The following is a 72,089-nucleotide window of genomic DNA, read 5'->3' as shown; positions in this document are numbered from 1 at the left end:
GGGCCCAGCTGCTCCATGGCATGTGGGATCATCCCGGACCGGGGCACGAACCCGTGTCCCCTGCATCGGCAGGTGGACTCTCAACCACTGCGCCACCAGGGAAGCCCGTTGTAATGTTTTTATAGGAGAAAAAAGTAGATGGCGTTTGGGGGCTTAAACTATTTTCTCCCAATTGGTAAATATTTACATTTACAGAACTAGTACATTAGTTAGGATAAGCTAGGAGGCAGTTACAAGTAGTCCCAAAATTCCAGTGGCTTAACACAAAGAAGCCTACTGCTCAAGTAACACACATTTATTCCCTCACAGTTCTGTAAGTCAGGAGTCCAGTGGGCTCAGCAGGTTCCCTTCTCTGGGTCTCACAAGGCCAAAATCAAGTTGTCAACCAGCCTGAGCTCTCACCTGCAAGCTCTGGGGGAAAATCCACTTCTGGGCTTATTCAGATCCCCATTTCCTTACTAGCTGTCAGCCAGCATCACCTTTCAACCTCCCAGAGCCTCTCTCCAGTTCTTGCACAGGATCATGTGGCCCCTACCTCTCAGGGTCAGCAGTTGTGCAGAAATCCTTCCAGGCTTGGCATCCCTCTGACTCCTTGTTCTGCTGTAATCTCTTCTGCCTCTAGCCAGAGAAGGTCCTCTGCTCTTACAGGCTTCTGTGACTAAATTAGACCCATGGGGACAATCTAGGGTAATTTCCCCTATTTTAAGGTCCGTCACCTGGATCCGTCTTCCTGGATCACCAGGAAGATCCCACATGCCACGGAGCAAATAAGCCCGTGTGCCACAACTAATGAGCCTGAACTCTAGAGCCCGTGAGCCACAACTAATGAGCCCATGCACCACAACTACTAAAGCCCGCATGCCTAGAGCCCGTGCTCTGCACCAAAGAGAAGCCACCGTAATGAGAAGCCCGCGCACCGCAAATACGAGTAGCCCCCGCTCGCCGCAACTAGAGAAAGCCCGCGAGCACAGCAGCAAAGACCCAATGCAGCCAAAAATAAATAAATTTTTAAAAATTAAAAAAAAAACACATAAAATAAAATTGATTGTAGTAATGACTGCACAACTCTGAATATGCTAAAAAACCACTGAACTGGGTACTTTAAATAGACTAATTGTATAATGTGTGAATTATAAAATTATATCTAAATAATGTGTGAAGAGTAGGAGGGGACAAGAAAAGGAAGAGGAGGAGGTGGGGGAAAAGGAAAAGAAGAGGAGGGCTTCCCTGGTGGCGCAGTGGTTGAGAGTCCGCCTGCCGATGCAGGGGACACGGGTTCGTGCCCCAGTCCGGGAAGATCCCACATGCCGTGGAGCAGCTGGGCCCGTGAGCCATGACCGCTGAGCCTGCACGTCCGGAGCCTGCGCTCCGCAACGGGAGAGGCCACAACAGTGAGAGGTCCGTGTACCGCAAAAAATAATAATAATAAATAAGAGGAAGAAGGAAGCTACAATGTATTTTATTTCCTGATTTCAGATATCACACACTCTCATTTCTACCATCTTGTTGGTTAGAAGTGAGTCATCAAATCCAGCCCACACTCAACGGAGAGGAATTAAGCTCCACCTCTTGAAGCACAGAGTATCAAAGAATTTGTGGGCATATTTTTAAACACTGTATAGAGCCTCCCCAATTATTGATTCTATATGGGTGTCTATCTATTGACTAGGCTTTCTTTCAACTCTGTAGAAGTAAAAGTTAAGATGTAACGAGGCATACGTTCTTGTCTGCAGCAGTGCAAACGAATTTTGCCAATAGAGATAGAATTGATTTCCATCCTATAAAAAGGATGACCCCCAAATATTTCATTTTATTGGCCTATAGGATATTAGCCAGATTTGGATCCAGTAGTAAATTCATTTCAGCATTCCTCATCACCTATGCATGTTGGTTCTACAAATTCCCTTTAAACTGGTTACAACATCTTACTTGTTCTCCCATTAATGAATGAGTTGAATAAAACCTCTGACATATTTATTTTACATTTGCATAAAATCCATGTCTCTTAACCTTTTGAAAATTATACTTTAGTATTATGATTCATGTATCTATACTGTTCTTCCTGTCAAAATTAGGTGTGGTGGGGCAGAGACGGGAACACTCTCAACACAGTGTTACACAGCACAATGTAAAATGCGGACATTACCCTGGCCAAGAGGTTACAAAAGTCCAAGTTCCTCTATTCCTAATCTTAATATCACGTGTAGCACCTATCCAGAGCTGTGCAAACTATCAGAGCTCATCAGATGTTTGCGACGGTAGAAGTGATGAGAAAGAAAATACGAGGAACTTCCCTGCTGGTCCAGTGGGTAAGACTCTGCACTCCCAATGCAGGAGGTCCAGGTTCGATGCCTGGTTGGGGAACTAGATCCCACACGCATGCCGCAACTAAGAAGCCCTCATGCCGCAACTAAATATCCCGTATGCCGCAACTAAACATGCTGCAAGGAAGATCCCTTGTGCCGCAACTTAGACCTGGTGCAGCCTAAATTAATTAATTGATTAAAAAAAAAAGAAAATATGATACCCATCTCAGGGTCTCAAATTCTGAGAGGAAAAGTAACTTACCAACACTGTTGTTTTGTCTATAATTTACTTTCAAACGCTTCAGCATAAATGGGGTAAGGTACGAGTATTCATTTTCACTATACCCAAGAAGCAATGGATTGCCCTATTAGGCATATGAACTCAGGGTGGTAAGCTAACATGGCAGCAAAAGTATACGCTCCAATGTAGAGACTATCAGAGCTTCTGCAATCGTTTTCTCTGATCAATTACAGAATGTGACTTACTAGCAAAGTGGGGTTATAAATGGTTTTTCAGTCGTGAAACTAGTGGTTCAAGAACTAGTTCACAGGCTTTTCCATCCATGTGTGACCAGGACATAGAAATCCAGCAAGCCCTGGTATCCATACCCTTAGAAATGGTGCATGATTCCTGAATGAATAGTCCCAAATTTAGCCACCAATTAAGAAGATTTTTGGTCATCTGTGTTCAGTTAGCCAATGAGCTGGATCCTGTCCCTAGACGGTTGTCGCATTTACCACAAGATGCTGTTGGAAGACCTAAAAGAACAGGGGGCACAGAGCACAGAATGTATAAATGACTCTTTTGGGCTCACTTATTAATAAATATCTCTGTGTGACTGAAATTGGTCTAAAACTTGTTATCATTATAAACTGACAGAAAAGCTGAAAGGAGACATAGACCCATTATTATCAGTGATGTTTGGACGCTACTGTTATTTATCCAAAAGAACCTAATTGACTTAGGTGAATTCACATCTGGTAAGTGGCAAAAACTAATCAAAATCCTATTCATCTGACATCAAAGTCTATGCTTTTTCCTCGACATTACGCTGCCTCTCGGAATTATTGCTTTTAGCTGGTTTTATTATTGCTATTAACTTTTACTAGCTATTATTTGTGAACATTTCTGGATAACCAGATTTTCATTTTGTACAAGCTCAATATATGAACATCTGGTTTTTTCCAAAAAATAAATGGTATAGTGAGAATTTGAGATTTTTCATTTTGCAAAAGGTCTAACAAGTTGATTCCTTTCAAAAGGAAGCTTTTTGGGTTCATTTAAAATGTGATTTAACTTATGAAACATTAATGTAAAGAGAATATGAGCAAAGACAAAGAAGTGAGGGCAGGATGTTCAAGGAAGAATGAGTTATCCAATTTGGCCGGAGTGGAATGTATACGCTGGGAAGTGCTAGAGATAAGCCTTCAAAGGTAACTTTATCATGATTACTTATATATAAAATTCACATGTAACTGTGCATTATTAGGCTACATCTGCTCAGTCTCAGAAGTATCTAATCAAAAACACAGACACAGATCCAATTAAGAATGTATCGATGAGTAATGTAGAATTTAAAAAAATGCTTTATTGCTATAACTTAGATATTAGAAAGAGCACATATCTTAATTGTACAGATCAAAGATTTTAAAATATGTTTACCTCATTTTCTTCTCTTCTCTACCACTACCCCTATCTAGGATGTGGCCAAAGAGGCAGGTAGCCCAGGCGTTGTCAACGGCTGTCTTGTAATGCTAGCCTTAAGATGAAGACATAACAACAGAAGATGGAAAAAGAGGAATCTGGGTGCTTGGTGACATCACTGAGCCACCAGATCAGACCAACCCTGAAGCTTACCCTACTATTTGCATAGGTCAATAAACCTACTTTTATTATTTAAGCCAGTTTGAATTGGGTTTTGTGGTACTTAGAACTGAACACACCCTGATACAGAAAGGCAAGGGCATTCATCCCAGATAATAGGAGCAGTGAGAAAAGGGAGAGAGGAATAAAACAGCACGACCCTTAGAGGAACTGCAGGCAGGTCAGTATCTGAGCATAAAACAGGAGGAGGAAGGTGTAAACAACGAAATTTGCCCAACATCAAGCCATCAGCCATTACAGTCTCCCACAGCTGTGTGTCCTGAGGGAAATTCAGGATGGAGAACAGGACACTGGCCCTAGATAGTTAAGATGCATATCAAAGGAATAATTTCAAGGAGCCCAACTCTTACATCTTCCCATACATGGAAAAGCACTAAAATCATTAACTTGAGAGGTCTGGTTTTTGTGATTAGCAATAATCTTTTGATGTTTGACTACATGGTTGTTTGTGGGGGGGCGGGGTTCGGCAATGAAAACTCGTATATATCGTGGCTCTTCTCTTACCTCTTTGAAGCAAACAGTCCCTCAGAGCTATCTGGGAGGCTGCCCTCCTGGGTTATAGTCCTCAGTAAGACCACTGAATAAAACATAATTCTCAACTTTTAGGTTGTGCATTTTTTTTCAGTCGACAAAGGCACACAAGGAATGAGGCTGAGTATGTAGACAGGAGTCAGACTACGGAGCTGTGTGCCATGCCAAACCACACTGACTCTACCCAACAGGTAGTAGGGAAGATGGAATTTTTTGCACAAAACAATTTTTTGCACAAAACAATAACTTGCTTCAATTTTTTAATTTTAGATAGGTCACTAGAGGATTAGAAATGGATGAGACTAGGGACTTCCTGGATGAGACTAGGGTGTGTCCAGTGGGTAAGACTCCACGTTCCTTATGCCAGGGGCCCAGGTTCAATCCCTGGTCAGGGAACTAGAGCCCACATGCATGCTGCAACTAAGAAGTCCGCATGCCGCAACAAAGATCCTGCGTGCCACAACTAAGACCCGGTGCAGCCAAAATAAATTTTTTTTTAAATCTTCATTTAAAAAAAGAAATGGATGAGACTAAAGGCTGAGAAATGGATTAGGCCAGGAAAGAAATTGTGAAAACCTAAACAAAGCCAGTGAGAGTAGGTTAGGGGACAAATATAAGTGAGATTTCAGAAGTTGAGTCCACATAGCTAGGTCACCAGTTGGAAGTAAGGGGTGAGGGAGAGGAAGGAATCAGGGCTGATGCCCATCTTTCTAGCTTGAGCTACTGGCAGTCAGGGAAAGCATTCACTGAAATGGGGAACAGAGACTAATGAGTTCCATTTTTGGCATATTGAGTTTCAGGGGCTGTGGGATGTGCACATGTGGTTTGGCAGGTACAGCAACGTCTGTCCCACACGGTCCTTTTAAACTTTTAAAATCAATTGCCAACATTCCTGTGATTAAATTTTTTGCATAAAAATTCAAATGTATACTTTCTCTTGAAATATCAGAAGATCTGAATAATTTGGGCCAGGATTCTCATAGGATGATGTCGGGGAGGGAGAAATTTTCCTCTACTCTTCTAGGTTTTTCTGGCTGGTCTGAGAGTTAAAGTGACATGAGACAGATTAACAAGAGAAAAATCACACAAGAGTTTAACAACATGTATACATGTGAGAGACCCAGGAAAACTGAGTAACTCACCCAAATGGCTGAAACCTCACTTTAAATACTGTTTTCATCTAAAGACAAAAGAGGATGTTGGGGATAGTGGTTTGGGAACTTGAAGGGGAGAAAGGCAACTGACATGGAGATGAAAAAGCAAATGCTTGGTAAACAAATGTTTTCTGGAGTATGCAGGGACAGTGGGACACAGAGAGGAATTTTAACAAACAGACTTTGCTAGATTCCTCCCCGTCTACGCACGCACCTAGGTCATCCGTATAGTTATCTACAGTGATGGTTCCCTTCCTGGAACAGGTCCTCTATCCACATTTTTTAGGCAGTTAGGGGGAAGGTCAAAGTTTCTTCTCGAGTCCTTTGGAATTTGATTGTTTTCAGCCTGAAATAATCTGCATATCAAAGAGACATTTTGGGGTGGCAAATTTTGTTCCCCTACAGTAAATTTTTTTTCAATACAGCAGGTTCGGGCTTCCCTGGTGGCACAGTGGTTGAAAGTCTGCTTGCCGAGGTAGGGGACACGGGTTCGTGCCCTGGGCCGGGAAGATCCTACATGCCGCGGAGCGGCTGGGCCTGTGAGCCATGGCCGCTGAGCCTGCGCGTCCGGAGCCTGTGCTCCGCAGTGGGAGAGGCCACAACAGTGAGAGGCCCGCGTACCGCAAAAAAAAAAAAAAATACAGCAGGTTCTTCTTAGTTATCTATTTTATACCTATTGGTGTATACATGTCAATCCCAATCTCCCAGTTCATCCCACCACCACCCCCTCACTCACCCCCTTGGTGTCCATACGTTTGTTCTCTACATCCCCCTGCAGTAAATTTACAATGTCCTCGAGTGCTTCTATTCGCCATAATCACACCCCTCCCCGTTATCTTACACGCAGCAGGCTCTATCTGGCCTGATTTGGGATCTGAATTTGCAATCCCTCTTATCAATACAATTGATGTCAGAGAAGTAAGTATCCCATGAACGAAGTTCCCATCATTCCCAGGTGCCTCACTTTCTAGGTGCGTTTCTAGTAGCATCTGGAGCCCCTGCTACGACCAACCACTCTTTCCTTCTGTAGCTGGGCTTGAAGCTTCAACTATATCCCCAAAGGGGTGCCTGGTTTCCAGGTGCCACTGCCTATAAGCTCTGAGCATTTTCCCCTTCCTTTGTCTTTTTCGCCCTTGTCCCTTCCAATACCAGAGGGGTAGGCCTCCATCAGACCAGGAAAGGAAGGGTCAGAAATGCATCAGCCTAGTCAGGGCAAACTGGGCTAAATTGGAGGAAGCTAGTTACAGCCTTCCAGATACATCTGCTTATGTAGGGCTGCCACCAGTGTTTTTATAAAATTGTAATAGAGGCAATTATGTTGCAAGTCTACTTTCTTTTCTTAGCCCCTCTTATCTGCCCCCCCACACACACTCACATGTACATGTTCATGTGGCATCCTCCGATTGGCCAAAATTGTCCATCTACCCAAACCTCCTTCCCTGCTCTGAAATAATCTTCTCTCCCCAACAATATTACCAAGTCCTTTTCTTTTTCTTTTTCTGCACATTCAGCCTCTCTAAACAGCTGTCTGAGTAAATTTTATTCAGACAGTAGTTGAACTTGAAAAACTCAGGCATTTGAATTGAGAAGTGAGTACAATTGAACCCTGCTGAAGATTCTGGCATTACGAGGGAGAAGCTTCCTAAACTACATGACGAGCGGGAAATATGTGTGCACTGGGGCATCTAGAGTCAAATGCATTTCTGAGCAGTCACTGAAGAATTTATTAAGAGGTCACTCTCAGTGGGGCTCAGGAGCAAAACTGCTGAGTTCCCGACTGCTGGAGCTGTGCTGGGTATCTGCACACTGAAGCTTGGCACGCATGCACGTACTTTCTGTCTGAAAGCATGCTGTTCTCATTAGCAGTAATGTCAATGTCTGCTCATGAACACTAAGGAAATAGAAGCCCTTTACTTCCTTTCCCTGGAATTATTGCTTCCTCTCTTGGCTTTCAGAATTATAATTGAATCTTATACAGGAAAATGTGTCTTCCGCACACTGGCCACATTCGTGCTTATATTTAGAACAGCCCCTCTCCTTTTCTCTATTACCCACAATATCTTATAGATCTTGTGTATTTTTTCTTTTTTGGCCACACCGCGTGGCCTGCGGGATCTTAGTTCCCCAGCCAGGGATTGAACCCAGGCCCCAGCAGTGAAAGCGCGGGAGTCCCAATCACTGGACTGCCAGGGAATTCCTAGGTCTTGTGTATTTTTAAAAGGACATTGCTAACAGAACTGGTGGTGGTGATTATGTTTTGGAGATGGTAATCGTGCTGTGATTTAGCTTCATTAGCAACAATATTAAAAAATGTTAAAATAACGATAATAAAACCTAAATCCCACCACCCTCACATATTTCCATTTTTTTCCTATAGCTTCATTCAGTGTGTCCATATTAAAGTATTTTATATTTTTTATACTCTTATTATCTTTTTTTTTTGGATAGAAAATTCTTACTTTACTTCATCAACAAAGAAGGCGAGGGGACTTCCCTGGTGGCACAGTGGTTAAGAATCCGCCTGCCAATGCAGGGCACACGGGTTCAAGCCCTGGTCATGGAAGATCCCACATGCCGCGTAGCAACTAAGCCCGTGTGCCACAACTACTGAGCCTGCGCTCTAGAGCTCGTGAGGCACAACTACTGAGCCTGTGTGCCACAACTACTGAAGCCTGTGCACGTAGAGCCGGTGCTCCAAGAGAAGCCGCCGCAAGAGACGTCCGCGTACCGCAACGAAGAGTAGCTCCTGCTCACCGCAACTAGAGAAAGCCCACACACAGCAACGAAGACCCAACACAGCCAAAAATAAATAAAGAAATTTATTTAAAAAAAGAAAAAAAACAAACAAAGAAGGTGAGGATGAAACCAAACACGTGGATCTTTGTGAATTTTCAATGTGACAGTATTCATATCTATTTCACTAAGAAACAGGAAATCCATGTGTGTGATGTAACCACTGCAACACGTGTCCACAGGCAGCTTCTCATATTCTTTTTCTGCTTTGTCACCACGACACTGGTGGGCGTACCTTTACTTCTTCACCGGAATGGAAATCAGGTTACCAGAAAGCTCTCAGGAGAAGCTTAAATTCTGTCTTGTTTAACAGAGGTGACTTGGAGACTCTCCAGGCTTGATTTATTTATATGGAGAGATGGAAGGGTCTAGAAAGTAGCATTCTCAACTTTGAAGGGACAAGGAGTCTGTTCCACTCTGCTGACATGAACTCCCGCCTCCCCCTGAGTGGTGGGATCACCCAGAGAGCTGGGAGAATCAGCGTCAGGCAAAAAGCCTGCTGAGCACCAGAAGAGCCGACCTCCCCATTCCAGCTCCAAACCGGCCTTCTCCTCTGTTTATTTTATTATTTTTTTGTGTGGTACGCGGGCCTCTCACTGTTGTGGCCTCTCGCGTTGCGAGCACAGGCTCCAGACGCGCAGGCTCAGTGCCATGGCTCACGGGCCCAGCCGCTCCGCGGCATGTGGGATCTTCCCGGACCGGGGCACGAACCCGTGTGCCCTGCATCGGCAGGCGGACTCTCAACCACTGCGCCACCAGGGAAGCCCCTCCTCTGTTTATTTTTGCGCTGCAGCGGCTGGTGGCTGTGACCTGGAACTGACACAGCATCATGGCGGCCGCCCGCGCATGGACTGTTGGAGACATGCAGACGCGAAGGCAGTCAGCCCAGAGCTAGGTGTTTCAGCTCTTTCTTGTACTTGTCGTTTGTCTGTCTCCTTTGGTAATCACTGCTGCTGTGACCTGAATAGGTCTTCATGCCAAGTGCGAACTCGACCAGTGGCTGGATCTGCAGCTCTTTCGCTTCTCTCGTTTTCAAGGACAGTTTCCCTCTGGTGCTCTAATCCCTGTGTGTCTATACTCCTATTGTCTCTTAAAAAAGGAAAATATCTGGTAGTAGGTGGTGTGGTTGGGTAATTGTGGGCAAGCTGGCCATCCTTCCCACTGTGCCTTAATCAGACTTATTGAGTTATCAATACAACATTAATCTTTACTGACTGCTGAAACTCATGGATATTACCTTAAAGAGCAATTTAAAACACCATCTCCAATGGGTGTGTTTTTTTCCACACCATCAGGAAATTAACTTAATTCTCAGAGGACACTGACCAGGTGTCCCAGCGATTTAACTCAATTCTGACACTATCTACCTGGAGATAGCCTCAGATGCCACAGGTTAGTAGCCAGGTCCCACCAGACTCACCCGTTTCAGATGCCAGTCGTACGTCCAGCTTGTTATCTGTGCTTCTGATCAACTGGCTGTAAATCGGAAGTTCCCACAAGCTCCATCTTGATTGATTTGCTAGAATGGCCCACGGAACTCAGGAAACCAGTCTACTTACTAGATTAACAGTTTATAACAAAGGATATTAAAGGATACGAATAAACAGCCAGATGAAGAGATACATAGGGTGAGGTCCCCAGTGCAAGAGCTTCGGTCCCCGTGGAGTGTAAGGCCCGGAATGTAGCTGCATCCTTGTTCACCAACCTGGAAGCTCTCTGAACCCCTCCCTTCGGCGTTTTTACGGCGGCTTCTTTAGGCAGGTGTGATTGATTCAGTCATTGGCCATTGGCCAACCTCCAGCCCCTCTCCCGTCTCCCATCCCTGGAGGTCAGGGGGTGGGACTGAAATTTCCAACCCTCCAATCACATTCCCCTGGCAACAAGCCCCTAACCTTAGATCCTTTCCAAAAGTCACCTCATTAACATAAACTCAGGTGTGGTTGAAAGGGGTTTGTTATGAGTATCAAGGCACCTTAATTGCTCTTAACACTTAGGAAATGCCAAAGGATTTTAGGAGCTCTGTGCCCAAAATGAGAGGAAGACCAAATACAAATTTCTTATTATAAATCACAACATCACACCAACCTTCCAGGTTCTAAACAGGGAATGTAACCTTTAACTCTTTGCTTCTCAACTCTTGTGGAAAGCTCAGGTTTAAGAAATAGCATTCAGGGTTTCCCTGGTGGCGCAGTGGTTAGGAGTCCGCCTGCCGATGCAGGGGACGCGGGTTCGTGCCCCGGTCCGGGAAGATCCCACATGCTACAGAGCAGCTAGGCCCGTGAGCCATGGCCGCTGAGCCTGCGCGTCCAGAGCCTGTGCTCCGCAACAGGGGTAGACCACAGCAGTGAGAGGCCCGCGTTCCGCAAAAAAAAAAAAAAAAAAAAAAAAAAAAAGGCTTCAGGTAGAATTGCACGAAAGCCCTAATACAAGCATTATATTTTACTTGTCATCAAGCAAGTGCCTGAGTATGCTGCCTAACTTTGACTAAAATCTACTGTGTTAAGCTCTTAGTGTACTTCAAAGGATGTTAGAATTGGTCATATCAAATCTCAAAACAAGAAGTATTAATGGAAATATGTGAAAATGTGTGTTATCTCAAAAATCAAAGAAAGTTAAACAGTGAGATGACAATTTTTGCTTTTCAGATGAGCCAAAAAAAATTTTTTTTTTAAATAGAGAATGAATTAAGGCAACTACAAGTGGTTTGGTCTGGCTGGAGTGTCAAGTGTGACACCAGAAATAACCAGAGGTAGTCAGAGACCCAATCTCTTCATTCATGCGTGCGTTCAACAAATATTTATTAAGGTCGTACTATGTGTCAGGCATGGGGATAGAAGATGAGGACACAGTGGTCCGCAAAAATAGACACGGTCCCTGCTCTGGTAGAGATTACAGTCTGGTGGGATAGGTAGACATCAATCAAATAATTACACTAATTAATGTAGTGTACACATTAACCCTGACTAATTAACGCAGTCAGGGTTGGGTGTTATGCCACAGGGACCACTAGGTGTCCCCATATCCATTCACTCCATCTATAGGAACAGATCTCCAGGTTCACTGCCAGGCATATGGCAACCAAAATAAAGGCTACTTTTCCCAGCTTCCCTTACAGCTAGGTGTGGCCACGTGACCAACTTCTGATCAGTAAAAGGTGAGTAAAAGTAATAATTGGAACTCCTGAGTCATACACTTAAAAGGAGTGATTGTGCCCTCCCTTCCCTCCTTCTCCCTTCCACCGGCTGGAATGTGAGATGGTAGTGAATCATCTTAGAGCAGGCTGGTAAGCAACAATCTAGAGATGTCAACGCAACAGGCAGAAGGATCCTGGGCTCCCGACAGAACAGAGCCTCCAGACAAGTCCTCAGCTACTTAGGCACACAGTATATTTTGAGCGAAAAATAAACTTCTATCACATTAATGTCACCAGAATCTCTGTTTCAGCAGCAGATCCATGTCCTATCTAATACATATTCTAAAAAGAAGAGTGTTCTCTGAGGAGACACAGTAAAGGGTCATGACTTATGCTTATTTGAAGAGTTGAGGTGAGAGTTTAGATTGATGGATGGGTGGACTTAACCAGCTGGGGTGGGGTGGGTAGGAGTGGCCTGGGGGAGGCTTGTTTAAAAAACTGAAAGAAGACCACTGTAGCTGTAGAGCATAGAGGGAAAATGTATAAGAATGATGGTGGGAGCTGGCACTGGGTTTGAAGGGCTTGAAAGCTGTATCAGAGATGTCAATCTTTAGTCTGAGAACAGTGGGAAACCATTAAAACGTTCTAAGCAGGAGAATAAGATGATCAGATTTGTGTTTCAAACACATTGCTGTAGCTGGGATTAATGTTAAGCTTATGTTTGGATAATACTGCAGTAGTTGAGGGAATTCCCTGGTTGTCCAGTGGTTAGGACTCTGCACTTTAACTGCCATGGCCTGAGTTCAGTCCCTGGTCAGGGAACTAAGATCCCTCAAGTGGTGCGGGGCAGCCAAAAAAAGAAAAAAAAAATTGCAGTGGTTGAGAGAGAAATTATGGTGCCTTTTCCTAGTGTTGCAACACCTGTGAGCCCAGGGCAAGACTGTTCATGGCAGCGTTGTTGTTTGTAATAGACAACATGAACAAGCTACAACTGCTTGCAGTAACAGTGAAAGAGTCTCACAAACATCCTGCTGATCCAAAAAAGAAAAAAGACAGAGGTAAAAGAACACATGCAGGGCTTCCCTGGTGGCACAGTGGTTGAGAATCTGCCTGCTGATGCAGGGGACACGGGTTCGAGCCCTGGTCTGGGAGGATCCCATATGCCAGGGAGCAACTAGGCCCGTGAGCCACAACTACTGAGCCTGCGCGTCTGGAGCCTGTGCTCTGCAACAAGAGAGGCCACGATAGTGAGAGGCCCGCGTACCGCGATGAAGAGTGGCCCCCGCTTGCCACAACTAGAGAAAGCCCTCACACAGAAACGAAGACCCAACAAAACAAAAATAAATTAATTAATTAATAAATTCCTACACCCAACATCTAAAAAGAAAAACTATTAAAAAAAGAACACATGCAGTATAATTTCATTTATATGGTTCAAAAACAAGCAAAACTAGTCTACATCAACTCTAAGGTGCCACTAATTGTAAAACACACCATTATTTTATATGATTGTATTTATATTTTATACTTCCTCTTCTAGGAAAGAAAAAAAGTGCTGCCAATTAAACCTTGACAAGCCATCATCATAAGCATGTCTCCACTTCAGATACGCTCAAATATAAAAAAGAGAACTTCTTGGATTCACTAAAGTGAGATATATCGTCTAGTGATTCATCATACATAGGTGGTAAAACTAAAAAGAAAAGTAAAAACATTATCACAGAAATCAGGATAGTGGTTACTTCTTGGAGAGAGGGCTGGTTCTGTAAACAAGGAAGGGCACACAGGAGTGGAGAGGGTTCTGGAGAGCAACAGTGTTGAATTTCTTAACCTAGGGAGTAGTTTATGATCATTACTTAAACTGTGTACAGATTTTGTACATTTTTTTGCATGTCTGCTGTATCTCACAAGCAAGCAAGCAAGAAAAAGACCTAGAAGAGTGGTTTGAAAGATGGAGAAGTAGAACTATAGAGAGAGATGTGATAGGTGGGAAGGGGTGAGGACAAAGAATCTGAGGCTGCAGAGTGACGGGAAGGTAAGAGGGGACAAGCCTAGAAGAAGGAAGACCAGTTAAGCAGAGAGAGAGATCTAAGCCTGGCCTAGGTAGCAGCCTGAGAATAGAAGCAAGAGAGCAAATGGGAAACATGCCTGAGATTTAAAATAACCTGGACTTGGATCTGACTCGATACTTTGGTTGATTGAATTATCTTGGTTATAATCCTCATAGCCATCATTTGTGGAGAGATTACTGCATCTCAGGCACTGGAGCTTTACGTGCACACTGCTGGTAATCCTCACCATCACCTGAGCCGGTAAATATTATTATCAGCCGTATTTTAGAGTGGAAAATGGAGGCATAAATCACACAGTTCGTGGCTGAGCCAGGATGCAAAGCCAGGCCTGACCAGTACACCCAGCATTTATTTACCAGTTGCCTGTCACTGGACTCAGGTAGCAGAATAGCTTTTCTCTTGTGTCTCGTGCACAAAGATTGTGTTACTGGGCACTATGCTTTACCCAACTTTCGAAACGAGGCAAGCAACTTGATCCACTGAGATCTTCTTCCATCCTTCAGTCACTCCATGCTGAGTCTTTCTACTGTTTCTAGTGGAGAAGGGCTCCTGGGTCGGCCTCTGGGCTCACCCATAATTTATGGGGTCAGAAGCACAGTGTGAGGGGCAGGGTCCGCCATGCCTCTTTGGCTGTGTAAAGAGGTCAAATGGTAAATTACAACTAATAAATCTAGATTTAGTTTAAGCCATGATATATAAGCAATAGTGGGTGTTTTAGAATGCGTGGTCAAAATCAAAACTACAATGAGGTACCACATCACACCAGTCAGAATGGCCATCATTAAAAATTCTACAAATAACAAATGCTGGAGAGGCTATGGAGAAAAGGGAGCCCTCTTACACTGTTGATGGGAATGTATATTGGTGCAGCCACTATGAAAAACAGTATGGAGGTTCCTCAGAAAACTAAAAATAGAACTACCATATGATCCAGCAATCCCACTCCTGGGCATATACCCAGACAAAATACATGCACTTCTGTGTTCATAGCAGCACTGTTTACAATAGCCAAGACGTGGAAACAACCTAAATGTCCATCGACAGATGAATGGATAAAGATGTGGTACATATATACAATGGAATATTACTCAGCCATCAAAAAGAATGAAATAATGCCCTTTGCATCAACAAGGATGGACCTAGAGATTATCATACTACGCGAAGTAAGTCAGAAAGAGAAAGACAAAGACCATAGATCACTTTTATGCAGAATCTAAGATACAACACAAATCAACATATCTACAAAGTAAAAACAGATTCACGTATATAGAGAACAGACTTGTGGTTGCTAAGCGGTAGGGAGGCAGAGAGGAGGGGAGGATTGGAGTTTGGAATTAGCAGAGGCAAACTATTATATATAGGACAGATTAACAAGGTGTCCTACTGTATGTATAGCACAGGGAACTATATTCAATATCCTGTGACAAACCATAATGGAAAAGAATATGAAAAAGAATATATATATGTATAACTGAGTCACTTAGTTCTACAGAAGAAATTAATACAACATTGTAAATCAACTATACTTGGATAAAATTTTAAAAGTAAAATAAAAATAGAATGCATGGTTATAGACAGTGGATATTCCTTAAAATGGGAAAAATAACAGTGCTTATCTCAAAAAAAAAAATAGAAGTCAAATGATGTTGTTTGAACCCTCTGATTCTGTGCTGTTGTTCCTGGGGGCTTATTAAGGATGGGAACTGGTTCAGGAAACTGGTTCTTCCATCAAATTAGAACAAAATCTTTTCCTGTAGAAAATCCGCAAAGGATGAGTGGATCAGGAAACGTGCTCACCTCCCGCAAAAGGCCATGAAGATAAAAATAAACAACAAACACACAAACAGCCATGTAGGAAAGGAGATGGGGGATTGCTGAAAGAAAAGGGGAAGGATGACAAAGGCAAATTCATAATTTGCCCTTCACGATTTAGCAGAGCCTGCTCCAAGAATAGCCTGACTTTCTTAGTAAGGCTTTCCTGGTCTTTGTTATTGATCATACAGTGCCAAAAAATATTCAGGACAGCTTCCTGCTTATGGTTAGTAAGGAAGTGGTTTTTCTCACAGGCAGAACATCCTTTTTGTTTAAATTACACTACCTTACTAATTTGGAAAAGGTGTCCCTAATACATGGCAAAATTTTTGGTGGATGCACTGTCAAGGTGTGTCATCCACATTCAGTAACCAAAATTAAGTGACCTTTTCTAGGATTTTGTCAAACATTGGCTGGGAAGGTGATCTGATGTCTTTGTGAATGCTGATGTTCAATTTCCTGTCAGGGAGTTGTTCTGGACATCTTCCACTCACCCCTCCCTTCTCCGCCCTGCTCTGTGCCCTGGGGGCTGACCTGTAAGGATGAAGACAGCTTGCTTCCATGCCTTCTGGTTTCACTGGGTTCAGCCAGCGGGGACCCCAGCAGGAGATCTGAGGGAGGAAGCAGAGTGAAGTCCCTCCCTGCGGGGTTACTTCTGGCTAGTCTAGCTGCATAAAGGATGTAGGGGATGTCAGCTCCCATCAGACAGACTCTCTACCTCCCAGTTCCTGTACAGGGTCCCCTACCCTTGACCTAAAGCAATAATGGAGTTCCTCTCCTCCTAGCCCTGGGGTCCTGCACCAATCTTCATGGTTTCCCCACACCTGGGCCTCGGTAAACTCTTTCTTTACTAAAGGCTCCTTAAGTTATCCTAATTTAAAGGTGTCATATTTTCTGCTGGGACCCTGACTGACACAGTAATAATAACTTACAGCTAAAAGCTTTTAAAGTTTCTCATTAATTTATTTGTACTTGGTTAACACTTTCTGAAGTTGTTTTTTTTTTTTAAAAAAAACAATAGACCATGGACACGATGCAAGTGTCCATGTTTGATTCTGAGTCACCATGCTGCAAGTAGAAATGAACAATCTCTTTATTCTTGTCACTGGCATTTTTTTTGTACCCTTTGTGTTTTTGTTTTCACTTTCACCTGTTGTTCTTTGAGAGATTTTTATTGTCAGGTAGTGTCAGGGCATGAAGCCACTCTTTCCCATTTGGTCTTTGCTTGATCCACTTTTTATCCTCTAATTTCTGGACTGACAAGCCTGCGAAGGCCCTGCAGCCAGGGAAGTGTTTTCTATTTGTACCCTCCATGCACAGCACCTGGCACAGAATAGAGCTCAGGGCAGATATTTTGAATGAATGGAGAATCATATCTATTCTTGCTCACAGTTATTAGGGAACAAAGATCATCAGACAGGACTCTTCTGAGAGAGATGAAGAGGTGTGTCTGGGTAGAGGGCAAAGCATACAAGAGCTTGATCAGGGACAATCAGAAGCTGAGATGCTCACAGACTTACATTGCCTTATAATTTCCCTTTAAAAATTCAAAGATGACAACGTTTTTTCCCTCTGAGCAAATTATCCCTCTTACACAGTCATGAGTTAACCACATTAACTTACTTTTAACAAAAAGAAGAAGTAATGGCTTCGGTCTCATACATTTCAGCTGTCTTGTACCCAGTGGGTTGTCAACTTGAAGGATTTCTTTTACATTCTAATATTCCACTATTCTCTGTGAACAAAATTTTAATTTAAAATGGAAAGTGAGGGTTTGGGTTCATGTCTAATTTTTGACTCACATTATATAAACTCTCTATGCTCTAAGAACATAAAACACCCAAGATAAAATTAGAAAGTGATAGAATTCTTTAAGAGGGTAAATCATGTTTTAGGTTTTCCTGTTTCATCAAGCCATGGCCTTTAGAGATGATCCAGTCCAAACCTCTCACTTGGCAGGTGAGGATGATAAAGCCTGAGGTCAGATGCATGATAGATCCAGGTCTGGGATCAATGTTTCCCGGCTTCCATCAGCAAACCAACTAGAGCGAGGGCTCTGTGCACCTGGACTAGTCCAGTGACAGAGAACTCTGCCCACCTGGTCATGACCCAGTCATGATCTGAAGCCCACCCAGTGGCTGACAGGCACTGGCCAGACCCTGGAGCTGGCACAGCAGTACAAGCAGTAGTGATTGGTGACAGACAAAGGCCACTGACATAAAAAAGAGGCCCGAAAAACAAAAAATCCAATTGAAAAATAGGCAGAAGATCTGCATAGACATTCTTCTATAGAAGACATACAGATTGCCAACAGGTACATGAAAAGATGCTCAACACCATCAGTCAAAGGGAAAAGCAAATCAAAACCACACTGAGATATCACCTCAGATCTGTTAGAAGGGCTATTACCAAAATGACAAAAAATAACAAGTATGTTGGAGAGAATGTAGCAAAAAGGGAAACCTTGTGCCCTGTTGATGGGAATGTAAATTGGTGCAGCTTCTATAGAAAACAGTATGGAGGGTCCTCAAAAAATTAAAAATAGAACTACTGTATGATCCAGCAATTTCACTTCTGGGTATTTATCTGAAGAAAACAAAAATACTAATTTGAAAAGGTATATGATCCCCAATGTTCATGGCAGCACTATTTACAATAAATACTCAAGACATGGAAACAGTCTAAGTGTCTGTCGATGAATGAATGGATAAAGAAGATGTAAGATATATATATGTACACACACACACACACACACACATATGTATACAATGGAATATTATTTTTCTATAACAAAGAAAGAAATCTTGCCATTTGTGAAAACATGGATGGACTTGGAGGGCATTATGCTAAGTGAAATAAGTCAGGCAGAGAAAGCCAAATATGATAGATATGATCTCTCTTATATGTGGAATCTAAACAAAAACAAAAACCAATCTTCTAGATACATTGAGCAGATTGGTAGTTACCAGAGGCCGGGGGTGGAGGGTAAGAGAAATAGGTGAAGGGGATCAAAAGTTAAAAAAAAAAAAAAAATATATATATATATATATATATATATGGAAATGAAGATAGAAAAAAAAAGCAGCCTAGAGGCTCTGATTTCCACTCTAAAGCACTGGAAATTTCCATCATTGAGTAGTTTATAAAAGAAAACATGGGACTTCCCTGGTCGTCCAGTGCTTAAGAATCTGTCTTCCAGTGCAAGAGACGTGGGTTCGATCCCTGGTCAGGGAACTAAAATCCCACATGCCGCGGGGCAACTAAGCCCGCATGCCGCAACTACTGAGCCTGCACGCTCTGGAGCCTGTGCACCGCAACGAAGAGCCCGTGCACCACAACAAAAACATCCCACATGCCACAATGAAGATCCCACGTGCCGCAACTAAGATCCGACACAGCCAAATAAAAAAATAAATATAAAATTATTAAAAAAAGAAAAAACTGTCAATATAGTGTGATTACTATATTATATAAAAAAAGAAAACATGGAAGAGGGACATTAAGGGAGGTAAATAATATTTATGGTAAACCTACCGTGTTCCAAGTTCTCTCATCTTACCTAAGTACTATACTCTTGTTGGAACACACTGGGGCTCTTGTGTAAAGGAGCAGAATTTTGAGTGAGTCCACATCTCAACTTCTGTTAGTTTAACTAAATAAGTATAATGCCAATGCCCGTTAATTTCTTTTTTTAAATTAATTTAAAAATTTTAATTTACAGATCATTTAAAATAAATTTTTAATTTCAGAATTTAGTTTTAAATTTACAGAAAATTTGCAGGAATGGTTAAATTCTTGTATACCAAGATTTACCAATTTTTAATATTTTACTAATTTGCTTTATAATTCTCTCTGCATATATGTATGTGTATGTGTACATATATAAAATATGTTTGTGCATATATATTTTTTCTTCTAAACCACTCAAGAGTAGATTATATACACCATGCCCCTTTACCCTTTATAAACAAGGATATTCTCTTACATAAACATAGTATAAATATTAAAATCAAGAAATTTAATAAGGAATTTGAATTTAATATGTAGTCCACATTTCATCTCACTTGTCCTAATAATCTCCTTTATAAACAATTTTTGTCTGGGCCAGGATCCAATGAAGGATTACTTATTTCATTTAGTTGCCATGTCTCAGCCTTTCTTTGTCTTTCATGACATGGGCATTTTGGAAGAAAACAGTTATTTTATACAATAATCTTCAATTTGTGTTTCTTTAATGTGTCCTCATGATAAGTTCAGTGCATTTTGCCTGCAATGCTAGATGAATGGCATTGCGTCCTTTTCAAGGAGTCCCATCGGGAGACACATGATGTCCACTTACACGTTATTGGTGATGTTAACTGTGACTGCTTTGTGAAGGTGTTTTCTCGTTTCTCCACTGGGTAGTTATTACTTTTCCTGTTGTAATTAATAAGTAACGGTGGAGGACTTTGGGTAAACACTTCGTTTCTCTTCAGACTTTCCCTCCCTAGATGTAGCATCCATTGATGATGCTTTTTATTTTTTCATTGATGATTCTTGCCTGAATAAAACTTCACTGTGATGGTTAAAATGTGGTAATTTTGTAACTCCATTATTCCTTCTAACTTCATTACTAGTTGGTATTCTACTGTAAGAAAGAATACTCCCTTCTCTCCTGTTTATTTATTCTTTTATTTACTTACTTGTACACCTCTAAAGACTCTTCATATTTTAATAGATAATAATCTATTGCTGTTCTTATATATTTTGATGCACTAAATGACCTGGTTTTGGACAGTGAACATTTCAAGCTAGCTTTTGAGTTTTTTTGACATGCCACTCTTTTTTTTCTTATTAGCATTTCCTTACTGTCTGGAACTATATGATGATTTGGGCTCATCTTGGACCTTCCCTACCCCAAGCTTGAGTCACCCATTGCTTAAGGAGTACCAATTCCGATTAGTGAGTTAGTAGGGAATGGTATCATATGCACTAAATTTGTGCTGGAGTGTCCTTGCTCCTAAGCCCCTTCAATGAAAAGTTAGGAAAGATGTTAGAAATCATAAGTTTAACCAATACCAATTCCAGTACCGGTTTACAGGGTTCTTCTTTACCTCCCCACTGTCCATATTTATATCTCCTTCCTTATATAGTGGGGAGCCTAGCTCCCAACAAATTAATATATTTATTCCTTTGATCAATCCTATAATACATAAAGTAGGTTTAGAATCGCTATTCCCACACTACTGTGGAAAAAAAAACTACTAAGAAGAATTCAAGATTTGTTTGCACCTTTTTTTTTCTTTAGACAGGATATATAGACAAATTACTATATTCAGAAGTTACCTAGTTCTTTTTCTTCCTATTTCAATGTAGTCATGATGTTCATTTTAAAACATAGTTGGGCTCATATGCTTCTATTTACCTTCAATTTTAGGGTTTTTATTCTTCATCCCTGTTGATGTATTTTCATTTTAAAATACCTAGAACATTAACATAACTCTACAAGTCAAAATTATATGAAAAGGTGTAGTCAGAGAAATGTTACTCCTACCTCTATAGTTTCTGTGCCTCCTCTATACACACTCTTTGTAGGTAACCAATTTTACTAGATTTGGGTTTGTGAAAATAAGCAGATACATGCATTTAAAATTTTTTCTTCTTCTCTCTTATACAAAGGTAGCATACTCTACATACACTTTTACAACTTGCTTTTTTCACTTAATATACCCCGGAAATCATTTCCTATCAGTTCATAGAGCTCTCTCTCATGGAACTCCATCATGAGTATATACCAACATTTATTCAACCAGTCTTCCAACGTTTATTCAACCAGTTTGGCCATAGAAGTAGTTTCCAGTATTTGGCAATTACAAATAATGGTGCAGTGAATCTCCATGTGAACTTACCCTTGTATTGTTGGAGGTACATGTTCATGTGGAATTTCCAGAAGTAGATGGCTGGGTTTGTTAGATATTGCCAAATTCCCCTTTGTAAGCCTGGTACCATTTGCCTTCCAAGCATCAACAAACATTTCCTCCTAACCTCACCAACAGAATATATTGTGAAGCTTTTGAATGTTTGCCAATCTGAAGAAAGAAAAATGGTATTTCAATGCAGTTTTAATTTCAGTTTTCCTTATGAGAATGAATGTCATTTTATATGTTTAGAGGCTATTTTTATATAAATAATTCATGAACTGATTCATAAAAACTTGAAGCACCCTTTTAACCATCACTCACAATCTGGACCCATTTTCCCTTGCCCAAGGGAAACTACTGTGATCAATTTTGTGTATATCCTTCCAGTTTATCTACTGTCTTTATATATGAATATATGTCCCTGTAGAAAGTACACTGTACACTTTGGTAGGTTTTGATTTTTCCTTTTGCTTTTCTCAATGTATCATATTGTACATGTCTATCTGCTGCTTAACTATTCTTTTTTTTTTTTTGCGGTACACGGGCCTCTCACTGTTGTGGCCTCTCCCGTTGCGAAGCACAGGCTCCGGACGCGCAGGCTCAGCGGCCATGGCTCACGGGCCCAGCCGCTCCGCGGCATGTGGGATCTTCCCGGACCGGGGCACGAACCCGTGTTCCCTGCATCGGCAGGCAGACTCTCAACCACTGAGCCACCAGGGAAGCCCTGCTTAACTATTCTTTTACAAAGAAGTAAAGCACTTTAATACTCAGTGTTTCCAATGTTTTAAATTACAGTATACTAAATAAATATGTTTTACTATTTTTCCATTTCCCTATACATCTATAAACAACAGAATTTTTAATGTTCTGGCAAAAAATTTTATTGTGGTCTAAAACACATAAAATTTACCATCTTAACCACTTTTAAGAATACAGTTGAGCACATTCACATTGTTGTGAAACAGATCTCCAGAACTTTTTTCATCTTACACATCTGAAACTCTACACATTAAACAACAACTCTCCTTTTCCCTTTGCCATACTCCTGGTAACCATCACTCAACTTTCTGGTTTTTGATCGCTTTAGATACCTCATATAAATGGAATCAAACAGTATTTGTCTTTTTGTGACTGGTTTATTTCACATAGCATGTCCGCCAGATTCTTATGTGTTGTAGCATTTGGCAGGATTTCCTTCCTTTTTAAGGCTGAATCATATTCCCTTGTATGTATACACCACATTTTATTTATCCATTCATCCACTGATGGACATTTGAGTTGCTTCCACCTCTTGGCTATTATGAATAATGTTGCTATGAACATAGGGGTGCAAATATTTCTTTAAGACCCTGCTTTCAATTCTTTTGTATAGATACCCAGAAGTGGGATTGCTGGATTACATGCTAGTTCTATTTTTAATTTTTTTAGGAACCCCCTTACTTTTTTCCATAGTAGTTGTATCATTTTACAATCCCACCAATAGTGCAGTAGGGCTCCAAATTCTCCAATTTCTCCACATCCACAAATAACTTCACAAATAACACTTGCTATTTTCTGGGTTTTTTGATAGTAGCCATCCTCATGGGTGTGAGGTGTCATCTCATTGTGGGGTTTTTGTTTTGTTTTGTTTGTTTGTTCTGTTGTTGTTGTTTTTGGCTACACCACTCAGCTTGCAGGACCAAGGATAAAACCCGGGCCCTCGGCAGTGAAAGTGCAGAGTCCTAACCACTGGATGACCAGGGAATTCCCTCTCATTGTGGTTTTGACTTGTATTTCTCTGATGTAATGATATTGAGCATCTTTTCATATGCTTCTTGGCCATTTGTATATCACCTTTGGAGAAATATCTATTAAATAAAATCTTTTGCCCATTTTTTAATCAGATTATTGGATTTTTTGTTGTTGAGTTGTAGTTCTTTGTATATTCTGACTATTAACCCCTTATCAGATATATGGCTTGCAAATAGTTTCTCCCATCCATAGGATGCCTTTTCACTCTGTTGATTGTGTCTTTTTGTGCACAAAAGTTTTTAAGGTTGTTTTAGTCCCATTTTCTATTATTGCTTTTGTTGCTTATGCTTTTGGCATCTTATCCAAAAAATCATTGCCAAGTCCAAAGTCATGAAGCTTTGCCCCTATGTTTTCTTCTGGGAGTTTTATAGTTTTAGGTTTTACATTTAGTTCTTTAATCTATTTTGAATTAATTTTTGTCTACGATGTAAGGTAAGGGTCCAACTTCACTCTTGTACATGTGGATATTCTGTTCTTTCCCCATTGAGTGGTCTTGGCACGCTTGCTGAAGGTCATTTGACCATATAGACAAAGATTTATTTGAGGGATCTCTATTCTGTTCCATTGGTTTATTTATCTATCTTTATGCCAGTACTACACTGTATTTACTACTGTAGCTTTGTAATATGTTTTGAAATAAGAAAGTGTGAGTCCTCCAACTTTGTTCTTTTTCAAAACTGTTTTGGCTATTCAGGGCCCCTTGATATGCCATATGAATTTTAGGATGAATTTTGCAGCTTAACTTTTTTAAAAATATTTATTTATTTATTTATTTGCACCAGGTCTTAGTTGCCGCTCCCGGGCTCCTTAGCTGTTGCATGTAAACTCTTATTTGCAGCATGCATGTGGGATCTAGTTCCCTGACCAGGGATCAAACACAGGCCCCCTGCATTGGGAGCGTGCAGTCTTATCCACTGCACCACCAGGGAAGTCTCTTCAGCTTAACTTTTGAACTCAATAATATTCTTTGGAGATTTATCCATATTAGTACATGTACATCTACATCTATCTCATTCTTTTAAAATGCTGTATAATGTATATTAATGATATCATGATTTACTTTGAAAATTGTCCATAATGACTGTTTCCAATTGAACCCCGTGGCCCGGGTTCAATCCCTGGTTGCGGAACTGAGATCCCACAAGGCCACACAGAGTGGCCAAAAAAAAAAAATCTAAAATACCTATAATCCCACCAAAATGATAGGCAACATAACACAGATTTTGGAGATTTACAATACGGAGATTAAATCCTAGATCTTTCACTTATTAACTGTGTAAATCTAGGCAAGTTACTTAACTTCACTAAACTTAATTCTCTCACCTAAAAAATGAAGAGAAAAATAATATCTACCTCTTGGAGATTTGTGAGAATTAAATAATACTTTGTATAGAGTTTAGTACTATATTCTACATCTATACTATATCCTATACTATAGATTCTCTAAGGAAATGGGTAACTACATCATGGTATATCCAAACAATAGAAATTTACACAGTCATTAAAAATGAGGTAGGGCTTCCCTGGTGGCGCAGGGGTTGAGAGTCCACCTGCTGATGCAGGGGACACGGGTTCGTGCCGCGGTCCGGGAGGATCCCACATGCCGCGGAGCGGCTGGGCCCGTGAGCCGTGGCCGCTGAGCCTGTGCGTCCGGAGCCTGGGCTCCGCAACGGGAGAGGCCACAACAGCGAGAGGCCCGCGTACCGCAAAAAAAAAAAAAAAAAAAAAGTGTAAGAGGTGTGCTGCATGCTACCTGCTGATAATTCCCTGGGAAAGTAGCACCTGAGCCAATGAAGATCCACACCTGTTACTGATAAGGGGTAAAGGTCAGGTAATGTGGAGGCATGGGGCTGAGGTAGAGGGAACTGTGTGGGTGAAGGTCCTGGAGTAGGAGGGAGTATGGCACATTCTGGAACACAGAGAGCAAGGGGAGGGTGGTGGGAAAAGGGGCTGGAGAGGGAAAGGGTGGGCAGGGCCTGGCATACTCTCCGAAAGATTCCAGCTTTATCCCGAAAGGCATCAAAAGCCATAGGGAGGGCCTTGTTTGTTTTTGTTTTGTTTTGTTCCATTTGCACCGCAGTGACGTGACAGGACCTGTATTTTGAAAGTATTATTGAAACTACCTTTGTGGAGGGTAACTTACCTGAGGTGCTGACCAGGTGCAGGACAATCAGTCAGGAGGCAGCAGAGGAGTCCAGGGGAGAAATGCTGGCAACTTGTCCCAGAGTAGAGGCAGGAAATGGAGAGAAGTCGACCGATTGAAGAGACTGTACTATGGGCTATGTGTCTATGTGTGCTATGGGCTGAATTGTGAACGTTCAAAATTCACGTGCTGAAGCCCTAACCCCCAGTACCTCTAAATGCGACTGGATTTGGAGACAGGGTCTTTAAACAGGTAATTAAGGTAAAATGATGTCACTCAGGCAGGGCCTAAACCAATATGACTGGTGTCCTTATAAGAAGAGGAGATTAGGACACATGCACAGAGGGAAGATAATGTGAAGACACAGGGAGGAGAAGGCCATCTACAAGCCAAGGAGAGAGGCCTCAAAAGGAACCAAATCTGCTGACACTTTGATCTCAGATTTCTAGCCTCCAGAACTGTGAAAAATAAATTTGTTGTTTAGGCCACCCAGTCTGTGGTATTTGCTATGGCAGTCCTAGCAAACTAATACACTGTGCAAAAAAAAATTTAAGTGACAAGACTTCCCTGATGGAGCAGTAGTTAAGAATCCGCCTGCCAATGCAGGGGACACGGGTTTGAGCCCTGGTCCAGGAGGATCCCACATGCCGCGGAGCAACTAAGCTCGTGCGCCACAACCACTGAGCCTGTGCTCTAGAGCCCACGAGCCACAACTACTGAGCCTGCGTGCTACAACTACTGAAGCCCGCACGCCTAGAGCATGTACTCTACAACAAGAGAAGCCACTGCAGTGAGAAGCCCGTGCACTGCAACGAAGAGTAGCCCCCGCTCGCCGCAACTAGAGAAAGCCTGCGCGCAGCAAAGAAGACCCAACACAGCCAAAAATAAATAAAATTTTAAAAAAAGATTTTAAATGAAGAATAAAACCTTTGAAAAATAAAAACATATACTCGATTTATTCTAACTGAAATCAGGGTGGTGTATGACAGTAAAGTTCAAGCAAAAGAGCCTTTCTTCAGTGTTCCCAGCGATGGCTTCTGTAATACAATTGTATTGTCCCTAAAACGAGTAGTAAGAAATACAAGTAATACAAAATGTTAGATGCTTCTATTTTGTAAGACTTTTATAAGAATTTTATCTTACTAGGAGAAAGCCATTTAAACTGAATTGGTTTTTACTTTCTCAATTTTCTAGCCTAGCCTATGAAATCTTCAAACATTAGATATAATTTGTAACAAAATAGGTGAAGAATATGCATTATTAATGTTTATCTTAAAATAGTTACCAAAAGTGAAACATGTGCAAAATTTCATTGCATTTCTAATGCAAATATCTAAAATTACATCATTATTATCCATGGAGGCAGTTACTGAGTTATACACAATGGTCCTACAGTGCTTTCACCCAAAGATCATTTAACATATTAACAATGAGCATTACTTTTAGCAAGGTATGTTGGAAGGAAAAAATAAAATTTAAAAAGGGCTTTCTTTGGTGTAAGTTTTCCATTTTTCCATATTCCACAGAAAGAAGAAAGAGCAAAATATCTAAAACCAAAAAGAAGTGAAAAAAAGCCTTGAACATCTTAATATTGAATCGATATTTTTAGAAGTTGTGAATCGCTTGTTTCAAATTTTTAACACATCTGTTACTGCAAAAGGTTAAGGAAGTACAAAATGACTTGAACAATACCTTAGAAAATCGTATTCCCCTGAAGGAGAATGATATTGTTGTATTCACAGTCTCTGCAACCAAAATACAAAATACAAAAAGTTATTGGCTAACATCAGGTGATTTTTGTTTGCTTGCTTGTTTGCTTGTTTGTTTGTAGTCCGGAGTGCACCTCTTACGATTTTACTACTGGCAGAAGCAATCCCAAGCAAAATTGTAGAGAAATAATGAATCTTATATACTGGCTACGATTCTCCTGTGGCTTCCTCTGCCACACTAAGCCCCTCTCACTATCAGCCTATATCTCATCCCTTAGCGGATACAAACTTGTAAGGCCCACTGGTCTCAATAATGAATGAATGATGAACAAGCTAGTGCTAATATGCTTCATCCCAAGTTACGTATGTGCATATTTATTGTTGCTGCCTCTTAGCAGGGAATGATAAAGAAAAATCTTCCTAAAGGTGGAGGAGAGATTTGGGAGGCAGCCAGGATACCACATCTCCTTCCAAGCCCACCACCGAGAAGCCTAGCTATGTAGTCACTTGAAATGCACAGCCATGGGCCTGGCCCTGAGGAAGCTGTGGGAGAGAGTCAGAAATGCAGGGAAAAACCACACTCCACTGACCCAGTCAGAAACAACAAAGGAGTGAACTTACAGGGTAGGCATAGAAAGAGAAATGTTCTGAACCTCTAACAAAAGCAGTATTGACCAAAAATCTTTCTTAAAGTAATATAAATAGTCAAGTGCAAACTGTATTGATTATTTTTCTCCAAGTTGGCTAAAGACACTCTTTACCAGGAAATGAACAGATTATGTCTACATCCATGCCTTCATTTTCACAAATAAGCATTTATTTATTTGCTTCTGGGAGTATTCTTATTAGGGGTACTAACACATTAAGATGTTGGTTCTTGAACTTAGTAAAGTGATCATATCTTCATGATCTTACGATCTTTCATTCAAGGCTAATCCAATTCAAATTTAATAGTTCAACCAATATTTATCGAAAGCCTACTACTATGTACCAGGGACTGGGGATACAAGGGTTAGTACAATACCATCCTTTCCCTCAAAGAGTTAAAGTCTTTTGGGGACACAGACACGCAAAGAAACCATTCCAAATACAATGTGCAGGGAAAAGATGCGGGAAGGATAAAGGCAGGATAGCACGTTTGTTAAGAGTGATGGCTCTGGGACCTGCACTGCTTGGATTCGAATCCCAGCTCCTCTCCTCACGCAGTGTGTGACCTTGGGCAAGTCACTTAACTTCTCTGTGCCTCAGTGAAATGACAGTGGATAATAACATCTACCTCATAGGATTTTGTTGTTGTTGTTGTTGTTGTTAACTTTTTTTTAACAGTGGTGTGTTAGTTTCTGCTTTATAACAAAATGAATCAGTTATACATATACATATGTTCCCATATCCCCTCCCTCTTGTGTCTCCCTCCCACCCTCCCTATCCCACCCCTCCAGGCGGTCACAAAACACCGAGCTGATCTCCCTGTGCTATGCGGCTGCTTCCCACTAGCTATCTACCTTACGTTTGGTAGTGTACATACGTCCATGCCTCTCTTTCGCTTTGTCACAGCTTACCCTTCCCCCTCCCCATATCCTCAAGTCCATTCTCCAGTAGGTCTGTGTCTTTATTCCCGTCTTACCCCTAGGTTCTTCATGATCTTTTTTTTTCTTAGATTCCATATATATGCGTTAGCATACGGTATTTGTCTTTCTCTTTCTGACTTACTTCACTCTGTATGACAGACTCTAGGTCCATCTACGACAGACTCTAGGTCCATCTACCTCATAGGATTATTACGAGGGTGTCAACTGAAAACAATGCACAGCCTATAGTTGAGAATTATGCTTTATTCGGTGGACGTACCGAGGACTTAAGCCTGGGAGACAGTCTCTCAGATAGCTCTGAGGCACTGCTCCAAAGAGGTAAGCGAGGAGCCAGAATATATAGAAGTTTTTCCAAAGAAAACTGAGGTAGTCGGAACATCAAAAGATTACTGTTAATTAAAGAAAAACCAGACCTCTCCAGTTCATGAATTTAGCTCTTTTCCATGTATGGGAAGATGCAAGCGTCTGGGCTCACTGAATCATTCCTTTGATGTGCACCTTAACTACCTAGGGCCGGTCTCCTGTGTTCTCCAACCTGAAAGCCCTCAGAGTCTACCATGGCGGAGAAAGGGAGGGGAGGGAGGCGGCAGCTGCAGTGGCTGAAGCCTTGATGGCCACAACATTCTTTGTTTACCGATATGGCAGGTGACATTCTCTGTCCACAAGGGCTATATAAGTTAATACATGTAAGTGCTCAGAACAAGGCCTGGAACATAGCACTCATGAAATGTTATTAACATTCAAATGTCATTTATTATAACATTAACTGTTACTCCTTTCTAGACCCCCCCTCCCATGGCATCTTGTGAATAATAATGATAATGTTATGAATATTATAGTTGATGTTAATAGTATTGTTATTGTGACAGTAGGACCGTCATAAAAGATGGGAAGGAAGGCGGGGGTACATTCCATGTGGCTGGAAAAAGAGGAGCAAAGGCAGGAAGGTGAAAATCAGTATAGCTTACACGAATGCCTGCAAGGGGCTCAATGTTATTAAAGCAAAGAAGCAGCAGGGGGCTTCCCTGGTGGCGCAGTGGTTGAGAGTCCGCCTGCCGATGCAGGGGACACAGGTTCGTGCCCCAGTCCGGGGGGATCCCACATGCCGCGGAGCTGCTGGCCCCGTGAGCCATGGCCGCTGAGCCCGCACGTCCGGAGCCTGTGCTCCGCTATGGGAGAGGCCACAGCAGTGAGAGACCCGCGTACCGCAAAAAAAAAAAAAAAAAAAAAAAAAAAAAGCAGCAGCAGGAGTGCTAAGAAGTAAACCTGAAGAAGTAAGTGTGAATGTGCTCAGGTTCCACACTAAGAGAATGGAGGTGATAGGGAAACATCCAAGGATGTGAAATGGTCAGAGTTTGTTTAGAGAGGTGAGTCACGTGACTGTATAGTAGCTGGATTTAAGGGGAGCACTGAAAGTCAGGGAGACCCGTGAGAGCCCAGGAGACAGTGACAGTGGTGAAGAGAAGAGGAGGTAAATGCCTCCCGTGACCTCCGTCTCAGGTACCCTCCCTCATCATGCTGTGTCTCGTCATCCTGCTGCTTTCCTTGAGAGCACTTATCGTAAACTGAATCTTATTTCACTTTCATCTTTATCTCCTTTCGTGACCTAGTTACCATCTTGTTTCCTCCACTGGCCTACAAGCTCCACGAGGACAGGGGTTTTGCTTTGGTCACTTCTGAATTTCCAGCTCTTGGTACTACCTGGTCCCTGAATACCTGGCTCCGAGATCAGCTACATAATTTGCAAGGCTAAGCACAAAATGAAAATGGGAGGGCACTTATTCAGAAAGCAGGGGAAATATCCATTAAAGGTACTAAAATATAGGGCTTCCCTGGTGGCGCAGTGGTTGAGAGTCCGCCTGCCGATGCAGGGGAAACGGGTTCGTGCCCCGGTCTGGGAAGATCCCACATGCCGCGGAGCGGCTGGGCCCGTGAGCCATGGCCGCTGGGCCTGTGCGTCCGGAGCCTGTGCTCCGCAACGGGAGAGGCCACAACAGTGAGAGGCCCACATACCACAAAAAAAAAAAAAAAAAAAAAAAAAAAAAAAAAAAAAAAAAAAAGGTACTAAAATATAAAGTTTTTTCCTTTCTTCCATAGTTTCTTTCTCCCTCTCTCTAGACTTGCCATGAGTTTAAAAATTTTTTTCTTTCAATTTTATTGAGATATAATTGACATATAGCACAGAAATTTAAGGTGTACAGCATAATAACTTGACCTACATACACTGCAAAATGATTATCATGGTAATCCATCACCTCATAAAACCAGAAAAAAAAGAAAAAGAAAGAAAAAAATGGTTTTTTTCCTTGTGATAAGAGCTTTTAGGATCTACTCTCTTAGCAACTTACAGATACACCACACAGCAGCGCTAACTACAGTCACTGCCAAATTCTTTGTTTCCTTTTTTTTTTTTTTTTTGTGGTACGCGGGCCTCTCACTGTTGCGGCCTCTCCCGTTGTGGAGCACAGGCTCCAGACGCGCAGGCTCAGCGACCATGGCTCACGGGCCCAGCCGCTGCGTGCCATGTGGGATCTTCCCGGACCGGGGCACGAACCCGTGTCCCCTGCATCGGCAGGCGGGCTCTCAACCACTGCGCCACCAGAGAAGCCCTGTTTCCTATTTAATGTATTCAAAATAAAACAAAAATTTTAATCATTAGCATGAATTTTACCATTCCCCTTTATACTGTACAATGCTGACTGTAAACACAAATATCAGAGCATTTAACTCTGAGGCAGAATCACTGAAGTTTCGCAATTTATATTTCGTGGCTCATCCTCAGAAGGCGCCTGAAGCTGGTCAGGAGAAAGTGACCTAAGCCAGGCTCAGGAAGTCTGGAAGGAGGAAGAGAAGGTCCCCCATGCATGAAAGAATCTGAGGGAATTTTCCGTGGCACAGGGCGCAAGGTAAGTGTAGAAGCTCACAGCCACCCAGGGGCTGCTCCACAGTGACCTGGGGGTGGGAGTGGGGGTGACACCTGTGCAAAGCCTGGGCCTGACAGCTGCCTGACAGGGTCGCCCTCCCACAGGCTGCCAGATGCCTCATACCCCAGAGCAGGGCAAGGAAGCCAAATCAGGCATCTTTCTTTACCACAGGCATGCAGATCCACAAGTGACTCTCAAAGGTTTTGCAACCTCTGTGCAATACCTCCACGAGCTACTTGCCACGGGGGAGACCATCTGGCCCCCACCTAGTCACCCACTAAACAGTGCCGCGGTGCTGCCAGCCCAGGTGGGGCGGCCACTGCCATACCCCAGCCCAGACACTGCAGGATACCATGCCTGACCCTGACCCTCCTTGCTCCAGGCCTCCACCAGGGGCACAGGGTGGCAGGCATCACTGGATGGGATGAGAGGGGAGATGCCAGGCAGGGCCCAGGGCGCCATCAGGTAGTGAGCAGCAGGGAGCCAAGAACCTGTCCAGGGGAGGTGGGCACATACACCACTGTCCCATCACACTTTGTGTACAAAACACATGCTCAAAGATAAAATGACTAAGCATCTCAAGACTGTGATCCCAGAACAGTACACCCCAAATGTGAAACCCTTCTAAGTATGGGGCCCTGGTTGTGAAGCAAACCCTGTCAACTTTGTAGGAGGGAGGGAGGGAGGGAGATGGATGGGACTTGAGTTTGAGGAAGAAATCAAGAATAACTCCCAAGGGACTTCCCTGGTGGTCCAGTGGTTAAGACTCGGAGCTTCCACGGCAGGGGACACGGGTTCAATCCCTGGTCAGGGAACTAAGGTTCCGCATGCCACACTGTGCAGCCAAAAAAAAAAAGTAATTCCCAAATTTCTATCTGGGGAAACTGCCCAAATGTTTACCAGGTCACGTGGGAAGGAGCTCTAACCTCTTCTGTGGAGTAGCCCTCTTTCTCAACTGTTTTGTCTTTCTTTCTGAGAAAGACATATCTCCCACTCTCCTCTTATGGGAAGTTAGCTTGAAGCCTCTTGAAGGAGCCAAGAGAGTACCAAGGCAGAGTCAGAGAAAAGGAAGACGGAACCTCAGCTTAGGCCCTTCTCTGCTCTTCCCAAAAGGGATCCACACAGCTCACTGGTGGTCCAGTCCAGGTCTCCTGGCAACTATGCAGGACGCAGGACCCAAGCCTCGGATGGTGTTATGGGGTTGCACAGTGTCCCCCCAAAAGATATATTCAAGTCCTAACCCCCAGTACCTGTGAATATGGCCTTACCTGAAAGTAGGATTATTTGCAAACCGTCAAATTAAGATGAAGTAATTAAGGTGGGCCCTAATTGAATATGACTGTGTCCTTATGAAAAGGGGAAATTTGGACATGCAGACTGACATGCATCAAGGGAAGACCACATGAAGGCACAGGAAAAAGATGGTCATCTACAAGGCAAGAGTCTCCTGGGGCCGCCGGATCCTAGGAGAGAGGCCTGGAGCAGATCCTTCCCGAGAGCCTTCAGAGGGAGCACAACCCTACCAGCACCTTGATCTCAGACTTGTAGCTTACAGAACTGCTAGATGATAAATCTCTGTCGTTCTAAGCCACCCAGTTTGTGGTACCTTGATACAGCAACCCTTGCAAAATCCTGAAAATAGGGCTAACAGACTTATTAAGTTTAAAACACCTTTGAAATATCCATTTATTTATTCATAAATGTGTTTTTGAAAGAAATGAAGGGGTGTGTGTGTGTGTGTGTGTGTGTGTGTGTGTGTATAAGAAGTGGAGGGACTTCCCTCGTGGTCCAGTGGGTAAGACTCCACGCTCCCAATTCAGGGGGCCCAGGTTCGATCCCTGGTCAGGGAACTAGATCCCACATGCACGCCGCAGCTAAGGAGTCCATATGCCGCAATGAAGATCCCACGTACCGCAACTAAGACCCGGCGCAGCCAAAATTAATTAATTAATTAATTAATTAATTATTTTTTAAAAATAAAAGAAGTGGAATGATTTTGTGCAATTTTTATTTTATGTTCACTTGCCCATATTTTCTAAATATCATATCCTAAAAATGTATGACCTTTGTAACAACAAAAAAAGGAAAGGTCGGCCGGAAGTAGCCGAAGCAAGCGGCGGAAGTAGCCGAAGCGGCCGGAGCGGACGCGCGGCAAGGCAACGCGAGAGCTGCACAGGGTCCTACCCGGGCGTCTCGGCATGGCGGGCTTCGACAAGTTCGAGCGGCAGCTCAACGAGAATAAGCAAGAGCGTGACACGGAGAACCGGCACCGGAAGCGCAGCCACAGCTGCTCTCGAAGCCGGGACCGCAAGCGCCGCAGCCGCAGCCGGGACCGGCGCAACCGGGACCAGTGCAGCACGTCCCGGGACAGGCGGCGCCGAAGCAAACCTTTGACCAGAGGCGCTAAAGAGGAGCACGGTGGATTGATTCGTTCCCCCCGCCACGAGAAGAAGAAGAAGGTCCGTAAATATTGGGACGTGCCACCGCCCGGCTTCGAGCACATCACCCCCATTCAGTACAAGGCCATGCAAGCTGCCGGTCAGATTCCAGCCACCGCCCTTCTCCTCACCATGACCCCCGACGGTCTGGCTGTGACCCCGACGCCGGCGCCCGTGGGCAATAGCCAGATGACCAGACAGGCCCGGCGCCTCTATGTGGGCAACATCCCCTTCGATAGCACTGAGGAGGCCATGGTGGATTTCTTCAACGCCCAGATGCGCCTGGGGATGCTGACGCAGGCCCCCGGCAATCCCGTCTTGGCAGTGCAGATTAACCAGGACAGGAACTTTGCCTTCTTAGAGTTCCGCTCAGTGGACGAGACCACGCAGGCCATGGCCTTTGATGGCATCATCTTCCAGGGCCAGTCGCTGAGGATCCGCAGGCCTCACGACTACCAGACCCTGCCTGGCATGTCAAAGAACCCCTCTGTCTCTGTGCCTGGAGTCGTGTCCACCATGGTCCCGGACTCTGCCCACAAGCTGTTCGTCGGGGGCTTACCCAACTACCTGAATGACGACCAGGTAAAAGAGCTGCTGACAAAGTTTGGGCCTCTCAAGGCCTTCCACCTGGTTAAGGACAGTGCCACAGAGCTCTCCAAGAACTACGCCTTCTGTGAGTACGTGGACATCAACGTCACAGATCAGGCCATCGCGGGGCTGAACGGGATGCAGCTGGGGGATACGAAGCTGTTTGTCCAGAGAGCAAGCGTGGGAGCCAAGAATGCCACGCTGAGTACCATCAACCAGACCCCCGTGACCTTGCAAGTGCCTGGCCTGATGATGAGCTCCCTGGTGCAGATGGGTGGTCACCCGACTGAGGTTCTGTGCCTCATGAACATGGTCCTGCCCGAGGAGCTGCTGGACGACGAGGAGTACAAGGAGATCGTGGAGGACGTGCGTGACGAATGCAGCAAGTACGGGCTCGTCAAGTCCATCGAGATCCCCCGGCCCGTGGACGGCATGGAGATGCCCGGTTGTGGAAAGGTCTTCGTGGAGTTCACCTCTGTGTCTGACTGCCAGAAAGCCATGCAGGGCCTGACGGGTCGCAAGTTCGCCAACAGAGTGGTTGTCACAAAATACTGTGACCCCGACTCTTACCACCGCCGGGACTTCTGGTAGAGGCGGCGGGGGAGGTCAGGGGCAGGGCTGGCTGGGGCTTCTCCCCCTCCAGCTCCCCCTCTGAAGACGATGGGCAGAGGAGTGACAGCCGAATGACAGCCGGCAGCAACTGGAATGTCAGTGATTAAGGGTTGGGGCGGGTGTTGAGGGCGGGGAGGCGACGGGGGAAGTGCGCACACAGACCCACACAGACACAGAGGGAAGGGGTGGGGAGGCGGTGCACAGCAGGGCGGGGTCGGACCCCCACGGCCCCTCCCCCGAAGTCTCTCTTCCCTTATGCCCCCGTTCTCTCCCCTTCCCCACCGTAGAAACATAGCGTGTTTATAGTTTATGGCCAAACGATATTGAATTTTGTTGTCCGGGCCCGATACCCTGCCCTCTTCCCTTTCAGGACCACAGCTCCTTTCCTTTTGGCCTCTGGTCCTCTCCACCGTGTCCTCCCTGGTTTCTTACATAGTTGATTCTCTCCTCTTTAGTCTCCCCAGACCTGCCCCCCACCCCGTGGCCCCTGTCCCTCTCCTACTCTGTGGCAGTTTCATATTTGCTAAGACGAATTTGCTCATTAAACATTTTGTTGTATTTTACTTTATGGAAAAAGAAAATAAAGGAAAGTTATTTTAAAAGTTGGTAAGCATGTTCCTTACTCATTTGATTCCCAAATTTTCAAGGGACGGTTGACAGCATCAATGCTTCTTAAATCAGAATGTCCTGAGCTCTAAGCCCATATATTCGGCTGCCAGATGGACATGTTTATTTGAATGTTCCCAAATGACCTTGAGCCCAACGTGCCAAACCAGAACTCGTTATCCTTCTCTTTAAAAATCTGCCCCTTGCTTTTGCACACATCATTTCTGATGATGGCACTTCCGTCCATCCAGTCAACAGCCCTGGAGCAGTTCCTGATTTATCTAATGTTTGCCTGCCACGTGAGATCAGTCAGCACCTCCCGCCTGTCCTGTTCCTCAATAGGCTCTCTTTCGTCTCCTCCTCTTTACTCCCAGGGCCGCCCTCGTGGTCCCTCAACGGCCTCCCAGCTGTGTTTCCTTCCATCCAAGTTTCTTGCCTCAGCCAACCCCACCTCCTTTAGAGACAGGCTGGGACCTGGGACCCTTTGCTGCAGTGCTTGCACCTGGACTAACGTCTCCTCCAGCAACAAAGCATAGAGAAACTGTAAGGGAGGAAAAATAACTGCATGCAGGCCCAGTTGGGGCAAATTATGGACAAGATACAAAAAGGCCAAAAAAACCCCAACTGCCACTCTGAAGAGCCGGAAGCAAAAACTGGGTGTCGGGAGCAAAAGCAGGGTACTGCACACGTCCCCTGCACACACCACCACCTAAGGGGTGGGCAGACCACCTAAGCCACACCTTTGGCCGACCCCTGGACACACCCCTACCCACACCCCGTATAAGGAACCAGCTCGCCCCCCCTCGGGAAGGGAGCGAGCAAGGGTATCTGTTACGAGTGGGGGCTGCTCATTGTTGCCGTGTGCAGGCTTCTCACTGCGGTGGCTTCCCTTGTTGCGGAGCACAGGCTCTAGGCATGCGGGCTTCAGCAGCTGTGGCACGTGGGCTCTAGAGCGCAGGCTCAGTAGTTGCGGCGCATGGGCTTAGTTGCTCCGCGGCATGTGGGATCTTCCCGGACCAGGGCTCGAACCCGTGTCCCCTGCATTGGCAGGCGGACTCTTAACCACTGCATCACCAGGGAAGTCCCTCTTACCAATTTCTATTGATCAGGGAAGGCTAAGAACCCTGGTCGGTAACACTTCCATAAGAACCCTAGTTATCTGCAAAAATGGAAATCTCAGTGGGTCATCCCCACCCACTAACAACAAGATGCAGGCCAACATTTTATGCATGACTGACTTACATGTTGGCTCCTTGCCCCTTTTCTAGGCTCACCTCCAGCAATTCCCCACAACACATTCTGCTCCAGCTACAAAAAAGATACTCCCCAAATAAAACATATTCCTTCATGGCTAGATACGTTTGCATATGCTGTTTCCTCTCAGGGAATGTCCTTTTTCCTCACTATCTGATGTTCTCAGACTCAAGATTCTAATAAAAGACTCTCTGAAGCCTTATCTGAGTTCTCCTGTCACAGTAAGTTGGTAACTATGCAGTTAAGACTAAGAGCATATAATCTATTAGCATTTATGACATTGCCTTGCAACATTTGTTCCCATGACTATTTTTCCCAGAGCAGAGTGACCTTCTGAAGAGGGAGGACCTATCATTCAACTCTGGATCACCACAACCTAAATCATGACTCACTCAAATTAGGTTCAACAGATGTTTGTGGAAGGCAGGGAGGGGAGGTGGGAAGAAGCAGGCAGGCTGGGTGGAGTCTGATACATCTTTGGTCTCAAGAAAGTGAAACTTTGAAATTTCACATAAATGTCAACGTAATCCCACAGAGATTAAGTGAAATAATTGTAAAGCTGTTGTATGAGAGAAATGGACACTTTTTAAACAACAGTAATCTACCAAGAGGATTTCTTTCGCTTTTTTTGTCGTCGTTTTGGTTTCTTTTATTTATTTATTTATTTTTAGGCCACAGTGCCGGCTTGCAGGATCTTATTTCCCTGACCAGGGATCGAACCCATGCCCCCTGCAGTGGAAGCGTGGAGTCCTAACCACTGGACCACCAGGGAAGTCCCGAGGATTTCTTTCAAAGGGAAAGAAAGCATGGCCAGTGGAAGAGTAGTTCTTAAGAGTTAGGAGGCTACTCCATTACCAGATCTCCAAATGACCAAGGGCACGTTACTGAACCACTGCAGACATCGGTTTCCTCACTTATAAAAATGACAGGACTATAAATAAAGTCAGGAACAAAAGAAGGATCCTGTTATGCACATGAATATTTAATCACCATAATTCTTGAATTCTCACACTGAGCACTGTACTAAGCTTTTTTTTTTTTTTTCCCCCCGGTACATGGGCCTCTCACTGTTGTGGCCTCTCCCGTTGCGAAGCACAGGCTCCGGACGCGCAGGCTCAGCGGCCATGGCTCACGGGCCCAGCCGCTCCACGGCATGTGGGATCTTCCCGGACTGGGACACGAACCCGCATCCCCTGCATCGGCAGGCGGACTTGTACTAAGCTTTTTAACACACATTCTCTAATTTAATCCTTAAAACCATGTAAAATAGGTTTCACCGTCCCCATTTCCCAGATGAGGAAAACGAGGATGATAGAGGTTAAATAACACCCAAGGTCACATTGCTGATAGGTGGAAAAGCTGGGACACAGACTCAGGTGTTTATGGCTCTGAGCCCAGACTCATAAGCAATGCCAGCTCCACAATGTGTATGTGCCTTGGGGGTGGCAGACAAGTTAGAGGTGAGGAGAGCTGGTTGGCTGGGAGATATATCTTGAAGCTTCGTTTGCATAGCAAGCAGATTGGTTTACTTAGAAACTTTTTTTTTTTTGGCCACACTGCACAGCTTGTGGGATCTTAGTTCCCCAAGCAGGGATCAAATGTGGGCCCTCGGCAGTGAAAGTGCAGAGTTCCAACCACTGGACCGCCAGGGAACTCCCAGAAACTTTTTTTTTTTGACTGCTAAAAAATGTATAATCCAATTGATGTCCCTGTCAAAGCAAGTATAAGCCTTTCTGTTAAGAACTTTTATATTACTGTCATTCCATTAATTCTCTACCCTTATTTTCCATTTTTGTCCCAACTAATTTTTGTCTATCTAATTTATGTTATGTTGCTCAAATTAACGTATGCATGTAAACTACCTGAAATCTGCTCTTAAACAAGAGAGGGCACTGGTTACTGGTAAATAATTATAGGGGAAAACATTCAACTGCAATAGTAATTTTTAAAATGTTAATAAAAAACAATTAGGCTTGGGGGCTTCCCTGGTGGCGCAGTGGTTGAGAATCTGCCTGCCAATTCAGGGAACACGGGTTCGAGCCCTGGTCTGGGAAGATCCCACATGCCGCGGAGCAACTAGGCCCGTGAGCCACAACTACTGAGCCTGCGCGTCTGGAGCCTGTGCTCTGCAACAAGAGAGGCCGCGATAGTGAGAGGCCCGTGCACCGCGATGAAGAGTGGCCCCCGCTCGCCGCAACTAGAGAAAGCCCTCGCACAGAAACGAAGACCCAACACACCTAAAAATAAATAAATATATTAAAAAAAAAATTAGGCTTAAGTTTTTTAACCTAATAAAGTTTTTTAAAATCTTCTTTTTTAAAATGATAATGCCCTATACCCTGAGAAAACCATAATTCAGAAAGAGTCATGTACCACAATGTTCATTACAGCTCTACTTACAATAGCCAGGACATGGAAGCAACCTAAATGTCCATCAACAGATGAATGGATAAAGAAGATGTGGCACATATATACAACGGACTATTACTCAGCCATAGAAGGAAACGAAATTGAGTTATTTGTAGTGAGGTGGATGGACCTAGAGTCTGTCATATAGAGTGAAGTAAGTCAGAAAGAGAAAAACAAATACCATATGTTAACACATATATATGGAATCTAAAAAAAAAAAAAGGTTCTGAAGACATAGAGAATGGACTTGAGGACACAGGGAGGGGGAAGGGTAAGCTGGGACAAAGTGAGAGAGTGGCACGGACATATATACACTACCAAATGTAAAATAGATAGCTAGTGGGAAGCAGCCTCATAGCACAGGGAGGTCAGCTTGGTGATTTGTGACCATCTACAGGGGTGGGATAGGGAGGGTGGGAGGGAGATGCAAGACGGAGGGATATGGGGATATATGTATATGTATAGCTGATTCACTTTATTATAAAGCAGAAACTAACACACCATTGTAAAGCAATTATAACCCAATAAAAATTATTAAAAATAAAATGATAATGCCTGATGTTAACAAGACAGAGATTAAACTACTATATGTATACATTGCCGGTGGTACAATGTATAAACTGATACAATTTTTCAGAAAAGCAATTTGGCCTTATGTAAACAAAACCACATAGATTCAAATCATTTAAGCTCAGGAATCTCCCTTGGAGTTATGTGTTAACTCCTTCTTCCAAACATGAGAATATTCAAATCTAAAATATGAGAATATTTATATATGCATTATAATATTGTTTATAATAGTAAAAGTATCAGAAGAAAACTAAATGTCTAATAGGAAAATAGTTAAGTAAACCAGGGCATACATACCACTAAGGGAGATGTTTCATCATGTAACATTTATACTCTGATTTTTAAACCACATGGATTATCTGATCAAATAATTAAATAATTTTTAAAAAGAAAATAATTAGAGTACAGTATACTTACAACTGCATAACAATATGCATGAATTTAAAAATGAGAACAAAATACTCCAAAATGTTCTTAGAAATATGATTCTGTGACTTTTTGATTGTTTTCATTTTCTAATTTTTGGTAATGTGACAATATGATTATAGAATTTTTTGATTCTGTGACTTTTTGCTTGTTTTCATTTTCTAATTTTAATGTGACAATATGATATATAGAATTTTTTAAACTATTTAAAATGCTAGTTTAAAAATTATTAAGGAAAAATCCATGGGTTTGCAATAAGTGGCCTTTAAGTTCCTAAAGTTTGAAATTTTATGATTCTGTGAGTAATTCCAGGGTGGAAAAAAGGGGAGAAAAGACACTGAGGGAACGAATATAAGTGCATAGAAAAATCTATTGTGTTTTTATGAAAAATAATAAATGCAATGTTTCGAAACAGAGAACCATAACCAAGGGTAAATATACAGTATTAATCTGAACAAGGTAAAAATTTTAATATCCCTTCAAACACACCAAATAAGTGTCATCTTAATAATAATCCAGTAACATAATTGTAAAATATTGTTTAAACTGCTAAAAGAAAAACTTTGGATGGAAATAAAGAATTATTATCAGAAAAGGAACTTCACATTTTTAATGTATTTCATTTTCATAGCGTTCTCATAAGGTATTATACTCTATTCTGAGGGTAATACGAATTGAATGCTTACCTCCCTTCAGAGCTCTGCAAAAAGAATAATGATCATCAGATCCTCGGCAAATAACTTCTTTGCGCACTGGGAAATTCACGGACTTAAAAGATATATAGATATTGAAATATAAGCTTTTTATGTCTCTTCCTTAAAAAGAAAAAAATTTCATTAGCCCCTCAAATAAGGTATTTTTAATAAATATTTAATAACCAACATTTACTGTATACTTAAAATATGCCCTGTGCTTTTCCTACATTATTTCATTTAATTATGACAACTACCTATAATGTGGATATTATTATCCTGTTTTGTAAATGAGAAAACTGAAGTTCTGAGAGGGCCACTAGTTGATTGTAATCAAATAGAATGTTCCACAGTGAGAATTATGTGGGCTATGCCTAAAAATAGAATAACCTATATTTTTGAGAAAACTATCAAATGAAAATATAAAATTTCCAGTTGTAGTCATAGACCGTTCTGCGTTCTGACTCCTCTCCCAAGTCTAGCTCACTGACTCATCTTTCTTAGGATTCTAATTTCCACCAGGAAATTCACAAGAGAGGGAAGGGAAAGGAAGTTTGTTTTTTTTTTCCCCTATGAATTTATTTATTTATTTTTGTTTGTGTTGGGTCTTCGTTTCTGTGCGAGGGCTTTCTCTAGTTGCGGCAAGCAGGGGCCTCTCTTCATTGTGGGGCGCGGGCCTTTCACTGTCGTGGCCTCTCTTGTTGCAGGGCACAGGCTCCAGACGCGCAGGCTCAGTAGTTGTGGTTCACGGGCCTAGTTGCTCCGCGGCATGTGGGATCTTCCCAGACCAGGGCTCGAACCCATGTCCCCTGAATTGGCAGGCAGATTCTCAACCACTACGCCACCAGGGAAGCCCAGGAAGGCTGTTTTGATGAAAGATTTCTTGGAGAACAAAATTGAACCTTTTGATTAAAAATTAAATAGATGAGCTATTTATTATTTCCTCAGGATCTCTTTATTACCAATGAAGATGGAAAATTCCAGGAAGAAATGCATTTTGCTCAACTCTTCTAAGTTACTCAGTTGGCCCAACTGGACAAAATGCACAATCTTTTTTATAATGAAAACAATTACTGTAACCACTATCTCATGGAAAGTATTTTCCTAATAAGGTCACCATGACTCATTGTAGCCATAATAAAAATTAAAAAATTTTTTTTCCATCTTTACCTTGAACTTGGCTATGCAGAACAGAACTGCCAGCTCCTTCCTCAAAACCCTGTCCTTCCTTTGGTGTTGGTGCTACCACTGTCTTCTTGTTGTCCTCCAACCGTTCTGCATTCTGACTCCTCTCCCAAGTCTAGCTCACTGACTCATCTTTCTTAGGATTCTAATCTCAGTGCTTCTCAATTTTCACACTGCAAACTCTCCCCAGCTTTAAATACCACATAGGGTAATAACTCCCAAATCATCATCTTTAGTCTCAACTTTTCTTTTAAGCATCTGTCCCCTGTGTGCATTCAATATCTCTGCTCAAATGTCACTTATTACCACACCCAAAAGATCCAAAATTGATTTCCTTATCTTCACCACCCAATCAGCACTAGAATTCCTAATCCCAGTCAATCCTACTAGCCTCCCTTTTATCCCCATTACCACTATCTTAATGCAGGCTCTCGTTACTCTGAGCCTAAAGTACCACCAGACTTCCTTACTTGTCTCTACTTCTCTACTTTCAGGGTAAAGTGTAGAGAAGAAGAACGTTATACAGTCTGTTTCAAACAGTGGCCCCGTGGCCCACGCCATGGACATGGACCTGAACCTTTCTCAAAGCAGGTATGTGTATAGAAGTTGAAGAGCTGTTTTCACAAGGGATGCCTTGAGATACAAGCACATGGTAGCGTGGCATCCAGTGATAATGCAGAACAAAGAATCTTCTTCCATTTCTGTGTGCAACACACTATGATTCCAGTCTTCAATGATTCCAAGAAAGGAAGTGCTGCTTTGACATCTCAACCCTTTACATCTTGAGAAGCTTCTTGCCCTTAGATATCACTGTGGTCATGTCAGGCACGTGAACAGTGGTTGAAGTGAGGTACAACTTGCGTGGCTCAGCAGGCCAGAGATATCAATGTGGGTGTTGGAGTGAGAGACAAGAAACATGGTGGCTCTCGGGGGTTTAGCAAAGAAAACTGTTTCTGAGCTCACCTAACACAACTTTGGGAACTTCTGGAAATAACTTTGAGGAAGGCTTATGATCCAGCTGTATATGTCAATTAGCTAATAGTGACATATAATTTATTAGCAAGGCTATGAAGTCTCAAATCATTTCCATTCCCAACCTATTTTTGGTACAAGGTTGCTCTTATAGCTCCTACTGAATTTAAGTACAGATAGGGCCACAAAAATAAGGTTGATTTCTATGAATGTGGCCCACATTTTATACAGATGTTCTACTATATTCTAGGGAAACTCAGGTCATAACTGCAAAGCATCATAAAAAAACATGACTGAATAATTCTTTCATTACTGAATTAATATCATATTATATAAATGTCATATTTAGTAAGTGATTAGGGTATTTGTGGTGGCCATGGAGGTGTGCTGCTTAAAACTCCCTTCCAAAGAATCTGTGGGGAGGAGGGCAGTGGGCAGACAGCCACCAGCTACTGCACTTTCAGATATATCTTAGCACTCATCCGGAGGCCAGACTCTAACAGTCTGCTCCTATAATGACAGAGCACAACAAGGACACTAGAGCCAGCCTATTCCTGTCTATCATGGGACACGTGTGACAGGCAATCTTTGCTCTAAGACTCCCCACTGACCTGGTTGAGGATGTCTCAGGGATGCATTTTGGTCTGATGACCATCCTACCCAATTCTCCTTCCTTCTCTCTCATTTCAAAGGTATCAGACCATCACTTCAATCTGCATCCTCTCCTTGCCTGCTCTAGCTTCCTCTTTCCTTTATTATTCACAAACATTTCGCCCCCCCAAAATCCCCTGTATGTCTAATTCCTTCTTGGTATCTGCTTTTCAGAGAACCCTAAGTGAAACTGTGTTGTATTATTATTACTTGGGTCTGGAAGGCCTGCTTCCTGTGTGTTAAGGGGAAGGGGCTCACTTGAAAATGAGGTCATTCATTATGTAAATAATCACTTCTGCAAACACCTAGAGGTAAAGCACACCACATAGACCAGAAAACAAAACCTGAGAAAAGAGGAAGAAATTGTAGAGCCTTCGTTGGGCAAAAGTTTAGATTATTTTAGGGGATTAAGAGATACAAACTACTATGTATAAAATAAGCAACAAGGATATATTATACAGAACAGGGAAATATAGCCATTATTTTGTAATAACTTTAAATGGAGTATAATCTGTACAAGTACTGAAACACTATGTTGTACACCTGAAATTAATATAGTATTGTAAATCAACTATACTTCAGTAAAAAAAAAAAAAAAGTTTAGATTATTTATTTCACCCTTGGCCAAGAAAGTGGAGCAAGTAGCTCACTGTTCTTTCCTCTGTGCTACCACTAAGCCTTATTGCTATCATTTCACTTATCATACTATATTATCTCCACATCTGCCTCTCCTATTGCACTGAGAGATGCTTGAAGGTCAAGAGAATGTCTTATTTATCAATGAATTCACAGCACCTAGCATAATACTGGAAATAAACTATACATTTACTAAGTATTGTTTAATGAATAAATGAATGCAGAAACAAAGTATCAAGATACAGGTTTTCAGGGAAATTAAAGCATAAGTTTATTGTCTATCATTTCTAGATTCTCAACTACCTTTTTTCCTGTAAGCTGGAGAACTAAAATCAGGAGGATATGTTTCTTTAGCTTATTTATGTAAAAGCACACTTTAAAGTATAAGCTCCAAGTATAAGCTAGGATGTAAATGATAATATTGATGATGAAAACAATAATGATAATGATGATGATTGCAACTGAATTTCCTGGGATCCTTACAGGCAACAGCTGACCGGTAGGAGAGGATGAAAGTTTTGTGTGTTTTCACAAACACTCAGATCCAGCCCAATGCTATCACCATCACCCAATTAACTTTTATAAGATGATGGCAAGTAAAATCATAGAGAGGAAAAAGAAGAAATAACACAAAACAAAACAAAAATCATTGCCTTTTTTCATATCATCATCATCATCATATTTTTTTCTAGAAAGGTCACCTTTAGGAAAAAAAAGTCCTTGCTTGCTCATACACAAATCTTTGACTCATGGAAACCCAAGTTTACTTATCAGCTGAATATCTAATGATTGACAATGGATATACCTAGTAAATGGTTAGAAGTTTCAAATTATTTCAATTTTTACCATGCCATTATGTAATCCCTCCTCATGAGTATGAGCTAGCCTAGTGACTTGCTCCTAACAAACAGAATACAGCAAAGGTGATAGGGTGGCACTTTCATCATTAGGCTACATAAGACTGTGACTTCTATCTTGTTAGTTAACTGTCCCCCTTGCTAACTTCACTGAAACAAGAAGCCATGATGAAAAGGCCCACATGACAAGGAACTGAGGGCTGGCCAACAGTCAGACAGAAACTGAACACTGTCAGTGACCACATAAGCTTAGAATTGGGTCCTTCCCTAGTTGAGCCTTCAGAAGAAACCCTGGCCAACACCTTAATTTCAGCCTTGTGGGAGACCTCCTGAAGCTGACACAGGTAAGCCATGCCCAGACTACTGACATACAAAGACTATGAGATAAAGAATATGTCCTGTTTTAAGCCATTAAGATTGTGATAATTTGTTACATAGCAAGAGAAAACTAACACACATACATTTAGAACACCATCATATTTCATTGATATTTCTGGAACCCTTTTAATCGATCTACAAAAACAAAAATTTGGACTTACTTGGAATGTAGTAAAGATATAGATTTCCATGGCCTCCGTTCAATGTTATACAGGGCTCAGCATTTATTGAAATAGGGAATTTCAAGTTATCTAAATGGAATAAAGAAAATGTCAATAAAATTACTATAAATCATTTACAATAAGTATTCTGAATATCAGCCCCCCCAAACTACCTTTAGCATTAAAATTTTATAATGAGAAAAATTGAGGGTAGTTAAAAATATCTCCCTCCCCAGAGGAGTGAAGTCAGCCAGATGGTAGAGTAAAAAGTCCTCCTTCCCCTGACAAACACACCAGTTCAGCAACAATTTATGGACAGTTTCCCTTTGTGAGAAATCAGAAACCAACCGGAAGTTTCCAGCATCCAGGAGAATGTAAAACCAGACTCACCAATTCAGTACTGAGGTTCGGGACACCTCTCACAAGAGACACTGCTCCTGGCATAGCATAATTAGGAAGAGATAACCTACCCCTCAATTTCACTCAGAGCGAAGAGATTGGTTCATGCGTTCAGAGCCCCAAATTTTCCAAGGAGATCCCCAGAGGACTAAAGAAAGAAAGTCTGAACAGTGTTATAACTAGTAAGGAGATTGAATCAGTAATCAAAAATTTCCCAAAGAAAATAAAGTCCAGGACCAGATGGCTTTACAGGAGAATTCTACCAAACATTTAAGTCAGAATTAACACCAACCCTTCTCAAACTCTTCTAAAAATTGAAGAGGAGGGCACACTTCCAAACTCATTTTATGAGGCTAGCATTACCCTGATAGTAAAGCAAGACAAAGACACTACAAGAAAACTATAAGCCAATATCCCTGATGAGTTTAGATGCAAAAATCATCACAAAATATTAGCAAACTGAATTCAACAGCACATTAAGAGGATCATATACCATGATTAAGAGGCATTTATCCATGGGATGCAAGGATGGTTTAACACACAAAAATCAATTAATGTGATATGTCACATTAATAGAATGAAGAATAAAAATCACATGACCAACTCAATAGATGACAAAATTCAACATCCTTTCATGATAAAAACTCTCAACAGGGATTCCCTGGTGGCGCAGTGGTTGAAGGTCCGCCTGCCAATGCAGGGGACGCAGGTTCGTGCCCCGGTCTGGGAAGATCCCACATGCCGTGGAGCGGCTGGGCCCGTGAGCCATGGCCACTAAGCCTGCGTGTCTGGAGCCTGTGCTCCGCAACGGGAGAGGCCACAACAGTGAGAGGCCCGCGTACCACAAAAAAAAAAAAAAAAAAAAAACTCTCAACAAACTAGAATTAGAGGAAATGGCCTCAACATAATGAAGGCCATATATGAAAAGTCCATAGTTAACATCATACCCAACAGTGAAAAACTAAAAGTTTTTCCTCTAAGATCAGAAGCAAGGCAAGGATACCCACTCTCAACACAGTACTGGAAGTCCTAGCCAGATGAATTAGATAAGAAATTAAATAAAAGGCATCTAAATCAGAAAAGAAGACGTAAAATTTTCTGTTTGCAGATGACATAATTTTATATCTAGAAAACCCTAAAAACTCCATTAAAAATTGTCAGAACTAATAAAAAAATTCAGTAAAGTTACAGGATACAAAATCAAAATACAAAAAAATCAGTTCTATTTCTATATACTAACAATGAACTATATAAAAAGGAAATTAGGAAAACAATCCTATTTACAATAGCACCAAAAGAATAAAATATCTAGGATTAAACTTACCTAAGGAGGTGAAAGACTTGTATGCTGAAAACTACAAAACACTGATGAAAGAAATTAAACAAGACACAAACAAATGGAAAAATATCTTATGTTCATTGATTGGAAGAATTAATGTTATTAAAATGTCCATATTACCCAAAGCAATCTATAGAGTCAATACATTTCTATCAAAATCTCAATGGCATTTTTTACAGAAATAGAAAAAACAACTCTAAAATTCATATGGAACCACAAAAGATGACAAATAGGCAAGAAAATCTTGAGAAAGAGGAAGCATCACATTTCCTGATTTCAAACTATACTGCAAAGCTACAGTAATCAAAACAGTATGGTAGTGGCAAAAAGACAGCCATATAGACCAATGGAACTGAACAGAGAGCCCAGAAGTAAATCCATGTGTATTTTGTCAACTAATCTTTGACAAGGATGCCAAGAATGCACAATGGGGAAAGGACAGTCTCTTCAAAAAATGGTGCTGGCAAAACATGCAAAAGAAAGAAACTGGACCTTTATCTTATACCACAAATGAAAAACAATTCAAAATGGATTAAAGACTTAAACGTAAGATTCAAAACTGTAAAAACCCTAGAAGAAAATACAGGGGAAAAGCTTCATGACATTGGTCTTGACAATGATTTCATGGATATGACATGGAAAGCAAAGGCAGCAAAAACATGAATAAACAAGTGGGACTATATCAAACTAAAAAGCTTCTGTACTGCAAAGGAAACAATCAACAGAGTGAAAAGGCAACCTATGGAATGGGAGAAAATACTTGCAGACCATATATCTGATAAGGTGTGAATCTCCAAAATATATAAGGAATTCCAACAATTCAATTGTAATAAAACTAATAACCTGATTTTAAAATGAGCTAAGAACTTGCATTTGTTGAGACGTGGATGGATCCAGAGACTGTCATACAGAGTGAAGTAAGTCAGAAAGAGAAAAACAAATATCGTATATTAACACATGTATGTGGAACCTAGAAAAATGGCACAGATGAACCAGTCTGCAGGGCAGAAGTTGAGACACAGATGTAGAGAACAAACGTATGGACACCAAGGGGGGAAAACCACGGTGGGGTGGGGATGGTGGTGTGCTGAACTGGGCGATTGGGATTGACATGTATACACTGATGTGTATAAAATTGATGACTAATAAGAACCTGCAGTATAAACAAACAAACAAACAAACAAACAAAAAACAACTAATACTAAACTTTCTTTGGGTTATTTGTATGGAAATATGTTAATATAAATGTTTCAGACATTACATGAAATTTCTAAAAATCTTATATGTTCTGGTATAATGTTATAAGTCATAATTCTAGTTATTACTTTAAAATGTATATCTCAGAAATAACTAAATTTCCTTGTCAATTGCATTATTATGAACTTTCATCAAATCTTTAACCATGGTCATTTTTAAGTCTTTTGTCATTTACAGACAGTTCTGGGTGTACTCTGATGCTTTTGCAAAAATGTTCCTATAAAAGGGTTTCATCTTCAAGGAATTCATGGAAAAGACTCTGACAAGTACAGGTTTCTGGTAACTGACTATACTGCTGAACTGAATGAATAAGCATTTTCAGAACTCTAATGGAAAACTGATGAATTCATAAAAGTGCTAACAAAAGATCAAGATAAAAAAAATTAATTACATGGGACTGAGTGAAATGATGAGGATGATTATAATTTTTGTGACTTTCTGTTTGAATAAAAAAAAAATCCCACAAGGACTCAGAGGCAAAAAATATACAAATCAATTTTCACTGCAAAGTAAAGGAGCTGTTACAGTGGAGGATTACTGGACTGAATGTCAATATTATGACATAGTACGAGTGTGTTTCATGTTTGGTAATTGCAATCATTGTTGCTTTTGTTGTAGTCATCCATTTACAATGCTTGGTGTCAGTTTATTTATCTCTTGTAAAAATAAAATACAGTGTGTGTGAAAAAATAAAAAAATTTAAAAATAAATAAATTAATTAAATAAAATGAGCTAAGGACTTGAATAGACGTTTCTCCAAAGAAAACATGCAAATGGCCAACAGGTATATGAAAAAATGCTCAACGTCACTAAGCATCAGGAAAATGCAAATCAAAACCACAATGAGATAGCACCTCACACGAGTCAGATTGGTTATTATCAAAAAAAGAAAAGAAGGACAAGAGTTGGCAAGGATGTGGAGAAACTGGAATGCCTGAACACTGCTGATAGGAATGCAAAATGGTACAACTGCTCTATAAAACAATACAGAGATTCCTCAAAAAATTAAAAATATTACTACCATATGATCCAGCAATCCCACTTCTGGGTACTTATCCAAAACAATTGATATCAGGATCTCAAAGAGATATTAGCATTCCTAAATTCATTGCAGCACTATTCACAGTAGCCAAGATGTAGGTACAACCTAAATGTCCATCAACAGATATATGCATAAAGAAAATGTGGTATATACATACAATGGAATACTATTTAGTCTTTAAAAAAAGGAAATTTTGCAATATGCTACAATATGGATGAACCTTGAGGACATTATGCTAAAGGAAATAAGCCAGTCATATAAGGACAAATACTGCCTGAGCCCACGTATCTAAAATAGTCAAATTCATAGAATCAAAGAGTGGATGGTGGTTGCCAGTGACTGAGGGGAGAGGGAAATGGGGAGTTACTAATCAATGGGCACAGAGTTTCAGTCAAGCAAGTGAATAAGCTGTAGAGATCTGCTGTACAATTTCATGCCTGTGGTCAACAATGATGTACTGTACACTCAAAAATTTAAAAGGGTAGATCCCATGTAAAATGTTCTTACCACAGTAAAATAAAATTTAAAATACTGTACGAATACCAAAAGAACTCCCTATAATGTAAACAGATTAGTATTTTAATGCCCTTACATTGTTAAGGTGGAGGTTGAAGGTAGTGAATTACTTTAAACTGTAGGGAAGGGGGTGAACTCCCCAAAACATATTTTCATAAAATTACTTGTTCCATTTTCACACTTTTTAACCTGTTCTTTTCTACATTGCTCTCCTTTTCTATACTCTCCTCACCTCTCTGTATGTTCCATTGGTTAAAAATAGAAAATACACATCAAGTACTCAGAATTCTAGTAAATGGTAAGCGACTGAATACATGAATGAATGAGTTAATAAACAAATCTTCCTAAATGAGAAGTTTCAAGAAGGATGTAGAAGAGCTTATAAAAGCACTGAGGAGGAGGGGAAAGAGACTAAACCAGTTTTATTTAATTTGCCCCTGAATGCAACCCTTAAAATTAATGTTAACATCTCTCAATGAATTGAGTTTGCCTGCAATAAAAGTCTCACAGAATGAGCTATATTAACAGTCATTTCATCGAATCATGGATGTTCACAAACATTTGATGCAGACATGTTTATTCCTGTGTGGATTATGACCAAAGGAAAACCTGCCCAATTTGCAATAATATGGATGAAACCTGAGGTCACTGTGCTAAGTGAAATTAGTCAGACAAAGAAAAACAGGGAATTACCTGGCTGTCCAGTGGTTAGAACTCTGAGCTCTCACTGCTGAGGTCCCGGGTTGGGGAACTAAAATCCTATCAGCTGTGTGGTACAGCCAAAAAAAAAAAAAAGATAAATACTGTATGACTTCACTTATATGTGGAATCTAAAAAACAAACACACTCAAAAGACAAAGAATAAACTCACAGACACAGAGGCTGCTAGAGGTAGGGCATGGAAGATCGGAGAAATGAGTGAAGTGGGTCAAAAGGTACAAACTTCCAGTTATAAAATAAACAAGTCATGGGGAAGTAATGTACAGCATGGTGACTATGGTTAATAATACTGTTTTACATATTTGAAAGCGGATCTTAAAAGTTTTCACCAAAAGAAGAAAAAAATTGTAACTATGTGAGGTGATGGATGCTAACTAGCTTTATCATGGTGATCACTTCACAATATATACAAATATCGAATCATGTTGTATACCTGAAACTAATATAATGTGATATATCAATTATATCTCAAGTAAAAAAATGCTCAAAGGTGACTAAATAAATAAATATTGTGCATCTATTTACTGAATTAATATATAGTCATTAACATGAATTTTTAGGATATTTAATGTTATAGACATTTATGGTATACTATCAAGTTTAAAAAATGCTGGTTACCCAACAGTATATACAATATGGTTCTACTTTGACTGTTTTCAACATATATCATTATATATCTAAAAGAATATTTACCAAAATATCAGAATGCTCATAGTGGTTAACTCTTAACTGTGATAGGCTTATGGTGCCTTCTTTTCTTTTTTTTTTTCACCTATATTTTTGAAGGTTTGCATAATTAATATACTTATTAACTTTCTTACCATGAAAGGTTGACATGGTATTGAAACGTGGGCACTTTCATATGCATTACCGAGCACAGTGCAATGTGTTCTTCTTTCTCAGTGATAAGCTTGTAGAAGACCCTCAGAGCAAGGCAACCAAGACTCTGGAGCAAAGCCGGGAACAAGTTAAAAGCAGTGAATCACCAGGGCCATGTTGTATGTCATAAGGGCAATTCTCTATTTTCAGTTAAGTTTCCCACATGTCTGAAGTTGGTCTGATTATGATGAAACCATTGACAAGTCAATGCAATCAGACAAATGTTCAGAATACCCCTATGGGTGCTCAGTGTTAAGCCAGCACTAGAGCAAGGCAGAGTGGGGTAGGGTGGAGTGAGGGGAGAGAATAGAAGTGTAACCTTAATCTTTATGTCAGGAAGCCTAAGATTTTCCTAGGAAGACAAGACCACCATACATTAAAAAAATTAGATGTAAGGATCAAAAGATCACATAACAGTACATAGCATGTGATTTTTAATTTATTTGCAAAGGTTTGGGAACTAACAGAAAATAGCTTTATTACTTTAAAGTCACCATGTTTATGGTAAAATTCTACATTTGGTTTATTAAATACCAAAGAAAGTAGTGGCCAGGTTCAGCAAAAGCACAGTACAAGAGCCTCCGGTTTCCCCTGCAACCACAAATGTCAGCACTGCCAATCCATCATAGCACTTTTTCCCACTGAGCTCTGCCTCAGAATCCTTCTTAACCCAACAGTCCAGGCAACTGCAGTTGGCACAGGAAATGAAACAGTGCCACCCTGAGTGTTGGTATTAAGTACTATTGGAGATCAAGGGAGGAAGCATTAGCTGGAGTTGAACCATCACAGCACTTCATTTTACCTCTTCAACAGAATTTCCATTACATAAATATGCAGTCCCTTCTGACAGGAATGCCCTGTCCTCATCGGTCTAGAAACTCCTTGCCTGCCTTCAAAATGTATTCAAATATCAACAGTGCTGTTAAGCCTTCCTTGACTCCTCCACACACCCCCAGCCCGACAGCCACAAACACACTATCATTCACAGTACTTGATCATCCTTCAATGGTCATTTAAAATGTTTACTACAATTATTTGCTTGCATGTCAGTCTTCTTCATAAAAATAGCACAAGCCTTGAGGGCAGGAAGCATGTCTCATTCATTTCTCATGTCTCTTGCGTACAGCACACTGTAGATAATAAATGTGTGTTTATTCACTTCTGCTTAGCACCAAATATTGCTCTAGGCACTAGAGAAACAATGAACAAGACAGGCAAGGGCCCGGCTCTTGATAAATGTACACTCTAGTAAAGAAATCAAACAGGGCTACGAGAGAAAGACTGAGTGTATGGTGGGGACGGAGGAGTTGGGGGTGGCAATGGGTAGAGATACCTCAACTACAGTATCCAGTAAGTGAGTGACAGAAAGCAACCAACCCTGTGCACATTGTAATCAGGAGTACAGACTCATAGGTGACAATGACTTTGACATGTTCAAGCAACAAAAACAAACACACACGCATATATACACAAAGACCATTACATGAGATACATATAATAGACAAAGTCACAGAGACAGAGAGTAGAGGTTACCAGGGACTAGGGGGGAGGAAGAAATGGGGAGTTATTGTTTAATGGGTACAGGGTCTCTGTTTGGGCTGATGAAAAATTCCGAAAATGGATAATGGTGATAGTTGCAAAGTGATGTGAATGTACTTAATATCATTGAATTGTACATTTAAAAATCATGAAAAGGGTAAATTTTATGCTTGTTATATTGGTAATACAAACAATAACTGTAATAATAATATAGGTCAGTGTAAATGGAAAATAATGAGGGAGGGTGGGAATCATGGGAGTCATAGGAATCAGACAGGTAGGCAAGGGCCACCTTGAGGGGTCTTGGATGCCTTGGTACAAAGTTGGGATTTCACTTTAATTGTAGTGAAAAGCCACTGGGGGGCTTTCAGCAACTGAAATAACATTATATAACATATTTACATTTTTAAAAGATCTCTCTGGTCTCTATGCTAAGAACTGATTGTATGGAGGCAAGAATTAAAGTGGAGAAAGGACAATTTAAGAGGATGTTGCAGAGGCCGGAGAAGAGACGAAGGTGACATGAGTGGTGAGCAAAGGACAGTGAAAAGTAGTTGGCTTTAACTATTTACAATAGCCAAGACATGGAAGCAACCTAAATGTCCATCGACAGAGGAATAGATAAACAAGATGTGGAATATACAATGGAATATTACTTGGCCATAAAAAAGAATGAAATAGGGCTTCCCTGGTGGCACAGTGGTTGAGAGTCTGCCTGCCGATGCAGGGGACACGTGTTCGTGCCCCAGTCCGGGAAGATCCCACGGAGTGGCTGGGCCCGTATGCCATGGCCGCTGAGCCTGCGCATCCAGAGCCTATGCTCCGCAACGGGAGAGGCCACAACAGTGAGAGGCCCGCGTACCGCAAAAAAAAAAAAGAATGAAATAATGCCATTTGTGGCAACATGGATGGACCTAGATATTATCATACTAAGTGAAGTAAGTCAGACAGAGAAAGACAAATACCATATGATATCACTTATATGTGGAATCTAAAAAAATGATACAAAGGAACTTATTTACAAAACAGAAACAGATTCACAGACATAGAAAACAAACTTATGGTTACCAAAGGGGAAAGTTAGGGAGGAGGGATAAATTAGGAGTTTGGGATTAACATATACACACTACTATATGTAAAGTAGATAATCAACAGGACCTACTGTATAGCACAGGGGACTCTACTTAATATTCTGTAATAACCTACATGGGAAAAGAATCTGAAAAAGAATGGATATTTGTAGATGTATAACTGAATCACTTTGCTGTACACTTGAAACTAATACAACATTGTAAATCAACTATACTCCAATATAAAGTAAAAATTAAATTAAAAAAAAAAAAGTAGTTGGGGGAATTCCCTGGCAGTCCAGTGGTTCAGACTTGGTGCTTTCACTGTGATGGCCTAGGCTCAATCCCTAGTCAGGGAACTAAGATCCCACAAGCCACACAGTGTGGCCAGAAAAAAAAAAAAAAAAGTAGTTGGCTTTAGAATATATTCTGGGGATATTAAAAACGGAATCATCAATAAATTCAATGTGAAAAATAAGGGAGATAATTAAGGATACCCCTGGTTTGGGGGTAAGGAATTAGGTAGATGATGAGATAGGGAAGATTTAGGAAGAAACAGATTTGGAAAGGAGTATAAGAGTCCTAGCTCCAAATGGCTCTTAGACTTCCTAGTGGCCATGTTGAGTTTGTAGAATAAACAAATGAATCCTGGTGATACGTATAGTTAGCCCTCCCACTACGCATAAGTAAGACAAAAGCCAGAAGTTCCTTGAAGATACCAGCTACATCTTAACATAACCTTTGCATTCTCAGTATTCCTCAGAATAATGAAACCTAGTGCCTATTAAAGACGTATTAAACTGAATTAAATTCAACTGACTTGACTAGGCTCTGTATGGGAGGTAGGACTTTTGATGGACCTCAGAGGTTTCCATGAAACAGAAAGAGGGACACGAATATTTCAGGTTAGAGAATAGTACACCTATATATGAACACAAGTATAAATAAAGGCCAGTAAAGAGGCTGGCCTGCTTGGAGTTGGGGGGACACTCCAGATGCCAAGATACACTCACTTAGCTGAGAGGACCATGCTGGAATACTTCCAGAACTGGACCCCTCCTCATCGCCTCCAATGCTCCCCCTCTGGTCCGAGTCACCATTCTCTCACTCACCTGGATTATTGCAACAGCTTCCCAACAGGTTGCCTGCTTCAACCTTTGCCGCCTTACAGATTATTATCAACCCAGGAGCCAGACCAGGCTTTACTCGTAGTAAAAGATAAAGTCGCTCCCTGACCTACATGGCCCTCACGCTCTCCCCATTCCCTTCCATGTCATCTTCTGCTACTTCCCCCACACTCATCCCATCGCAGCCACACTGGCCTCCTTGCTATCCCTCCATCACCAGCCATGTTCCCACCTCAAGGCCATTGTTCTTGCTCTTCCCCCCACCCCTTCCGCTGGATATGGGCGTGGCTCACTCCCTCAACTATTCCTGTCCTTGCTAAAGGCGCCTTCTCAGTAAGGCCTTCCTTGCCTGTCCTAATTTAAAATGCAACCCCCATCCCCATCTCTGTACTCTCTATCCCCTCCCCTGCTTTATTTTTCTCTCACGGCAATCGCCACCATGTGACATGCTGAATATTTCACTGATCAAAACTCCAGGAGGGCCGTGACTTTTGTCTTGTTGTTCACTGCTAGATGATATCCTCAGTGTCTAGAACAGGCACGTGCCAGATGCTCAGTGAATATTGGTTTAATTAAATAATCCATTAATTCCTTGAGTTTCAGGACTATCCATAGCCAAAAAACGGTTAGAGCTGAGTCTAACAACTCTAGGTTACAGGACGGTGTGTGTCCAGGGCTCTGTGGACTGACTCAGACAGCCACATTTCCTGCCTTTTCCAAAGGTGGAGGATAAAACAGTCAATTCTTGCCATTTCTGTATGTTATGCGCTGAACTGTGTTCTCCTTAAATTCATATGTTGAAGTTCTAACCCCCAGTACCCCAGAATGTAACTGTCTTTGGAGACAGGGCCTTTAAGAGGTGATTAAGTTAAAATGAGGTCACATGGGTAGGCCCTAATGCAATACCGTTAGTGTCTTAGAAGAAGAGGGGATTTAGACACACAGGGAGTCACCAGGAATGAGTGCATACAGAGAAAAAGCCATTTGAAGACATGGCAAGAAGACAGCCATCTGCAAGCCAAGGAGAGAGGCCTCAGAAGGAAACCAAACCAACTGACCCTTGATCTTGGATTTCCTGGCTCCAGAACTGTGAGAAATAAATTTCTGCTGTTTAAGCCACCCAGTCTGTGATGTTTTTTACGGCAGCCCTAGCAAACAGGTATACCATGTATGCCCAGTAGCTTGGCCAAATGGGAATCATCCTGACAGGAAGGACTGAATTGTCGTCACCAACTTCCTGACAATAATCCCTAGAGGGATCAGTGCTTCCCACAAATGACGCATTTCCATCTCAGCCAGGATAGATTCTCTAAGGCAGGGAAAGGTTGACGTGGCAGAGGCAGGGCAGAGGGGCATGGCAGCAAGCAGGGTCTCGCTTAGCTGTATATCCCACCTGCTCTCCACGGTCTCTATATCCTTAGGGCAGCAGGAAAGGACCACAGAATTTCTCAGCATTGGAGAGAAACAGATAAAATCTCTCCTCAAAAATCAAATCAGAAGACAAATTGAGTTAGTGTTACTAGAAGATTAAAAGCTAAATAATAATATGAAGTGTTATATAAATAAAGGCCATAGGAAATACAGCACAGAGAAGGTGGCATAATCAATGCATGAAGCAGAAGCGCCAAAGGAGAGGTGACAAGGGGGCCGAGTGCACTGAAGAGGGCCTGGAACAGGGCAGTGTAAACTGACCTTGCGGGGTGGGGAATTTTCAGGGAATTCAGCACAATCACAAACAGAAAAAAAAGCCACCAGCCTGAGACTAGTCATACACTTAGGTCTTGTTCTCACATCTGGCAATTACCCTAATTCCCCAGAAGTAACTTTACATTAATATTTGCCAGAATGTATTTGCAGGATTGTAAACACACACTCAAAAAATAAAACAAAATAAAACTGAAAATTGGGGGATTAAATAGGTTTTTTTTGTTTTTTGTTTTTTTTGCGGTACGCGGGCCTCTCACTGTGGTGGCCTCTCCCGTTGCGGAGCACAGGCTCCGGACGTGCAGGCTCAGCGGCCATGGCTCACGGGCCCAGCTGCTGCGTGGCATGTGGGATCCTCCTGGACCGGGGCACAAACCTGCGTCCCCTGCATCGGCAGGCAGACTCTCAACCACTGCATCACCAGGGAAACCCCTTAAATAGGTTTCTTTATTGCAGAACTTCTCAGAACTCAAAGTACATTTGTAAATCTCCCCCAAATGATTAGACGGTAAGTCCTTTTTTCCCATGAGGATTTCAGCTAGCAAGTATTTTCGGGAGCATCCCCTTAAACCTTCCTGATATCACTAGTGGGTAGAAAAGGTCAACCAACCTATAGTGAGCAACACAACGCAAAGCACCAAACCAAAACAGTAGTCAAGCCCCGAAGCTGTGCTTTCAGACCAGCAGATATTTGTAGAGAAAGAGGGAAAACTAAACAAAACAAGATAAAACAACAGTGATCCAACCAGTAAATAGCATTAGAGTGTAGCTGAGTCTTTTTTTTAAGTAATCAATATTATTGTTTCTATGTGGCTCTGTGCTAAAAATTTTACCTCGAAAACAATCCTTGTAAAATAGGTTCGAAAATCACTTTCACTTTACAGATAAAAAAGCTGAGGCACAGAGAGGCTAAGACTTTGCTCAAGGTCACACAGTAACTGACAGAATCAGCCTTACAACCAATTAGGGAGGTAATTCCAAGAGCCTTCAAAAACCACAGCCAGAAACACTTACAGAGCACCATTGAAAAAAAAAATCACGGCCTGGAGCTATAATCAATTCCAAGCAGCATTTAGGACTGTTCTACCTTCTCAGGAAGACCTGGTCAATCTTGGGGCTGAGGCAAAATCTCAGAAGCAGAGAGTTCTGCCCAAACTGGGAAGAATGTGAAACTGGGTTCAAGGTAGAGATAGCTGACCACAGGAAAGGACAGAAGCACTTGGAGGTCAAGTGCAACACAGTTCAGAGACCTGTGAGGCCCGTGACGGATCGAGAAAATCCACCCAGGGCAGGAACCAGACATCACTTTTGCTGTCAGCAGCCTCCCCAGCAGCCGGAACATACGGTCATTTCCTGCGTCCCGGCAACAGCAGAAAAAGGTTCCTGTGAAAACTTGCCCTTGGAACAGTTGACATTATGAGTACCTGCTTTCGCCCTCGTACTTACCACAGTAGGAGTACCAAACACTTGTGTCAGAGGAGTTGCAGACCCAGCGTTTCTCTTCAGGTTCAGTAAATGTGGAAGAAAACAGGGCAGAAAAAAGCATAAATGGGAACATGATTCAGTATCTTCAAAACTTTAAAAATGCAAAGACAATCAGTAACTAATCATCAGACTCTTCCTTTTTAATAAGTAGAAAAAATTTAACTTAGTCATCAGTCACATGATTTCTGAGTTCCTATCCAACTGTTTCCTCTTTTGAATGTGTGTGTGTGTGTGTGTGTGCTTAATATCTGAGCACTTGCTGCAAGAGGAAAGGAAAATGATTCAGAATGTACTCTTTGTGAACACGTAATACAAATGAGAGCACAGAGCTTTAAAAACAAAACCAGGTATTTTCCAATCAATAGTAAAAAAAACAGCCTGTAGGTCTTCTTTAGAAGATCAAAAGACTAGCACTCTTTATCCCTCTGCATTGCTATTCTCTCTCCCACAAGTTCTTTTTTTGTTTTTTTTTAAACCCTAAGCACCCCCTCCTATCCCTTCTTTCTTTCTTTATGGCCATGCCGCTGGGCTTGGAAGCGTGGAGTCCTAACCACTAGACCGCCAGGGAATTCCCTCCCACAAGTTCTTTTTTTTTTTTTTTTTTGCGGTATGCGGGCCTCTCACTGCTGCGGCCTCTCCCGTTGCGGAGCACAGGCTCCGGACGCACAGGCCCAGCGGCCATGGCTCACGGGCCCAGCCACTCCGCGGCACGTGGGATCTTCCCAGACCGGGGCACGAACCCGTGTCCCCTGCATCGGCAGGCGGACCCCCAACCACTGCGCCACCAGGGAAGCCCCCACAAGTTCTTTATACAACAATTCTCATGGGCAGAAAGCAGAGCCTAAAGCTCTGCACTGAACAGGCTCACGCAAAGTGTTTCTGCTCGGCAACAGGTTCAGCCAGAGGGTAGAGTCCGGCTGGATGAGACCCGAGACACAGGACATTAGCTGTACTTCTGCATGGTGGGCGGGGGGTCTCAGCAGGCTTGAGAATGCACTCACTTTAGCAAACTACAGGTCCAGGGAATACCTTACAATGGTCATTATTTTGTGTGTGGAATGTATTTCAGTCCAAAACTCTCACTTTGTTCTAGAAAAACAGCCACCCCTTTAGATGCTTTGCTACCTGAAATTCTTTAAAGGACATGGTCTGGGATTAGTAGCCCAAAAATGGCATGGAGTTGGGGCCTTAAAAACCTACAAGTTTAGAGGAAAATAATCATATTTGTAAAAGGTTTTACTAAAGAACTGTACTACTTTCCCATTTTTTAAAAGGTAAATATCCATGGGGTGGGGCGTAGTCTGGGGAAATGGGGAGTTGCTCAATGGGTATTGTTTCAGGTTGGCAAGGTGAAAAAGTTCTAGAGATCTGTTGCACAGCAATGTGAATACAGTTAACACTAATGAACTGTACACTTAAAATTGGTTAAGATGGAGAATTCCCTGGAGGTCCAGCAGTTAGGAATCCATGCTTCCACTGCAGGGCACATGGGTTTGATCCCTGGTCGGGGAACTAAGATCCCACAAGCTGCCCAGCACAGCCAAAAAAAAAAATTGGGGTTAAGATGCTAAATTTTATGTTATATGTATTTTATATATTTTTTAAGTGGGGGGAAAAAAGAGGACAAATCCATGAATGCTTCTAGTAGTCTCAAAATACCATTTCCCACTAAAAGGAACAAATACTCTAGAGAAATTACTGTTTCCAGGTCTGAGGCAGAAAAGGTTCAAGATGAACCTAAAACACCTTGTCATATTAGACACCCAATTTGATGACAGTCCCATTGACCAAGGATGGGTTTCCTATTGCTGCTGTAACAAATAACCACAAACTTAGTGCCTTAAAAACAATACAAATGGGGAATTCCCTGGCGGTCCGGTGGTTAGGACTCTGAATTTTCACTGCCAAGGGCCCAGGTTCGATCCCTGGTTGGGGAACTAAGATCCCACAAGCCATGCTATGCGGAAAACATACACACACACACGCACAATACAAATGAATTCTCTTACAGTTCTGGAGGTCAGAAGTCCGAAATCAGTTTCAATGGGCTAAAAGCAAGGAGTCAGCATACCTAGTTCTTCTGGAGACTCCAGGGGAAGACTCTGTTTACTTGCCTTTTTCAGTTTGAGAGCTGCAATCCTTCCATTCCTCCATCTTCAAAGTTCAGCACTGTCATCTCTGCTTCCATCGTCACATCGCCTCTCCCCTGATATCCTGCCTCCCTGTTATAAGGGCCCTGTGATTACACTGGAACCTTTTGGATAATCCATGATAATCTCCCCAACTCAAGATCCACCTATAAAATCCCTTTTGCCATTTAACGTAACATTCACAGCTTCCAGACATGAACATTCAGCCTACCTGTAGACTATTACGATCATTAATAAGATAGTAACTGCGATGAATTGAACTACATCAAATATATTCAAATTAATCAGCTCATAATAATTTTTTTAAAGTCTAATCAGCAGATGATGCTAGGAAACCAACTCTATTTTGAAAACTGATAAAGGGAAAGAATCAAGCATTTATCCTGACTTTTCTATAGAAAATGAACTACTGGTAACCAAATAGTACAGACAGGCAAGTTTCCCTTGCCTTCTCATACTCTTTTCTCTACTTTTAGAAGTATTTCAGCTAATATATGAAAAAGGAATGATAGAATGTAACCATTTTGCAACACCTAATGAATTAGTAAACTTGGGCACTGAGCATTAGTAGTTGCTAACGTCACAGAGAGACAGAAAGACATTGTATTCTTCTTGATGGATGAACATGGTGGTAGCCAACCTCCAAGATGGCTCCCAATGCTCCTTACTTCTTGGTATGCAAATCCTTGTGTAGCCCCCTCCAACAATGTATAAGGGTGACTGTGTAACTAAGAAAATATTGCACAATGATAATGTGCAACTTCCAAAGTAGATCATAAAAGACATTTTGCCCTCTACCTTGCTCTCCTGAATCAATTGCTCTGGGGGAAACAAGTAGCTCTAAAGAGAGATCCATGTGGTAAGAAACCGAGGCGTCCTCCCAAAAGGCCAGCACCAATTTGTCAGTCATGTGAGTAAGCCACCTTGGAAGCAGTTCCTCCTGCCCCAGCCCAGCCTTCAAATGACAGGAGCACCGGCTGATATCTTGACTGCAACCCCATGAGACAACCTGAGCCACACCCCCTCAACTAAGCCATTCCCAAATACCTGACCAACAGACACTATGCAATATCATAAATGTTTGTTGATGTTTTAAACCTCTAAGTTTTAGGGGCAATTTTTTATGCAACAATAGAAAAATAATACAAACAACATCAGCTATGAATCGGTCTTGTCCAAAATAATCAAACCTCAACCTGATGAAGACTCAATTTATAGCAAACACAGTAGACAGACAAACATGTTAAACTACACCTTGGGGATATAATCAGAAAATCTAGACCATGAAAACATATATAGGACAAAAAACTCAGTTTCTTCAACAGATGATTTGCAAGGGGCGGGGGGTGGCGGGGGAAACAAAGTGAAAGAGGGAATTCCCTGGCAATCCAGTGGTCAGGATTCCGTGCTTCTGCTGCCGGGGGCCGGGTTTGATCCCTGGTTGGGGAACTAAGATCTCACATGCCATGTGGCAGGGCCTAAAAAAAACAAAATCAGAGTGAAAAATATAGAAGGGCCCATAGATTAGAAGTCTTAAAAGACACTTACAAAATAGGTGTGGATAAGGTGGGAACTTTAATTAGATCTTAATCCAAACAAAATGGGGGAAAAATTATGAAACAATTGGAAATTTGAGTAGACTTGATATTTGATAACACTGGGGTCAAAGGCAGCTTAGGTATTATGATGGTATTGTTAGTTTTTTAAGTCTTTATCTTGTAGAGTTACAAAATTAAATATTTAAGAAAGAAATCTTACGATGTCTGGGATTTGGTTCCAAATAAACATAGACGGCAAGTGGTCTAGATGAAACAATGAATCTGGATGATGAATCACTTTTTCTGAAAAAATCAGAATACAATTTTAACGAATGTGTCCAAGCTAAGGCTGGCATTCATACCTAATGACCGTTTTGTTACTTTTGCTTCCAAAAGCTGAAGTCTTTCGGTATGATGTAATCTACGTTGAGGAAAAGGATTATATCTTATCGTCAAAGGGTACACTATCTGATATAACCCAGAGGCCCAATGGGATCACCCTGCCTTTTGGGACTCAAATAAAACGGACTCAATATCCTTCCTATAGGTAGAGGGAGACTCACCACCTTCCTAATCTTGCCAAGATTACTCTGCCTGGGGAGAGGGTAGTAAAGTGGCATGGAAGGACGCACGTATATTTCTTACCTTGGCCTGAGCTGTTTCTGCGGACTTATTTCAGTCATGAATCATTATGGTATCCTACGCATGCTGATCCTTTTCTACATCTTGGTCTCACTCCAAATCATGCCCTTGAGAGGTCATCTTTCTCATGCAGTATTTTAAGTCTTTTTTCTTTTCTCTAAACAATTGAGGAATTATTGATACTCATAAAAATAGGATTTTCACTCCACTCCACAGGTGACAAAATGGTTGCATGGATACAGGACATTTAAAGAAAGAGATAGGAGGTACTAAAAACAAGTTATGAGAAAACTGACCTTTGAGAGAAAACTTTGAAATGTTAACAACACTGTTTTCTTCTAAAAATTTCTTCTAATATTTATCTAACATTTGATAATGAGTATTTGATTATGGAATAATCTTTTTACAGAAAGATATAAATCACATTAACTGCTAAGATAGCAACAGGTCCATATCTAGGGGACAGAGGACAGAGAAGCAGACAGGCAGAGGCCCAAACTGAGGACAGAGGTGGTGGCGGCTTGTTCATCTTAGAGCCCACCCTCTAGTAAGACCACAAGCTGGCTGATCGTAGCAGAGGGCAGGCTCTAAGTCTCAGGAAGATGAGCACTGTTCTACCTTAAGCTGTCTCCTATAACCTTCTAGCAGCTTCAGACTTGAATGATCTTTCCCCTAAGAACTAGTGATGCCCCTGCTGCTTCTCCATCCACCTCCCTCATACCACAGGCAAGCCAGAAAGATTAGATTTATCATCGTGGCAGGTGATAGATGTTAGACAGACTGGGTGTTTTGTTCTTAACTGTGACTCTGGCAACTAGCCCAGTACCTGACACCCTCTCGGCACTTAATCAGTATCTACTAGTCTAAATAGCATGATTTGAGGCCCTTTGTTCCTGGATGAAAATCCTTCACAAGAACCAACTTAACATTAGCATGGAGACTTTTATTTTCTAAAAGGTACTATCCATCTATGTAGTACATACAATTTTCCCACTGTGTCAGGGTGTAACAAAGGAGAGTATACATGGAGGGACAGATGGAACCACTGAAGACGATACGACTTAGGTTACCACTTCCCCAAGAGCTAACCACACCCTACTGGACATGGATATCCTTAACGTGGGCAGCCATGCCAGAGATGATAGGCAAAAACCTGTGCCCTGAGCCAAAGGAAGCAGATTAACAGTTTCCCATAATCCGTGAATTTTTAAAGAGTTTTCAATGTGGGAAAAGGTAATGTCTATATCCTTAGAAAAATCCAAACACAAAGGAAAAATAACTTTCCCATTTGCTTCTGACATCCAATCCCCAGCTGAGAGGCAATCACACTTATTATATAAAAGTAACCATGCATATGTCGGCATATACATGTATTTTCACACCCTTTTAACACAAATGATAGAGTATTGTATGTTTTGTTTTTCAAACATAACTTTTTTTATTATAAAGGAACATAATTCTCTGGAAATTAAAAGTTCTGTGATACAGTTTCAAATTATTTTTTTAACAATCAGTCACTAACAAAAATCAAAAGTAAAGGCAATTATTATACACTGGAACATAAATCACATTTAAGCACAAACATAAAAACGATAGACTCATTTCTCTTCTTTAAGCTGTTTCTTTTCACTGGCTTCTTCCACATCAAAAGTAAATGGTTTGTCATAACCCATTAGATGGTTATAGTCTTCAGGGTTTGGAAAGAGTGCTGGATTAACTAACAGTGATTTTGTTTTAGCATAAAATGTGGTAAACACATGTGTGCTATTTGGAATCTTCACATCATTCTGGTGGAACACTGTACTCGTTTCCAAAAGCACAACATTATAAGTAATGGCTTTATAAGTGTCTGTTGTGGCCTCATGGTACAACCGAATGACATAGCCTTTTGTAAGAAAGTGAAGCAGTGTTGGAGTGATCACTGTAAAGCTTCCTATGATGCCATAAAATAAGATTTGCAAAGGCAGACTTCCAAATATATTATTTTGTGCAAAAATGTACGGTAGAAATGCAAGGCTGATCAGACTTGTAGAGTAAGAAAAACATTTCACACCTAAATAAGAAAAAAAAAATGGGAGAAAATTAACATTTTTAACTTTTATAAAAGAATCAACCTATCCAATTAATTCTTCCACCTTTCTCCCTACAATATCATCATCAAAACAACAAAACCAAAACACCTATATAGTGCTTATTATATTCCAGGCTCTATTTTAAGCACTTTACATATTTCATTCATGAAATCTAGAAAAAAGCCCTATGAGACTGATGTATAATTATCATCATCATCACTCCCATTTAAAAGATGAGAAAATATGAGGTACTTGCTCAGTGTCACATAGCTACCAAGTAGCTGTGTTGGGATTTAAACCCAGGCAATCTGACTCTAGGGTCCAGGCTGTTGGCCATTACAATGCACTGCCTCTCCAGCTGGGAAGTCCGCTTTAGGGTTGACTGGCTTCTATCTCAGCTCCCAATAAAAGGTTTAATATTACTCAAAAATCTTTATGAATACTATAAAAGTTAATTCAGTCAGCAGATAATCAAATAAAGGTCTCTATTAACAAGCACTTCCACAGATCTAACATAAAATGTTCAAATATGGGGCTAACTCTTTCAGGCTAAGTGTCCAGCATTAAAACAGCAAATTAAAAAAACAAGCAAACAAAAAACACCACCAGTAGTTAAGAAACATATGGGAAAGGTAATCAACTTCTTTACCAAGGAAAAACATTCAAGTTAAAATAGTGAGATACTTTTACTTATCACGTTAGAAAGATTAAAAAACCAGTGACTTCTGAACTGTATACTTAAAAATGGTCAAAATGGTAACTTTTACTTTATGTCTATTTTACCACAGTAAATAAATAAAAAACTTAAAATGTAAATTTTCTGAGTTTGAATGTACAATTTTAACATGATCAAATACCATCTGTCTGGAAAACAGACAAGTTGAGATCCTAGAAGGGTTGATTATAAAGTTATTTTGGAAGAACAAAGGAAGCAAAAAAGGGGGGAGGGTTAGATACTAAAACATAAGATTATAATTAAAACAGTGTGGTACTGGCTCAGTAGATAAACAGATCAATGGAAAGAAACAGGAAATCTAGACACAAACCTAACTGCATACGGAAATTTAGTATAGAACAAAGATACAATCTAAAATAAGTGGTGCTGGGCCAACGAGATTCAGAGAAAATTCAATCGATCCCTCATACCATATACCAGGAAAACTCCAAATAAACCAGAGATTTAAGTGTATAAAATAAGAGAGGTATAAGAAGAAAATACCCGTGAAGTCCTTTATAATCTGAGAAAAGGAAAACTTTTCTAATTATGACTGAAAATACAGAGGCAATCAAGGGGAAAGTTGATAAATCTGATCATCTTTTTAAAATGTACATGGACATAAATACTGTAAACAAAGAGACAAATGAGAAAAATATTTGCAGCTTGTATGACAAAGGGTTAATATCCCCAATACACAAAAGGTTTCTAGTATATGAGAAGAAAGGTCAACAACCCAATAAACAAACATGCCAGAAATATAAGCAGACAGTTCAATGAAACAAAAATGCACACAGCCTTTCAACAGATGAAATGATGCTAAGCCTCAATCATAAGAAACATTCAATTAAAACCACAGTGAAGGGTGGGAGGGAGGGAGACGCAAGAGGGAAGAGATATGGGAACATGTGTATATGTATAACTGATTCACTTTGTTATAAAGCAGAAACTAACACACCATTGTAAAGCAATTATACTCCAATAAAGATGTTAATAAAAATAAAAAAATAAAACCACAGTGAGATACCGTTTTCCCCCCAAACTGGCAAAAACTGAAAATATGACATCATACTCTGTTGGTGAGGCTATAACAAAGCAGACACTCTCATACATCACTTTTGCTTGAAGGCTTAATTATCTTGCATTAGTAATTTTAAAATAATTCGTTCCCCCCACAGGTAGATGTCCTGACACTGGTCCACATGGGATTCAATGGGGACCAAGTTGCCTTCTATATAAAAGCCTCCTTAGCCCTTCCAACTACCTGTTTTCCCCATTACTCTTTCACACTATAGTAGGTTGAATAGTGTCCCCTCAAAATTCACATCCACTTAGAACTTTAGAACGTGACCTTATTTGGAAATAGGGTCTTTGCAGACCATTAAAAGTTGAGATGAGATCATACTGGATTACGGTGGGCCCTACAACCAATGAGAGTATCCTTAAAAGGACAGAACAAGACAAGCAGAGACACAGAGAACGCCGTGCGAAGTAGGAGGCAGAGACTGGAGTGATGCAGCTACAAGCCAAGGAAACATGAAGGACTGCTGGGAGCCACCAGAAGCTAGAAGAGACAAGGGCAAGCTCTTTCCTAGAGCCTTCAGACAGCACGGAATGCCAACACCTTGATTTCAGACTTCTAGCCTTCAGAACTGTGAGAATAAATTTTTGTTGTTTTAATCCACCAAGCCTGTAGAAATGTATTGTAAGAGCCCTAGGAAACTAATACATACATATACTTTATGCCTGGATTGAAGTAATTGCTATTTTCTAAACATATTCTCATGCCTTTGCTCATACTACTTCCGTGCCTGGGATGCCCTTTTTTCACATGTCTTCATGTTCAAATTCTACTCATCTTAAAAAGAGAATACTATGACATCCGTAATTATTTGTTGCTGAATTAACAAGAATCGTCAACTAAAAGTCCCTTCAAATATCTTTAAATTAGGACCCAATTTGGTAGTTTAAATGGTACCGCTATGTTAATGTCTCTCACTTAGTTTTACACAGAAAAAATATTAATCCCTGATAAGTATAGTGACTTTCTATTACTATAATATTGAAGGAACGCAAACATCAAATTCTTCTACAGGTTACAGTTCTAGAACTTTGAATATCATGCGTAGCTATGCTCTTCCACAAATATTATATCGTCCCCACACTAAAATTAATTCCTATTTATATTCTCTTCTCTTCAGAATTGAGTCAAGTGGGAACATGAAAAAAAATTGATTAAGCCTTCCCTTCATTTGAAGGAACGGTGCCTGTATTCAGAAAGAAGGGTACCACGGGGGTCACGGCGAACACATCTCAAGGGCATCAATCTAGGGATCCCAGGCTCAATCCAGAGATGAGACACAGGCTCAGTGGCCCACTCATGTTGTGACTTCTGAAGAAATTTCTACCATCCGAAACTGATTATTCCAGTAACTTCAGAACTCCACTCAATAGTGATTATAATCACTCCTTATTCCCAGAAAGTTTTAAATAGCTAAAATTGTATTTTAAACATACTCTATTTTAATGTCACACACTCTTGAGAACTTACAGACTTCCAGATTAAATTTTAGACAACTGGTTAACACCAGCATGATCAAAAACACACATACAAATGGGGCACAGAAATCTTGTGGCCAACTTGGCTATAAAGTAATCCTCCAGATATTTCAGGTTATACTTTTTTTTTTAAGATTATTAAAATGAAATACAGCCTCAGGAACTTGAACAAATCACAAACCTAAGTTCTTCTGACTTTCCCTACTAAAATATTCCATACTAAATACTGAATTATGACCTAAGGAAAGAGCTTTAAACTTGTAGCTATCTAATACACTGCCCTTTCCTTCTCCACGATAACTCCTTACTACTTGGAAAACCACTAAGTAAATATGTTTGCTGAAAATTCTAAGATGACCTAAAAAAATGTAAAATTAATATACCTTTGACTTATAAAAGTATTACTGCTCATTTTCACTGCAAAATCTAAAAACATATACTGTAAATGTCTACTTACCCAAAATAACTACTCCTAAGAGGTATTCGCCCATATTTTCTTCCTCTGCATATTCAAACATTACATAAACATACACTTTTTGTTCTGTTTTATTTTGTTGCTAAACATCCCGAGAGGTGACCAAAGGATGGAATCTTTAGTGCCCAGCCATAAGGTCACAAAGTCGTTAAGAGTCTACAAAACCCTTTTTAAAATCTCCTAAAAATGCAAAGGTCTTAACCTCTAAATCTTTTATCAACAGTCCACAAGAGGGCTTCCCTGGTGGCACAGTGGTTAAGAATCCGCCTGCCAGTGCAGCGGACACGGGTTCGAGCCCTGGTCCGGGAAGATCCCACATGCCGCGGAGCAACTAAGCCCGTGAGCCACAACTCCTGAAGCCCTGGCGCCTAGAGCCCATGCTCTGCAACAGCCACCGCAACGAAGAGTAGCCCCCGCTCAGTGCAATTAGAGAAAGCCCGTGCACAGCAGCAAAGACCCAACACAGACAAAAATAAATAAACAATAATAAAATTTTTTTTTAAAGTCCGTAAGAAAAAAATTATAATTTTTCCTTCTGTCTTGCAATTACGAAGTGCTAAAATAATAAGTTATCACATGCTAAGAACCTTTTTTTATAAGTAAAAGGCGGGGGGGGAAGGAAATATCCTCACTTCTGATTACCCACCAAATACTGTTCGGGCCAGATTCCCAGTATAAATCAGCCTTCCATCTTCTGATTTTTCAAGTTGTGTATGTAAACATCGAACACATCTTTCCCAACAAACAGGTATCTATTGAAACAGAGACCGTTATAATGTGAGTACATGATAAACTGCATTTTAGACCAACTTTTAAATATTTTTAAGTTTATTTTGAAAAATATAATAGAGTAAAAGAAAACTTATCACATGGGGTCATTTAAGGAATTCTTCCAAATAATCTACAAAGCTAAAGAAAGCAAACTGAGTAACAGAATGGCTTTCCTTAATTCCACTCACAAGTAGACACTGAATTGGGAGTTTGAAGACCTAAGTTTGCATCCCAGCTAGAAGCATTTTAAAGTGTGACCTTAAACAAGTAAAAAGTTAGTGGAATGGTTTCTTCTAGTCCACATCACTCTCGGTCAACTGTCAAGGATTTAAATGCATTAGCTTTTTTAAAAACTTAAGTTTAATTATGTAAGTAAAATACTGCAAATTCAGAAAGTTTAAAGTCCAGACTGCTTTTAATACTTCTAAAATATTTATACTATAGCTAGTATTAAAAATAATAATAACTCTTTCCCCAAGGGTCTCGTATCCATCCCTTGCTCCTCGCAAGGAAAATATTTTACTTGAACTCCTACATCAAATTTCACAGGAACAAAAGAGTTGCCCGAACCTCTGAAAATGACTTTCACAACACACACTCTTCAAGATGTAAAAGGCATGCCTAATCCCTTTATGCTGAAATTTAATGAGATTCCAATTCCCGCGTTGGCCTTTCCTCCCAAGTTTCAACCATGTTTGCTAATCCTAATATTTTACAGGGCAGGATTAGGAGACAATTTATTCAGATTAAAATGAGAAGGATTAACGTCTCCATCCCATTTTTCCAGGGAGCAAAGGAATTCCTAAAAATAGAGCCACCTAATAAAAAAACAGAACAAACTCAAAATCAGGTTCCCCGAGTTCTTTCAGTTTGGTCTCCACGTGGAGCAGCTAATTTCGCTGCAAATTAACCCTTCCGAGCTTGCGCTCAAGGACAGAAAAAAAAAATAAGAGTCCTCACAGGCCCAATGGATTTGCAACCATCTCTGTAAAGTGACTGGAACCGCCCAGAAAATAAGCACTTTCCAAGGGACACTGCTGGACTCGCGGGGGCTGCGAACCCCGGGAGCACCGGCCTGTTGCCCAGGCTGAGGCCGGCCACTCCTACCAGCCCCGCAGCACAGGGCTCCTTCAGCACCAGAGCCGCCGTGCAGGCCGGGAAGAAGCTATGGGAGAGCCGGGCTCCCCAGGCCCGGTGCTACTCCCACCCCCACCCTTACTCGGGTCCGCGAGCCCTCTGACCGCCAACCTGCGCTCGCACCCGACGCGGCAGAAGCGTCGTGGCTGCCGACAGCCCCGCGCCCCCGCCGCCGCCCCGCACCGAGGAGCCTCTGCAGGAGGCCGCCCGCCAGACGGCCGCCCTAGGGCCTCGGAGCGCAGTGGCTGCCCACGGTGCCGTCCTCTTCCCACCGAGCCGCAGTCCGGCCGCCCACGGGCCGCCCAACGCCAGAAGCAGCATCCCGCGCGTGACCAGAAACAGCGACTGCACTGCGGCGGCAGCCGGGCACGCCGAGGCGCAGCTCCTCACCCGACCGCGGCAGAAACGACCCGAGCACTCGCCGCCGCCTGCAGGTCCGCGGGCCGCACTGGCCGCCTGCGCGTGCGCAGAATGGACGGCCCGCCGGCAACCTGCCCAGGCACAAGCGTTCCTTGTGGGCTGAGATCTGAATCCGACCTGACCCTCGCTGCCGGGACCAGCAAACGGCCATCCTGCGCGCTGCTTCCCCTCGTCGGAGTCTGGCGCTCTTTATAACCGTGTGGAAGGACAGAGGGAAGAGACACGCGCGAAGGACAAAGCCTGGAAGCAGGGTTAAATCTTTCATTATCGTGGGCATCATTTTCCGTGCCCAAAAAACCATTTTCTCTGCGGAAAATGTTTCTAACCTGTTGGCACAGCGGAATAATACAGTGCAC

The 72,089-nt window shown here is 41.6% G+C and overlaps 3 protein-coding genes across 3 annotated transcripts; 1 reads left to right on the top strand and 2 right to left on the bottom strand.

Annotated features, from left to right (window-relative positions):
* Positions 1–26,448: 26,448 nt before the first annotated feature.
* On the bottom strand, positions 26,449–59,327 carry LY96 (lymphocyte antigen 96; the record flags this gene model as incomplete). Its single annotated transcript, XM_079722372.1, has 5 exons — positions 26,449–26,579; positions 27,213–27,265; positions 41,332–41,460; positions 46,178–46,267; positions 59,216–59,327. 5 exons carry the CDS (start codon positions 59,325–59,327, stop codon positions 26,481–26,483), a joined length of 483 nt encoding a protein of 160 aa, XP_079578498.1. The 3' UTR covers positions 26,449–26,480.
* Positions 33,941–35,359, top strand: LOC307065527 (splicing factor U2AF 65 kDa subunit-like; the record flags this gene model as incomplete). The annotated part of the gene is made up of 1 exon (XM_079722370.1): positions 33,941–35,359. One exon carries the CDS (start codon positions 33,941–33,943, stop codon positions 35,357–35,359), a length of 1,419 nt encoding a protein of 472 aa, XP_079578496.1.
* Positions 59,328–65,003: 5,676 nt separating the features above from the next.
* Positions 65,004–71,634, bottom strand: TMEM70 (transmembrane protein 70; the record flags this gene model as incomplete). Its single annotated transcript, XM_079722371.1, has 3 exons — positions 65,004–65,637; positions 70,052–70,157; positions 71,425–71,634. The coding sequence occupies 3 exons, from the start codon at positions 71,632–71,634 to the stop codon at positions 65,183–65,185; spliced, it is 771 nt and encodes a 256-aa protein (XP_079578497.1). The 3' UTR covers positions 65,004–65,182.
* Positions 71,635–72,089: the final 455 nt, after the last annotated feature.

The sequence above is a fragment of the Hyperoodon ampullatus genome (genome assembly GCF_949752795.1).
Source record: "Hyperoodon ampullatus genome assembly, chromosome: 17".
NCBI classification, from domain to species: Eukaryota; Metazoa; Chordata; class Mammalia; order Artiodactyla; family Ziphiidae; genus Hyperoodon; species Hyperoodon ampullatus.
The sequence above is the reverse complement of the archived record's forward strand: the minus strand, read 5'-3'. Positions and strand labels throughout refer to the sequence as shown.